Source organism: Protomyctophum bolini (genome assembly GCF_963924005.1).
Source record: "Protomyctophum bolini genome assembly, chromosome: 14".
Classification (NCBI taxonomy): Eukaryota; Metazoa; Chordata; class Actinopteri; order Myctophiformes; family Myctophidae; genus Protomyctophum; species Protomyctophum bolini.
This window is the reverse complement of record NC_137875.1, coordinates 34094062-34166150: the sequence shown is the minus strand read 5'-3', so window position 1 is coordinate 34166150 and position 72089 is coordinate 34094062. Positions and strand designations below refer to the sequence as shown.

Here is a 72089-nt window from a genome sequence, read left to right as displayed (position 1 = left end):
TGAGGGTGTGATTTTCCCGTCTGATCATGGACTATTTAAAAAGGTTTTGTAGGGAGGTCTGTTGCCTTACTCATATTAGCTAAAGGCTGCGAGGTCCAACTAGGAGATTGTTTTTACTCGCAACCGGAGGAGACGATTGCTGAACTACGCTGTATTGCCAAGCCAAATCTTATTATAGCCTACTCTTAATTACTGTATACGGTATAAGAGCATCCTCAATTTCTGTTCAACGAACACTCTGATGGCACTATTAAGATGATCGATGGGCCGTGCTGGGCACAGAACACAGAGTGCAATTGCGTTGGGCGTGCTTCTCTGCCAATTTAGCGAGTTAGATGGTGCTTATCTGGTCACTAAGGTGGCACATGCAGGCGCTAATTCGGCTGAGAGGTTGTATTTAGATTCTGAATTAGTGATGGGTGTGTTTTAGGCATTACATTAAATTAAACTGTTGAATAAACCTTTAACACACACAGCGTGCTGAGCATTTCAGAAAACTGCTTTCCCACTCCCAGGGTTCTGAGGGATTAGGTTCAAAGAAGGACTTTTTCCAAGGCCCACAGTAAACGTCGTCTTGTAGCGAGAATAACCACTTAGGCCTACCTCAAAAGAAAACTTATGTTGTCGGCTCTAATAAAAAAGATCATCCATTCTGGAGTTATTGACCTTTATGTAACACCTGCTTTTGTCTAAAAGTGGTGTTTTTGAACAGAAATATATATATATTTTTTTAAATATATGTTTTATCCCACGATTTTGTAACCCATTTTTCACCCCTGTGTAAGCTGAGATATTCACAGTTTTGTGTCACAGACATTGACAGGCAGATTTCAAATTGAACACAAAAAATATCCTATACCTACTATACACCGAATGAAAGCCCTGAATGTCTACTTTCATGAGGAAAAAAGAACGCATTGATCCCATCTACCGTTCGTCAGTAATTGGCTTTTTTATTCAGCTTGCGATAATCAGCTTGCAACGCGTTGTCGAACACCCCTGTAAAGTATATAAACCGTTTAGGATGCGGAAAAGTTCATTAGCACCGGGTCAATGTCCCCGACACGTCCATTGCGGTCTTATCGAGGCAATTATGATGAATAATAAAGTTTTACATATATACATATTATATTATTATATTTACATATAGTCTGGTTGCTCTCCTTCACAGTAATATAATATAATATATGTGCGTACAACGAGACACTCTGGAGTCCCAGTGCCTTCCATCCAACCACTGGCAGCAGCCAGACTCGGCCAGGGCCGGCAACTGCTGGTGACGGTCCCTCGATACAATCCGTGATACAATCCTGGGTGTTCATGCAGTGTGACGTGTGATTCAGGCTGACTGGAGTTTTAAGATCGTATACAGGGCATTAGACACCGCCATTAGGGATACTAGTCTAAACACAAAGCGCCCCTCCAGTCCTTTTTACAGGATCTCCTCACTGGTCAACAAAAACACTTTGAAGACCTTAACAGGAGCCCTCGTACAAGGTTTCTTTGACTATGCATCCACCTCTTGGTACCACAGCACCTCAAAGGCCCTTAAAACAAGGCTCCAGACCTCCCAAAACAAACTGGTCAGGCTCCTACTTGGCCTCACCCCCCGAACCCACCTCACCCCTGCCCACTTTGACAGGCTGGGATGGCTTAGGGTCGACGACAGAGTACAGCATCTTGCAATGGGTCTGGTCCACAAGATTCGATACACCACTAAGATACCCATGTACCTGTCTAAATACTTCCTTAATGTAAACGAAGTCCACACCCACAACACCAGAGGGAGTGCAACAAACCATGTACAACCCAGATTCGGCACAAACAAGGGACTAAATTCTTTTCGCTCCTATGCCACCAAAATGTGGAACGCCCTACCAACAGTCATTAAGACATGTGAATCCCTTGACTCCTTCAAAACCGCTCTCAAAGGGCACCTACGGATGGCTGCAATTCGAAACTGGCCTCTGTAAAATCTGAAAGTAATCTAGGCCCTATAACCAAAAATTGTAGATCTTCTATTTTACAAAAATCAAGTCATCCGTAAATTCATCAAATAAAAAGGCAATGCATTGCTCAAAATGAGAAAAAATGTATCCTCACCCAACCTTCAAGTCAGGAGGCCACAGCAGGTTTCCCTTTGTCCAAAAGCCATGAAGGGATTCAGAGCTAAACCCTCAGAAATGTTCTGTGACCAAACTTTTTTCGTCCAGATCTCAAAGCCCCAGCTCCACTACTCTGTGGGTTATCAATTTCTGATTGTGGTTTAGTATTGGCCTTAAAAGAGTCTCTTTCACAAACCACCACCAAACACTCTTGATAAATGGAACGCCTGGTTGCCTCACTTCCTGCATTATAGATGTTCCTGGTTCCTCACTATAGGAAAAATAAAGAGGAAGGTGCACGGAGGTGCGGCCAGGGCTCCTGCGGGAGGTTTGCACATGTGCAGTGTAAACAGGAACTGCGATGATGGAGTGTTCCAGCAGAGGTGCTAGAGGTGCATGAGAGTTGCTGACCCTTAACTGAAATAATAAAAAGGATATACAAAAAAAGAGAATAGTAAAATGTTGATTTTGGTTTTATTTAAAAAAAAGTATATCAATTTAATAACTGTGGATTTTTTTGTGTATAACAGACTGAAAGATAAAGGCCATAAAGTACATTTACTAAAATGTTAATGTTTTTGTATATTTTCTTTTGTGGATTTTCCATGTTATTTTGATGCTCGCTTTGATTGTAGTACATGTGTCAAACTTTTATTTTTGTGAAATGACAAAGGAACATGGATACTGTTCATTCAAGTGCTGTGGATGATATAAAACATTTGAAAGGGGAAGGGTGACTGCTGTTTAATCCTCAACTGTTCTGGATCTCATTATTTACATCACAAGTTATGAGCTTTATATCTAGCACCATTGCTGGAACACTCCATCATCGCAGTTCCTGTTTACACTGAGCATGTGCAAACCTCCCGCAGGAGACCGGGCCACACCTCCGTGCACATTCCTCTTTAATGTTTCTAGTAACTATTGCTCACATGCTTTTTCCCCACAGCTCCACCTATATGATCAACCCTTGTTAACTATATGCTTGCATATATGCACACCTCACTGTCAATAATGAATGACCACACAAACTACACAAAACCAAACATATTCAATATTGTTGTTGTATGTGTCATGGATCACCACTTGTATGTGGTTTCCAAAGCCAGTCAAACACCATCAATGTTTTTCTTTTCTTTTTCTCTTTCTTTTGTGACATTCAAAATCAGGAAATCGTTTTCACAGCACTGCACAAAATTCAGAATGTCACAGATGGGCTACTTCCTTTATTGAACCTTTCAGTTTATTACCACCCATTAATTGGGATAGCAGAGGAGCCTCGAAATTAGTCAAATTATATAAATTGTACTTCTTGGTGTTGCATGACATGTGATGATTCATACCGGATGCTCTCAGAGCGCTCCCTTGTGGCCCGTGGAAGAATTTAAATAATAATAATAATCTTGTTATTTATTTATCCTGGGAATAAGAGGGCTAATGAAAGTTACAGGTATGGTGTGTGCTGCTATGTGAAGTGTTTACCATAATGACAGTATAATCATATTCAAGGGCTATTGGAGCACTGCAGAGGGCAGTTTGTGTGTGTGTGTGTGTGTGTGTGTGTGTGTGTGTGTGTGTGTGTGTGTCACAGCTAATACACCAGATATTGTTGTTGTTGATGAAGACAGTAGAGAAGTGACCATTTTGGAAGTGGCATGTACATTTGACCACAGTCTGGAAGAGGCATTCCTTACCACGGTGCTTAAGTTCCAGCGTCTTAACGGATGCTATTATACAGCTTGGCTACAAATGTAAACTACTTGTGTTCATATTTGGAAGCCTCTGTAATGTCCATAAATCAGTCGTTAGGGGCCTGCAGATTGCAGGCATGCCCAAGCTGAGAGCTAAGGCATCTTCAAAATTCTGTTCAGTGTCTGCAATACTTGACAGTAGCCGAAGGCGATGCTTTCTGATTTGTATCCTGAAGCACTTGTTGTAGAGTTTTCCAAGTTTGCGCATCCACTATTGTGTTCAAGAATGTCTTTGAACTGCTGTTTTTATTTTCTATGTATACTATGTTCTTTTTACTGTGTTTTATGGGATTCATGTGTCTGCCTGTTATGCTTTGCTGTAAATCAAATCGCCCTTCGGGGACAAACAAATAAATGAACCTGAACCTGAACCCGTCTTGTAAAATGTGAATGCAAATGCGTGAATGCAATGACGTGTAGTGTGTATAGAGCGTCGCAGTCCCTCCCCCTTTCAGAACGACGAGTGGCCCAGGAAATGAAATGCAATGCATTTCTCCCATAGGATTTTCTTTAAGTATTTATTTAAAGACGGTTATGCCGCGGACAAAGCCAACTCGGATCGTGACAAATCATGACAATGAACACAATGTTTTGGGCCGATCAAGAAGAAAAACAAAACAAATAGTGTTGTCTCCTGCCATTATTTTCTTCTTTCTAATGATTGGGAGCATGATCCAGTGTTTCTGTTTTAACGCCTTCTTCCTTTCAGCACACATTTTATTGTTTGCAAATGTGTGTTTTTGGAAACTTTGGCACCATTTCATTTATTCATCAGGCCATGGATGGCTGAACCGTCTGCAAATTGGACAACACCGTTTTATATGTGCGCTGCTCGGTGCTCACACATTCATATATACAGGGTGAATAGAATAGACAGCTTAGACAACCTTGGGGAGCGCCTGTACTGATATTCTGTGTGCCTGAGGAGATCTTGTTAATTGTACTTGCTGTATGCGGTGTGTCAAAAATGAATCATACTGTACCGTCTAATGATGTAGAAGTTGACTAATATCTTTTTTTAGCTTGCTGATCAAACGGTATGGCTGTAGGGGTGCCCAGTGGCTCAGGAAGTTGCAAAAAAGTGCAAAAAGTGCAAAAAGACCATATAGTATTCTCCTTGTGATTGTGAAGACCTGGGTTCGAATACGACTCCAATCTTGTCTGGCATGTCTGTCCCCTCTCTCTCTCTCTCTCTCTCTCTCTCTCTCTCTCTGCACTTGGTTTCCTTGGTTTCCTACACTGGCCATCTGCTGAAGCATATAGCCAAAATCAATATTATACTTGCCTGTCTGTTTCACTTTGATGTGAATTCTCTCTTTGATATGAATTCTCAAAGCAAATACAAATGTTTTTATAGTCTCTGCCAGGAGATTCATGTTTTCGCCCCTGTGTGTATGTATTAGCTAATACAGCTGATCTAAAGTGTGCGAGAAGCGGTATAGTGGTGGATCATATGTCCTGAATGTATTCCTCCTATAGTCCATCACCAACTAGCAACTGGAAGTGAGTGAACAGCATTCTGGATCAGTTGAAGGGCTTAAGCCCAGTAAGGAGGGAGTTGCAGTAGACGATCACTGAGGCTTTGATAATGAGCTGGACAGACTTGTTGGTGTACACGTGTTTAAGTTTTCAGTTTTGGCGACTGTTAAGGTTAATGGCTATGTCCCGACTAACGACCGTAAACTCACGCAGTGCCAAATTGACAATCTAAGTGTTTGCTTCAATGTTACTTAAACAGTGGGTGTCGTACTCGTAAATGTCTTTAGAAATAAATGGACATGGTCTTGGTATAGTGAAAAACATTGAAAAGTGAGAACTGGGAAGATAGATAAATAGACTTTATAGTAATACCACTACAATATACAGACAAAGACTATATCATTCATCACAGCATCTAAATGTATAAAGCACTGTTAAATAATCACCATCAATAGTGACCAGATTCGACTGAGAGCCTGCTATCGCACAAATTCCAGATTTTCACCAGAGGAGAAAAACGTTTTTTAGTTTTTTTAGCACAGGCAGACTCTTCACATACTAGAGCATGTCTGAAATCGACATATAAATATGAAATAAATGCTTAAACATGTAGCTAGGTGTAATGTTAGAGTCCACAGAAGTGAACCTTTCAAGCCTGTTTTCTCAACTCGCTGTTTTCTGCAAGACATTACTCTATAAGCCATATCTCCAAAATTGGTGGGTCAAACTGAACAACCAATATGTCACTTTGAAGCTATGATTCCCTGCTTTCACATGACATGAAAAAAATTGAATTAAAAAAAAATCCAATGGCAGTCCCTCCGTCAAATTTGGTCAGTTACTTCAGTATATCAAACCCGCTCTCATGATTACATTTCCGAGAAAATAAATAAAGGTTGAATGAATTGGGTGGGGGGGGGGGGGGGGGGATACTGTAATCATTCTGGATATGTCATAACAGGCAATCATTCAGCTACATTCAGAAGAGATTTGGTGTAGAGGGTCCCCTGTCAAATGACGTATATGGGGTTCAAGTGGTGTGTATGCAATGACGTGTAGTGTGTATAGTGTGTGTAGTGTGTAGTGTGTATACATGACCATCGTCATGTGACCTGGTTTCCTGTGGGCTTTCTTTGTTCTGGGGAACAGCTTGGCTCTCAGAACCTCACCCATTGGTGGCAATATAATACATATCAATGGGAGCAACGCGTGTTTCTGTTTTAGCACCTGCTTCCTTCTTCCTTTCAGCACACATTTTATTGTTTGCAAATGTGTGTTTTTGGAAACTTTGGCACCATTTCATTTCCGAGAAAATAAATAAAGGTTGAATGAATTGGGTGTGGGGGGGGGGGATACTGTAGGGATACTCTGACTACTGTGTATATGGGGTGTATACTGTTGTATACTATTGTTCGTTACTTATTGTGAGTTTTTATTTGGTGATTGGTTTTACTCTCTTACTCTGTATCTGTACCTTAACTGTTGTGCTGACTGAATGTTCCCCATGGGATCAAGACAGAAAGCTGCATACAGCTCTCATGGTGTGACAACCGCTTAAATGGAAGCAGGTGAATCTATCAGTTGGGCGCGCAATCGTAAAGTGTGTATATTTGTAGTGGAACATGACCTGACGTTCACTATCACTCAACGACTCGTTAATAACTTTATTCTGACTGGTCCGGAGGACAATAATGCACTTTTTAAGATATCATCAACTGTAAAGGGATAAGTGCAGGAACCGTCTCCTCTACTAATACATATATTATGTATTAGTATGTTGGAATGTTAGCTGTCAAAAAAAATTCAATGGGGTATTAGCTCAGTGCTCTTGTACATTCTGTACATTCTGTTCTCACTTGCAACTTGTAACACAAATCACAGATTTGTACTTAATCACTGTGTACAGTTCAAACCTATACAGTACTACAGGATGGAGTGAGCTCTGCAATGTTCGTCTTGAAGGACAGCTGAATGTTCAGCACCACCACTCCCAGGTTCTTGGCAAGTTGGCAGTTGGAACAGGAGCCACTAGGGTGTTGTCAATGGATACGGAAAGATATCGTAGGGCAAGGCTTAAGGAAGAAGAGAAGCTCAGTCTTGTCTGTGTTGAGCTTGAGGTGATGAGAAGACATCCTCTGTGAGATGTCAGTCAGACATGCAGTGATACGCTCTTCAACCTGTGTGGCAGCCGTGGGCCACTTCCATGGGCCATGAAGAAGGGAAAAGGGAGCGGGCCAAGATCAGACCCTTGGGGGGGTTACCGGTCAAGAGGGTACAGTGGGATGAAAGCAAACCTTTCCATGAACGACTTGAGTGCTATCTCAGTGATACCCAGGTCACAAAGGGTGTCCGGGAGGAGCTGATGTTGTAGTGAGTGACACACACACGCATGTCGCACACACAGTCGCACGCATGCATGCATGCACGCACACATTATCCTTATTTTTTATATTATTTGGGGGGGCTTTTTATGCCATATTGATAAACAGTAAACAGTTGTTTGACAGGAAATGGGGAGAGACGCAGCAAAGGTCGCTGGGGATCGGCACTCAAACCCTGACACACAGCCAGGCAGCCTAGGTGCCCAGACAGCTACGCCAGCCGTCCAGGACTATTTTTCTTATTTTGAGTGAACTTACAGTTTGTTCTGCAAACGTGCCCAAGTCTAAATTTAGCATACCCATGCAAACACAGGTGCATAAGCAAGGAGGCACACGCATGCACACATGCATGTACATAAACTCACTCACTGACCCACACACACACGCAGTGCCACGCATGCATGCACGCACACGCACGCACACACACACACACACACACACACACACACACACACACACACACACACATAGATAAACATGCTGTATAGTACAAACTATACAAACACTTGACACCTGCTTTTGTTATGTGGAGCACCCAGTTTGTGTGTGTGTGTGTGTGTGTGTGTGTGTGTCCATAGTATGTGTGTGTGTGTGTGTGTGTGTGTGTGTGTGTGTGTGTGTGTGTGTGTGTGTGTGTGTGTCTTATATCCACTCATGTACTTAATTCAAGTGGAACATAATATCTTAGGTTAGCCTACAGTTGCCCTTTCCATTTTTGGGGACATACTCTTGTAGTCTGCAATTGAGGACAATAAGAGATATTCAGCAAGTCATGAACCCAGGTACAGCAGATCTACAAGCTCAAAATATGTCACATTGCGACTTGTTACGAGCTTGTCGTCTATTTTCGATGCAGAGATTTGGTGTAGAAGACTCTGGGGGACTCTGGTCAACTAAGTATAAAGGGTGTAAGTAGTTTAAGACACAGCTCTGATAGATAGTGTCTTCTAAGCGGTTTAAACAGTTTCTCATTAACAGTAGATGGTAGTTAATCTCCAATTGCAGTAAACAAATGCGTTCAATCAAGATGAGTATAGGTCTGCTTTTTATTGTATCATTACATGTATGTCTCCAAGTCACAAATACATTCCTGATGTGGGGTGGTAGAAGGTTCTGAGCCTTGTACAACCCTATAGCCTATATGTGAAGATAATATGGTATGACTTTCTCCACACCTATTTGCAAATACACTAACTACACAGTATATCTGCATAACTAACAGGAAATCAAGTAAATCGCATCAATATGTTTGACATATTTGCCCATCTGGTAATCAAGCATTTTCCATCCATTTAGGTCCAGGGAAGTCTACAAAGTAGAAACCAAAGGACATTAAAGTGATAATGGCAAGTCAGAGACTCACAAATACAAATAACTGTGGTCTGTGTGCGAGGGCTAGTTCATCACTGCAAAACCATCTGAAATTGCTTCTCTCAACCTCATTTTAAAGCAGTTTTATTTGTATGTAGACTATGAAGAAGGTTAAAAAAAGCCATAATTGTTTTTCCACCTGCAATAAAATAACCCCCTTCAACATTTAAACTGTGTTACTACGATGGCAACGGGAGGAATGCACCTTTCTGTTCATCTGCTGCGCGAGAATAGGAACTGTCTGGGTGATGGCCATTATGGATCCAACTAGTGCCTGGGCATTCGCTCCGCCGGGATCACTGAAGTGTTGGAACTAACAAGCTCGGGATGCAGGCGGTGGTTGCAAAATGGGATTTTTGTCCTGAAAGCGTCTGGGTTTGCTCCCCTGTATTCAGCGAGGCGGGACAGACTGAGGAGGGGCAGTTTGGATGAGACTGAATTGTCTAAATTATGCGCTGGCAGAATTGAGACTATTATATCTGATAATCTGGCTAATGATCTATCTATCTATACTCTGGGGGTATAGAATTGAATGAGCGCTCCATGTGTGCGGGCCCTCCATTTTCATACTCTCTTTCACAAGCGTAGCTAAGCAGCTAAGTGAAGACTGTAGCTAATGTGCCAGAAGACATGCAATCGTTTAGGATTAGGCACAATCATGGATGCGCACACATATACTGTATGGAAGCACACAGACACATGATGCCACAGCCACTTCTCTGTTCAAACTTTAGTATAATTTATACATGAAAGGGAAATGCATTCACACACACTACATGCACACGCGCGTGCGCGCACACACACACATTGCTCCCACGGCCTCAGGGTCGGAACTCGGCACAGATTAAAAGAAGTGTCATTGACGGACGAGGCCCCTAGCTCCTCCCTCTCAGGGATGTCATGGTGGGCTTGGGAGCAACCCACTTCATTTCACTAGCATAATGGGTAAACACAGTGTGATCAGTCCAATTACCCTCTCGTCGCAGAGGCGTTCTGGCGGGATTGGCCCGCGGAGATGGATAGAGAGAGCTGTCGATGTGGGAGAGAGTCACACAACAGTAGCTATAGCACCTGCTGCCTGGAGCCTTCACTTGTATGAATCTCAATTTGTTTGTACAGCCGTGCACAAGACAGTAGCCAAGCAGTGCGCCCTCTGAGGGTGGGAGCCACCGGCTGCCCCCCCACCTCGCCCTGACTGCTGTTCTGTGCTGTCTGATTGTGGATGTATTGGTGTGTTTCTCATCAAAGAAACCATCCAATGCTGGGTCCTATAGGCTAGCCCTATAATGTTATCCACCCACTGTATTGTTTTCCGCTTGGTTCGTAGCCTGCTTGACTTTCAAGGACTTTGAAAGTTTTGACAGCTAAGTAATATTTCACACTTCACTGTTGCAAGGTTTTTTTCCCCTTCCCCCTCATAAATAACTAACGGCAAGGCTTGCTTCACATGTTCTTCTTGCAAGTTCTTTGTGGTTACCTCTGAAAGACTCACAGTTCCTGAATAGATGTGCGTAACCTTGACAGAATTAAGTTATTGCTACCACTTAATCTACCTCACATCTGCCCTCACATTAAATGGACGTAATTGGATAGGCTCTTTGTCCTGTCCTGTGATCCAAAGACATGCTAATCAGCCGTAAAGAAAATCGAAGTCTCCCTTCCTCAGTGTCCTCCTGGAATGTAGCTGATGGAAATATAGCATGCATTTGGCTCCCTATCATAGAGTATGATGACCCTGAGGAAAATAAATATTGCTGTCTTTTGAAAGATTGAGATATTGAGAATTCACATTGAGAAATAACAGCGAAAGTAAAAATGACCTATCAGGATTCAGTTGAGTCAGATAATTGAACGTAATATCCTTTCAAATAGCATATTGATTGAAAGAAGACTCTGTTTTTCAAAAACATGGAAAGGAATGATAAAATCTCTTTGTTGTTTAAAAACCCTGGCATGGTTGCATGCAGTGCAAATGAATGAAAGATGTTGTAGTCTACACAGTATGATGCACATTGTAATGAGATGAAAACACGTTTGATAGAGGACATTTTTGCCTGCATGAGGCATCAGGTAGATGACAGGGAACATGACTTCAAAGAATTCTTTCTTATCTTGGGTCTTTTTAGATTGAGATGGTGCTATGATGCTTCATGTCTTGCTTTTAGTTGCCTAATTCATCCACCAACGATAATGGTGAATGGTGAATATTAACACGTGTTACATTTCATTTGACAGAGAGAGAGAGAGAGAGAGAGAGAGAGAGAGAGAGAGAGAGAGAGAGAGAGAGAGAGAGAGATGTTATCAAGATCATGTCATGATTTATTATCTGGCAGTTCTGGGGTGAATTCATTGAAATATACTGCATCTTGTTTTACCTCTAATATATCTCAGTTGTCCCCGCCTCTCCAACAAAATACACATGGCTAGTATAGTATAGGCTACAGTAAAGAGGAATCTGGACCAGAATGCTGAAAGACAATACATTGACCATGGATGTAAAGTGCTGTTTTTCTCTCTATATCCATCTGTCTGTCTGCCTGTCATTCTCTCCCCCACCCCTACCTCACTCTCTCTCTAACACACACACACACACACACACACACACACACACACACACACACACACACACACACACACACGCACAGTCACACACACACACAGACACACACACACACACACACACACACACACACACACACACACACACACACACACACCCCTCATACAGTATGTACACTAGGAATCTGGGGCTGCTGTAAGAAGTGCTGAAGGATAGCACCTGGAAGTCCTTTATCCTCCCTCTGTCTGAGTAATTTCTTTCTCTCTCTAAAATGCATAAAATACATGACAAGTAGGCTACAGAACAGACATAATACATTCATCTACTTCAGTGATTAATCATCATCTGATTGGATGCAGGATCCTACATGTATCCCAGTAGGGCAGGCTACTTAAGTTATTGTCTTAATATATCGGTTGCAAAATCTTGCTCAGCCAAAAATAATTGTTCAACAGCTCCGAATTGAATAGCCTATACTTTTGGGGCAATAGTCTATCTCCACAGGAAGGGTCTATCCGATTCCTTGGGCTAACATTTTCTGGAATAAAGTTTTACATTAATAGTTAATTGAGAGGGGGGGGGGGGGGAACAGCACTGGGACACTGGGTCTGTTCAACCTTGAATATAGAAAAATCATGCGTTTGAGTGTAACAGCGCTTGGAAATCCCTGCTTGTCCTCCACGACGCCGGGCTCTGACAATTCCTGCAGTCAGATTTGCGTTTGCATGATGCGCAGCGCCTCCCCAACTAGTCCCCTCACTTTGACAAAGTCCTGGACGAGAGCGGGTCTGCTGAAGTGTTTCTTCTTGGTCCTAATGGAAAAATCTATCTCAGCTGTTGAATGTCCCCGCGTAGTTGAATTGGTTTATATACCGGTTATCTAATTGTGTTTATTTTTATTTTTATTTATTTTTTGTCTGTTTTTGTGAAAACAATGTTCGGCTTGTGGTCACTGTGTTATCTGTCGCTTTTGGCTGTCGCGTTTGACCCTTTTCGTCCCAAGTTAGAGGCACACGCGGAAATAAGTTCTCCTAAAACGATCAACAGACTTCACCGCTTGGAGATAATGCCTTTGGCGAGACGCGCAATCCAACAACCGACGGGGGTCAAAGTGGCAACAAAACCCTACAATAAAACAACTCTTACCAATGGTTATGATGAGATGGAACCGGTCATCTCCGGACTTGTGGAGGGAAACTATGCTAGAGAAAGGAGACTTGGGACGGAGGAGCACAATGGGATACACACGAGCGCCAAAAAGGTACCGAACAGTCCCAATCGTTTCATGGCATCATCATCCCGTAAAAAGTATGACACATTGTTCGAGGACAGCCATACAGTGTTGTTAGGGGACACGATTCGTGACAGAAGACGCCGGAGAAAAACTCGGAGCGTGGCTACAACGGTCGCCGAGATTTTGGATAGGAGTACAGCTGTAGAAGCGCTGGCGAGAGAGAGGATTTTGGAGACAGCGCAGGGGGTTTACAACCCGAGAGCCGAATATCGACGCGTCGGAGAAGAGACCAGAGGGTCCAACAACAACAACCCGAAGCAGAACGAGGCGCATCTGGACACCTCCACTTTTGCGCTGTCCGGAGACTCTGCTCACAACCAGGCGATGGTGCATTGGTCTGGGCACAACAGTAGTGTGAGTTTCAGATGTACAACACACACACACACACACACACACACACACACACACACACACACACACACACACACACACACACACACACACACACACACACACACACACACAACCCCATGGCTGTCACTAAATGTGCGAGAATAATGCAGACTTTTTCGATCAGAGTGCAAACCAGGCAGCAAAACTGTTTCATATACAACATATATCATTTGTCAAGTCCGTCTGGTCTGGGTGGCCAATGGCCATGCAGGGTGGGGTAGTTTATTGGCTTAATATACATCATTACGCACAGCTGTCGCCCATAATTGAACGCCATTCCCGTTTTAGTCACTATAATTCAAAACATTAAAAATTAAACAATACACCAATCTATTCATGAATAAACCCATCATATAATGTTCCTAGTTGTTAGGCTATATTGTTACAGGTCACATATTGCGCGCCTTTTCGTGCCGACTTATTGTTTCACTGTGTGATATTGTCTCTGCCCAATAGTTTGCTTCAACAATAATTACAATGAAGAACATAGCTGTCACACCCCACAACTTTTCATTGATCGTTAGCTTGCCACAGCAGGTCGATTCACTCGACACTGAGTTATGGAGAGGTGGAAGCATTTTGAACATACCATTAGGCCATAATCAAAACACATTAATTATTTATGAAATAATCAAGTTCTTGTATTCACAGGAAGGTGCAGCTGCTGCAATTAAATGGGATTGCACCCAAAGTGACACGATCTGACACTGATGAGACACACTGAGTGTGACCTTTTGGCAAATGAAGTATGACTTTGCCTTTGACATTTGGCTCACACACTTAGTGGGTTTAATTGCCCGGTTGCGTTGCGGTATCTTTGTCGTCCATAAAGTATGCTACTTTTCACTAGTAAAAAGGGAATTCTTTGTAACAGTGGACTCCCACAGGGAGTAACCACTGAGTGTCCTGGGGTTATAAGCACATCTATCTATCTACCTATCTGCATCCATCCATCCGATCCATCCATCCATCTGTTTACATGTGCTATATTGTCTGTATAGTTTTTATTGTATAGTTATTATAGTTTTATAGTTATTATTGTTTCTCAAAGTTTCCATTGAAATGCATCAAAGTTTCATCTATCATAATAAATGAACCTGCAAAGTATTTCTCGTTTTCCACTATACATTTCACACCACATGTAATTTACATTTGACGTTTACTCGTCAGCTTTCTAGATTTATGGGAGCCAAAACAAAATTTAAGAAGTGATTTGGAGGCCTGCCCTATAGTAGGCCTAGATGTAAAATTTAGAGCTGATACTAAATTATTGATGATGATTGTCACATCACTGACACAAAACCCATTGTAACATAATATGTAATACTGCTTGAAATTGAAAAATGATAAAATGGCTGCACATATATACTACAGTGCACCTCACTCCCAAAGGCAGAAAGCTTAAGAGGGAGACTTCACTGGTAATGACATCAACAAGTAAAACTGATAAAATGAACTAGAACTATTATTATTAGTAGCATCATCATTATGTCAGTAACAGTATTTAATACTAAAGGTTTGATTGAGCCTACCGCTTCCGGTATGTGGTATCTCACATCACAGGGGATATTTGTTTATATTACAGACAATAGATGTACTCTCTAAGTAAAATCTCTGTGTAGTTTATTTGTTCCAAATGTCCAATGATGGCAGGTGTCTTGACAATTTAAGATTGTAATACTGATTTTAACATGCATGTTTTTGGCCATTACATCCAGCTCATTAAATTGAGCCATCAAGCATGCGACAACAGCAGGACATGCATTTCGGCTAATAATTCACTGTCTGACAGATCAATATCTGTGTACAGTTTGTAACATGGTTGTTGAGCTTGAGCTTGAGCTGAGGCTGTGCAGATGATTGATATTTTCTAACTGCATCTATGGCCAACACAGACCCCCCTCCCCCAACGCACGCACACGCACACGCACACGCACACACACACACACACACACACACACACACACACACACGCAGTCACACACACACACACACACACACACACACACACACACACACACACACACACACACACACACACACACACACACACACACACACACACACACACACACACAGGACAAAAGCCTGTGGCAGATGATTTGGTTTGGTGGCTCTTGCTTGGTGTGATGCATTTGTCAGCAGTCAGTGATGTTATACGCTGGATGTGATGTACAACTTGCACAGACTTGGCTTTCCCTTCTCCGTGACGGACGACCGTTCTAGGATGTAAAATGTTAGGGCACTTAATAAGTGTCCCGATTGACGATAAACACCCTATAGCTCTTTAGCGGTATAGGAGCGGTCTGTTGTCCATAATTATGCTGAGGTGATTCTCTGGTCAATCTCAGTTGTCTGGTATCTGAAATTGCTCCTGGTCATCTAAAGGGGGAGTGGGGTTGGAGGAGCACCAGATGAGGCCAGCTGCTCCTGTTTCCTTCGATATAAATCTCTTGGGTTTTTTTACGTGTTTAAGTCGGAGGTGCTTTAGAGACAGCCCAGCCTGTCGGTTTGTCAGTTCTCTGTTACGTTGTCTTGTTTGTTGCCAGAGATGAAGAATCAGACGAGCCACCTGGGTCATGTCATAGACGTACTTAATCAGAACGTGGCAGTTATTATGGAACATAATCTCCTCCGAATAAATAGAGAATATGCCAGCGGCGGCGGGGATGGCGCGGCCCTGGGGGATGCCTGCGTTCATAATCGCTTCATTACGCAGACAGCCATTCAGTTTCGCATGCCACGACCGTTTGCAGGGAAACTCCTTGAGCCATAAAATGAGTGTGGTGGTGGGGTAGGCTGGCAATTCACAGAGGTGTTTGTGGGTGTTAAAAATGGATGACAAGTTAAGGAAGTTCAGAGTCCTGGAAAAGGCTCCGTCTGGTTTCATTGAGATGTTGAGGGTAAAAGTAACAATGCTTTTTATTTGGCTCATTTTCCTCATCACACCTAGCTCTGTTTAAAAGAACACAGACCATTCTGAAGTAGTATTACTTACTTTACTTCCAGGGAAAGATTCCTTAAAAGCCACTTAAAACATATAGTACTTCAATGTATGATGAATAGCTGATCTATAAGCTTGTACGATGTGTTGTGAACTTGTGAGCCTGTAGATCTGCTCATTTTGCGATTTAATAAAAGAAAGAGAAATGTTCCCAAAATAGGGATGCAATGTTTAATATTAACTCATGTGATGGTCAGTACGTACTGTATATACACAGTAAACTCCTCTGAGCATAATTGTATGCTTTCTGTCAACCTGAGTAGACATCATTGCCTCTGCCTGACAGTGTATTCAGTATTTCAGTTCATACTTCATAGTATAGTAGATTTATTTAAAGTCATGCTTTAGAAGTTCACAATTTCAATGCAAATGGCACACTGATCCAAATATTTCTTCCCAAAGAATGTAGGCTACTGCCAGTCGGCTTAGCATTATTTCACAGCTTGTCCACGAATTCTAAATAAGCCTGCCCATGATGATTGGGCCGTTCATTCTGCCTGTAAATTGTAAATTGACGTGTGGGAGGCTGGGAGCTTCTACAGTAGACTGTACGGAGGGGCTTTTCTTCATTGATGTGTGTGTATGATTAGTGGCTGTCACAATGCTCCCACGATGTACACATACATGTCCATGTGGCACACTGAAATGCAAACTGTGGCTGTGCAGATGATTGATATTTTCAAACTGCATCTATGGCCATGTGGAACACAGACCCCCCCTCCCCCAACACGCACGCACGTCGCACACACACACACACACACACACACACACACACACACACACACACACACACACACACACACACAGACACCGTACATTTCGGGTGGAAACCTGGAATTGTATATCCAAAACCATTTATTTTGGGGGGTCAAAGATAGCTAAGCTCAGAACTCTTTGCAATCTCATGTTTTTTTAACTTGTAGATTGGCTACTTTTGCTACTTTAATGTCACACTGTAGTATGAAGAAGTAGGGCATTCATTTACGAATAAACATAAAACTTTTAAATATGGAGATTTTCTGCCCGACAGCAAAGCTATAGAGTATATACTGTAAAAGTGAAGGCCAACTCAACATGGGTTGGGTGTTAGCGCTATAGTCATTGCAAAATAATAAACATCTAGATCTTTTTTTTTTAAATCTTGAGGCATTTGTGTCCCCTGCTGGCTGGAGGCCCCCACGGCACCAACCCCATAAGCCTGTTCATTAATCCGATGCAGCTCCAGCCTTTAGGGCTGATTCCAGGATGCTGATCGACACACTGCAGGATTCTACAAGAAGCCAAAGCCAGTTCCTGCAGATTCTCTCAAGTTGCACCCTGCGTATAAGCAATAATTCAGAGAAATTCCACTCCTTACTTCATGCCTATGTGCCATTTTTCATGAATCATTTGTGTTCAGGGACCATTTCCATCACATCACCAGGGGCTTTCGGCACTTCTTCAGCACTCTGCTGTAGTTTTGCCTCACAAAGTGCATTTTAAGTATGGAAAATGCCTCTCATTGGTCGGTTCAAGCACACTCATGTCCTTGATTTCTCATCTCCGTTACACACTACAGCACACACACGGACGCGCACGCGCACCCATGCCAGTCTGCATGTGCATGCGCATACAAGTGATACACATATTTAATAAGTGTTGCTTACATGTGAATACACATGCACGCACACTACATGTGCCCACACACACTTTTATGTAGTGGATTTAATCAAAGTGATGAAGCAGGCACAGAATAAAATTTGACAGGTTTGCATGTGATTAATTAGTTTAATAACTGTCACAGCATGGTAATGTGGACAGATACTATAGCTGGGTTTGGGTCATAAAATTTATGCATTTTATTGCGGTAATCATCAAGTCACAATTAACATGTAAATGTTAAGATGGCCTCCCAGTGTCATGCTTTATGTGTCCTGCTGCCCCTTACAACTGCAGTCACATTGTTTTAGTAAAGAAGCCACTAAGTAATTACAGAAACAATGCCATCGAGTGCCAGATAATTTAAAGTCTTCAGTATTATCTGCCCCTCCCATCAGGATCGATATCTAAACAAATGAGTGCATTAAGCATCGGGGAGCATAGCAGAGGTGAGGCAGGCGACATTATGCTATGACACTCTCTGGGTGTTGAGAATTAAAGCACACTGCCTGGAGCGACACAGGGGCTTCAGGTACTATCATGTTTAAAGATAACCGTGGCTGCTCAGGTGGCAGTTGCTGTGGGTGTGGGTGTGTGTGTGCTGTGTGTGTGTGTGTGTGTGTGTGTGTGTGTGTGCGTGTGTGTGTGTGTGTGTGTGTGTGTGTGTGTGTGTGTGTGTGTGTGTGTGTGTGCGGCTGTGCGTGTGTGAGCATGCAGTGGTGGAATAAGTATCCAGATGCTTTACTTAAAAGGGATATAGGTCACCCAAAAAGTTACTTATTTTCCATCAATTATTCGAGCCATGAAGCCTTGGATTCATGGAGAGTTTTGTTTTTGTCGCATTCCTAAGCCAATCATTTGCTGAGTAGCAGAGAGTCACTCAATGGAGACTCTTTGAGTCTCCTACCGTTTACTCTGCCAGTCATCAAAATATTGGCTCAGCCAAGAATGCGTCAAAAAGTAAAAATATGATTTCAACGCTTCATGGGGTGTGTAATTTTTGGGGGCGAACTACTCTTTTAAGTAAAAATAAAATTAAAAGGTCTACAAGACTAGGCCTACATTCAATTTACTTTAATAAAAGTACACAAGTATCGGCTTCAAAATGTAGTTAAGTGCTAATTAAGCTAAGCCCTAGTTTAGTGCTGCATTAAGCTCACAAGTGAGCATGAAGTACAAAAGAGGTTTTGAGTGTATGTTTTGTAATTATGTTAATAATCTAAATCTGCAAAGTAACAAGCAACTAAAGTTTTCAAATAATTGTAGTGGAGTAAAAAGTATAATTGCCTCTGAGGTAGTGCTGAAATATCAAAAACATAGTACAGTATCTAGCAAGCGTGCGCAAACTGCGCACAAGTGCGCGCACACACAGTCACACACACACACACACACACACACACACAATGTACATCTTTCATTCAAGGGACTGCAGATGGAAATGATCTAAACAGAAATAGGGATATAGGGACACACAAAGCTACATGATGGAGACGTGTGTTCCACCGCTCAAAAAGAAAAAATTAAGCAACGTACACCAACAAGTCTTTGTGAGGTGCAGACAATCAGGAGGAACAATAGGATATGGAAAACAGAGGAATACACTCAACTTTCAGATGCAATTCAAATGTGTATTGTATAAATATATTTTCATATTTTGGCTGTAGCCTTTGTGAGCGTCTCTGCATGCAAGGACACACGTTTACTGTTCAAGGCGAGCCATATGCAATCATTTCACACCTGATGACTATTACTAATAGACTGCATATCATACAAAAGACCCAACTATAATCACCAACAATGTGATTATTGTTGCATTACTGAGTACTGAACCCCAGTACTCGATTCAAAGTATAGATAGTGACAGCTATCTATAATCAAATTAGTACTCGAGTTAAATTACTGAAGTACAATTGCTTTAAAAAAAATTACACCCGTGTGAACCGAGTGGTGCAACTCCCCTCTCTCTCTCTCTCTCTCTCTCTCTCTCTCTCTCTCTCTCTCTCATTAGCAGGCAACAGTGCAACACTATCTCTCTCTCTCTCTGTTTCTGGCACAACAGCGAACTCTAGTTTTCGCCGGCTGCCGGGCGTGGCGGGCCCGTCTAGAGTTTGAATGGACAGGTATCAGTCAAAAGGGAGACATCGAAGAGGAAGGACAGGTGGGGAGGGATCAACATATGGAATGTCAGAACAGGTCTGACGTGAAATACAGGTTTTATGGACGACTGTAACATTGCATGGTCATCATACACTTACGTGTAGCGTTTACCATTTATATGGATCGGTTGGTGACCGTTGATTAAATTATTAGGTTATTCATCGCCGCCAGCATGGGTTAACGAGATAGCTCAGTGCAACATAACGAAAACCTGACGCTTCAGCTATCGTGTGATAATCCGATTGATCTTATAAAACATTTAAGCATAGGCCTATGGCAAGTCAACTGGTTAGGTTAGAAGCTCATTTGGTGCGCACACCAGAGGCCAAGTCTCACAGCGTTCACTACTGCCTGCACGCAGTGCATGCTGCTGAAATGCCAGTGTGCTGCGCCCCCGCCTCCACTCATCCTCCTCCTGTCACAAGTGAATCGCCGAGCGCAGCCCTCTTCAAAATAAGTACATACATGTAGGCTATATACAGTATACATTACACAAATAACAGAACATAAAATCACTGAGCCCGAGGCTCGGCCCGACTAATTAGCATATTGTTGGGGTTCGGGCAGAGTTTGAGAACTTTACACTGCATGGCTTCCTTCCTGGACTATACAATTCCCATGATGCTTTGGTGCACTGCTCCTCCTTGTGGATGGAGGAGGGCTGTCTTAGACTGCATCCAGACAGTAGATTTACGAAGATGCCAAAAGCCTCGAGTGGCAGGCGTCTCTTCCTGGTTTTTAAACAGCTGGTGGATGGAAATGAAGCTCCACCCATGCGGCAAATTCTGCGTCGGTGGAAGTGGAAGCCGCGAGCGAGCGTCATTTTCCATCCACCAGCTGTTTAAAAACCAGGAAGAGACGCCTGCCGCTCACGGCTTTTGCCATCTTCGTGAATCCACTGTCTGGATGTGCCCATACTGAGACAACATGTAGTCCAGGAAGGAAGTGAGCCCAGTGTCTGTGACATCATGGACACTGCTAAAATCTCAACTTTTGGCTTGGCGCCGTGTTGCCAACTGTATATATATATATATACACACACACACACACACACACACACACACACACACACACACAAACATATACATTATTTGTTTACATTTTGTTTAATATATATATATATATATATATATATATATATATATAAAAAATAAACAAAAATGTAAATTAATACAAAATGTAAACAAATAATGTATATGTTTGTGTGTGTGTGTGTGTGTGTGTGTGTGTGTGTGTGTGTGTGTATGTATATATATATATACACACACACACATAAAAAATGTAGGAAAGTAAAATTTGATTTTACAGAGAAAAACCCAGGTTTTCCTTTTTTTTACAGCAGCCAGTACTAATGACCCGTTGACGTATGTTGACTTGTACAAACTGCACTGGCCCCGTCTCTCAGGCACTGCAGTCACATTAAAAACACATTTAACAAGATGTGAAAAGGTTAGCAGCAGTATAATGAAGTAATATGACAACAGTGTTCAAATTATAATAAAACGAGAAAAGTGCACTCCTCTGATCTCTAGTTTGCCTAACCAGGGGCTGTCAGTTGCAGGTGGGGGGGTGGGGGGAGGGGGGAGGGGGAATAGAGTACAGATCTGTAACGCTGATGGGGAGAAATGTAAGCGTTTTTGGAACTGTGCACTATAGAGGCCCGCAACATGAGACGGAGAGAGGTGGTGGTGTTAGCTGCTTTAGCAGACAGCCCAATGGACTTAAGAGGTTTAATCCGAAACGCTTTTTACTACTTTTCATTGGTTCAATATTTTTTTAACCAACACAAAAACCTAAAAAATGGAGTGGTTTCCTCCCGACACTTATACTGTGTGTGTGTGGAAAATAGCCACTCTACAACCTGCATTTGATGAGTGCAGCGAGTCCAATGGGATGATTGAACTTTATGCTGTTTTCAATCTCTCAGTGACCCATTCAGCAGGTTATACTGCCACAAACCCGCTTAAAAATAGTAATTAACTAGAACTTTACTCTGTCGAGTGCCTACTTGCTTGTTGCACACAAGTAGGCCATAAATGGCCTACTAGTGCGCAAGCAGAGCACGCAAGTACTGTCGACCACTACACAAACTGTCAAATCTCAGCTTCTCTGTGAAAGAACGTTTGAAATATTGAATTATTAGGTTTAGCTATTTGCTACGTACCTAGTTTTTGGAGGTAAAAAAGTAGTATTGTGAAGTATGGTAAAAGCGACGGCTTTCGATGGTATATGTCGATCAGTGTCGGGTGGATTAAAGGAAATGCCTCTATGTATATTAATATGTAACTGTAAGTCCCAGCATATGGCGTCAGGGTATAACTGGTATAATTAGCTCTCAATGATGACGTAATAAAGATGTGGATTAAAGGACCCAATGCCAAAGTGTAATTGGTTTTCGATGGTGACGTAATGACGATATGTTTAGTGTCGGGAGGATTAAAGGTAATGCCCCTATGTATACATGTATGTAATCTGGCACCAATGCCGTATCATGCACAAGTAGTCATTACGTCATATGCTGGGACGGCGCATACGCATCGAACATCGTCCTGGACGAAACTAGTACTTGCGCGCTCTGCTTGCACAAGTAACTAGAACTGCACTCTGGCGAGTGCCTACTTGCTTGTTGCACACAAGTAGGTCATAAATGGCCTACTAGTGCGCAAGCAGAGCACACAAGTACTGGTGACGTATATGGCGATCAGTGTCGGGTGGATTAAAGGAAATGCCTCTATGTATATGTATATGTAATTTGTAAGTTGATTAGCGGTATACTGTGGTTACTTTGCGTATGCGTATGTATCGTAGCAGCATATGACGTCAGGGTATAACTAGCTCTCAATGATGACGTAATAAAGATGTGGTTTAAATGGTGGTGACGTAATGACGATGTGTTTTAGTGTCGGGAGGATTAAAGGTAAAGTAATTACACTCTGTGGGAGCTCTGCAAAAACACGTCTTACTCCATGCGTTGCTCAAGGCTTTATGCTGTTTTTATGCTGCACAAACATGGAATTTGCCCTCAGCCTTTATCCCATCCTTACTATTAGGAGCACAGTGAGTGCCATTAATATATTGCCCTGGGTCGGGGAGCAGTAAGATATAAGTGTCTTCCTCAGGGAGTCAGGGGGTCAGGGATGTCCTCTCTACCCACTCTCTACAGTCGCCTATAATATATAACAGGAACATTGGGTAAACTTTGTCAGCCAATGTACTGCAAATAAGATATCCAATTAAACTGTAAATGATAAACATGCGTTTCATTGTTTAAATGGTTAAACAGGAATGACACTTAACACAAATAAAGGAAATCTAGACTTGCTTAAATTAAATTAAATTTTTGCATAGGGCTGTCCTGGTGGAATATCAGCTCCTCGTACCTCTTGGGTACTGGCATCAACACCTTGTTCACTTGAAACGTAATTTTAAGGGGCGCTAGACCCTTCTAGATTCAGCTATTAGTGTAGATCTTCGTCCTACACAAACATTAAATTCCAATTGGCAATGAATTGAGAATGTACGTCATTATGTGGTCGAGCAAATCGACACGTCATGATGATGAACGATGATAAGAGCGATAAAAGTGATTTTCTTTTCATCACACAACACGGCCATGCCACAAACTATAAGTTAGGCCTGATGTGGAGCAAGCACTGGGCATTTTATTCACACACCCATTCATTCACACATCGACGGCAGAGGTAACCATGCAGGGAAACACCCTCATCGGGAACAATTAAAGATTCTGTGTCTTGTTCCAGGACACTACATTAAGCCAAGAAGAGCCAGCGATCGAACCTCAAAGGCCACTACACCACCTTAGCCAAAAATATCCACTTAATGGATTGTTTTATGTTCATTTTTAATGGATAATGATGTAGTGATGATTATGCTTTCATAGCAAAAAAGATTCATGGGTGAGTTCTTTTTATAGAGTTAGGTCATTCAGGTTCATTCCCTTCATCCTACAGTAGCTGATGAACTGGTTTGCAATGTGGAACTTTGGTAGAGCCAAGCCAAATTCCCAACATGTCAAATACAGCTGCTCCGTCAATGGCCCTGCTGGCGTACCTGACTGACGCCATGAATGACCTCTAGCATTATGTTCACGGTACTACATTACGCAAAGGGAAAATATCTTGCTTAAAATGTTTTCAAACCATTCTTGAGAGCAACGTTTAATTTGTAAATGACGCGTCACATGGTCTGTTTGTTGCGAACGCAGTGAGCACTTACTATGAGACCTAGCAGATCATGTCTGTGCGTGCGTCTGTCTGTCTGTCCGTGTGTCTGTCCCGCTATCCAAATATGGAGTGTGTTGCATCAGCAATCACTCAGCTCCATATATGGGCACAAAAGGGGCCAGGTCCACTCAGCTCCATATATGGGCACAAAAGGGGCCAGTGATTTGTTTGTTGTGGACCTGGCCCCTTTTGTGCCCATATATGGAGCTGAGTGCGTTCGCTTCCCGCGTTCGCACGTCTTACTCGTATTATATTATATTATATTATATAATAACGTGACGACTTACTGACTCACTGGACGTATTCCTGAAGGCTCCTCCTGTAGGTGGGGCATACAGGGCTGCGATCACACCCCGCCATCGGACTCTGTTTTGGGGCCGTTTTCTTCAGCTGGGCCCTGTCCGGTCGTCTTTGCCTCACTCTCTCCACTGATCTTCTCCAGGTCTGTTTTGGCCTCCCCACTTTTCTTTTATACCCTGTGGAGTCTGTGGAGAATGATATGATCAGTGTTGGGGAAGTTACTTTTAAAAAGTAAGGCATTATTGCGAATGCAGTGAGCACTTACTATGAGACCTAGCAGATCATGTCTGTCTGTCTTTGTGTGTGTCTGTCTGTCTGTGTGTCTGTCCCGCTATCCAAATATGGAGTGTGTTGCATCAGCAATCACTCAGCTCCATATATGGGCACAAAAGGGGCCAGGTCCACTCAGCTCCATATATGGGCAAAAAAGGGGCACCATATAAGGAGTCCCCAAAGCAGCTATACGTCCAAAGCCCAAATATGTACGAGCTGCGTTCGCTTCCCGCGTTTGCGCGTCTTACTCGTTTAAATGACTGTCATGTTGGATACAGCACAAAATCAAGCAGCGCCAAATTGATATGAGCAGGTGCTCTGAGCCTTTGATTGGACAGTGGTCTGTTATAGAGCCAAGCGATCATTATCAATAAATAACACAACGCTGAGCGATTGACCAATCAGAATCAAGCATTCAACCAAGCCGCATGTAATAAACATCTATATTAGACAGCAAAGACAAGTTTACTAAATCCTTGACACACATGGATGCATGCGAGAATGAGAGTTTGAAATGTAAGTCGGGGAATCCAGGGGTCTATTGTGGGGGCCTGGAATTAAGTCAAAATGTTATCTTGTGTGATTTATTTTTTGTAATTAGTGTAACATAACTATTAACCCATTTTGGGCGGGAACCCCTTTTGGTGTTAGCATTATGTTATGCTTTAGCTATTGAAAATCACACCCGTGTGAACTGAGTGGTGCAACTCCCCTCTCTCCCCCCCCATCTCTCCTCTCTCTCTCTCTCATTAGTAGGCAACAGGCAGCACTAATACTATCTCTCTCTCTGTTTCTGGCAAACAGCGCCCCTACTGGTACTAATAGTCATATACTCGTGCTCATGGCCACATAGGTACGTACGGACATTGCTGGTTGTAGGAGTGGTTGCACCACTCAAAAATAGCAGATCTACAATCTACACCGAGTGGTGCACTACGAGCTTGTAGGTCTGCTATTTTTGAAAAATCTTAAAAATGCGGCACAGATCTTTGAATATATATTCTTTCAGAAGACTTTTTTCTAAATGGGCTGAGTAACTGAGTAATACAGAGTGGATACAGTGTGTGTGTGTGTGTGTGTGTGTGTGTGTGTGTGTGTGTGTGTGTGTGTGTGTGTGTGTGTGCATGCATGCATGTAGTAGAAATGACCTGATTCAGTATAGGCGGGCTCCAGACCATTATGATCACTGAACGGTCAATGAATGGAAACCAGACTTTTCAGAGGTACTGCCGAGGAGTCATGGTCAAGTTATATGATATTTCTCCAAACGCTGCTGGTAGAGTCAAGTGACTGCCAGTGCTGGATTTACAGTAGTTAGGGCCCCCTCGGCCGCACAGCGAAGCCACGCGTCCGTCTGTCTGACATAGACCAGTCGCTGTCCATGGTGCTGAATGAATGCAGCCACAGAGCCACTAGGTGTTTTACAGCAAAATACCTTTTTTCACAATGTGCTCGGATAACAACATCACAGTAACAGAGATGAGCAATAAAGAAAGAGTATGCTTGAATTTTTATGCTTCTTTCAAAGGCAATACAAACAGTTAAAATATTATAATAAAATATCATATACTAAATCTAAATGTGTGTGTGAAATACTGGACACAGACAGTAGGTAGGTTTTAACCATAATACAACTAAATATACAATAACTAAACACACATCTTGAATTAGATTGCAATACTAAATAACAAAAATGATATATACTGTATAATAATAAGCTGGGCCTGGTGACTGCTGATGCCGTAGCACCTCCACTGTGATTAGTCATGTCTTTAGCCAAGAAACGGAAATCGGATTTTCGGGAAGAAAAGAAAGAAAAGGCATGTGATTAATGTCAAACGTTTTCAGAAATTTTCAAAAATAGCAATCTACAAGCGCGCAACGTGTCGCAATGCATTCTGAGGTTGTAGAGTGGCTATTTTCCTAATATCAGTAGATTGAAGGCAATCAAATGCCAAACAAATGTAACTTCACTTATTTGTCAGATCACAAGTTTACAGGTGTAACACACAGACACACTGTATAACTGTCCTAACCACCTAACTCCATTTTTTTGTTTTTTGTGTTGGTTAAAAAAATATTGAACCAATGAAAAGTAGTAAAAAGCGTTTCAGATAAAACCTCTTAACTCCATTGGACTGTCTGCTAAAGCAGCTAACACCACCACCTCTCTCCGTCTCATGGACGTATTATTATACAATATATAAAGTCACGATACCAACTTTGATGAGGCAGTATTGCTTTGTTTTGAAAAAAATCTACATTTTGGAGTTACGTAGGTGGTTTCTTCCCGACAGCAGAGATATGCATCATTGCTCAAATTCCACAGGGATTTGTCATACATACTGAACAAGTGAACAGTTGCTTTCCTGTGTGTGTTTGTGTGCACGTGCATGTGCGCATGCACGTGTATGTGTGTGTGTGTGTGTGTGTGTGTGAGAGAGAGAGAGAGAGAGAGAGAGTTACAAGGCCATTCTTGTTGCGTAGGGCTATTTGTTTCCTTGTTTAACATACAATCAATTTGCACTTGCATTCATGTGTGCACTCAGACACTGTCACCTCAGTATGTGTTCAGAGCAGATCATAACGCATCAGTGCTAAGAGTCACCTGAGACAACCTTATTACTACTCCTACAAACATATACCTGTAAACAGTGACGACGACTCGGGGGGGGGGCGGCGGGGCTCGAGCCCCCATGATGAATTAGACCTGAATATGTAGACCTCTGGCCTACAGTATATTCGCCTAGTCGGTTCGTCCCGTTTGTACTGCGCCAGGTCGCGCCCGTTCGTGCAATTCTCGTCTTTGCATTGACTTTGTATGTAATCGCGCAGCTCTAACCATCCAAGTCTGAACGCACGTTAACACCTCTTTTGTTGGGGGCTTAGCGGGGGGAGGAGGGGCGCCCCCATGACGATTATAAAAACATTTCGTCTCTGCCTGTAAAGGTCCTGAAGATGTATTCAATACTAAAAGCATAAACCTCCGATGTTTATAAGACATCACGTCCTGCATCTGCACCTTTCTCTCTTGTCTGTGCTTTCCTGCTTGTACCTGCATTCTTCTGATAAAACAGAAACATTTATTATAACTGGAGTAAAGTGGACTAGCTATTGTTTGTTTACTTTTACTTTTGTTTTGTGGACAGGGTGAAAAATACTTACTTTCACTAAAATTACATTCTGTAGGCTACTGTAGCGTTTGCAAAATTGTTGGAACGGTTGGCCAAGTCTGAAGCTGCTTGTTCAGGGGGAACAATTTAACAACTTGACCTGAGTTGGAGATCAATAGCTAGAGGTTAATTCATCTAAGCTGGGAAAACATTATCTCTGAGTTGAACATGAAACTAATTAACTCATTCTATCCTCTTATAGTAATATAATGTTAAGATCCTTTGCTGCATGTAAAATAAGAAATCCCATTTTCTCTAGTAAGAGACGACACTTGTACTGAAGTTTAAATGATTCATTAAAGAATAAAGAATAAGATGAGCAAGTGCGGATTGAAGTGAGGAACCTGGGGAAGGATGAGACTCAGACCGGGGGTGTAGTCTCAAGAGCTGCAGTCTCAAGAGCAGAGCTGCAGCTCTGCTCTGGAAATGTATGTCACTGAACACTAGGATGTAATGAGTGTATACAGTACATAGCCAGTATGAAGTGGTCTTTATACCCTAATACTGTGCATTAAACCACTATGGGATATGTGGGTTGTTGTGTGTGGAAATAAACTTGTCTCTCAGCAGGCATATTTTGAGGCAGACCAGTTTGTCTAGAAGACCAAACAGGGCAAGACTATGCTAAAGCCAGCTCGCCGATTCGGGGGTCGCGAAGCATTTCCACAAAAAGAGGGGGTATGGGTTAAAAATGAGAGAAAGACAAATACCTAAAAGTATATATATTATGAATAAGCATAGAAGATAATAAAAAAATAAAAAAATAATAATAATAATCCTTTGATATTGCACATATCTATAAATAACTAAAAAACTAAATCTAAAAGTTCATAGGCCTAGCAGCTGGCCGTAGAGTTCGAGAAGAGCCTAATTGCTGTTGGTACAAAAGTGTCCTTAAACCGTTTATTCTTGCACCTCATCAAACGGAACAGAGCCTTACGACCGCTTTTCTGGTCTGCCAAGATTTTGTGGACAGGATGACTCACATTCTCCATTATGTTAGTCCAGTGTGTGCTGCTTCTCCCCCAGTACTAAGCCAGCCTTCCTCACCAGTTTGTTCAGCCGCTTGGCATCCTTGTTCATCACGCTGCCTCCCCAACAGGATATTTGCCACTCCTGACTGGTAAAACATGTACAGCATTCTGCTGCACACGTCAAAGGATCTGAGTCTTTTAATAGACAGCGTCTGTGTTCAGAGCTCATTCCAGGTTCTCGTCCATGTACATGTAGGACTGTACTTGTTCGATAGCTGTCCTTTGGACATTGACACGCTGAAGAGAAGTTGTGGGAGAAGTAGCCGGCTTGTTCCTACGATAGTCCACAACCATCTCCTTAGTCTTGGAGGTGTTTAGGAGGAGGCAGTTCCTGTGACTCCATTCCCAGAAGGCCTTTGTCAGGTCCCTGTACAACTCCTCCTGCTCGTGTCGTCAGAATATGTCTTCATGAAGCAGAACTCAGAGTTGTGCTTGAAGTCTGACCTGTACAATGTGAACAGAAAGCGAGCTAGGACAGTCCCCTGTGGAGCCCCCGTGTTGCTCAGCAGCGTCCCCAAGACATAGTTCCTCAGTCTGCATGACTGTGGTCGTCCTGTCAGGTAGTCAGTAATCCAGGTTACAAAGCTGTTCACCTGCAACTCTAGATCAGTACGCTCTGCTGAATCTGTGACAGACTTCATCTCCACTGTTCCAATGTCATGGTGAGCACCAGAAATCGTTGGCTCGCCTGAAATACTTCAAATACATGTATAATCATGTATACAACCCAGTCCAGACTGTTCACTGTGTTCATTAATTCACTATAGTATCTTGTAGGCCTATCCATTTAATCCTAATCAAGGCATATCCATTAATGTTCATTTAATGGTTAATTCCTAACCTGTTTAATTACTTCAAAACAATTAATGCATTGGTCGTAATCAAAACTCAAGTTAACTTCAGTCTGGTCATAAACACTGTACTGTAGTAAAGTGGTTTTGTAATCATCAAAAACTGTTTGTTCAAAACTCAAGTTAACTTCAGTCTGGTCATAAACACTGTACTGTAGTAAAGTGGTTTTGTAATCATCAAAAAATGTTAATTAATTATTAGCAAAAGTACAATACTTCGCCATACAATAGTTTTACAATAAGTAAAAAATATTGAAATTAGGAAGTACTACAAGTAAAGTAAAACATCCACAAAGGTTGTACTTAAGTACAGTACTACAGTAAATGTACTTATAGTTACTTTACACAACTATCGACATCATTCTGTGGGAACGCACCCAACAGCCCCCCCGCGCGTCCCGTCTGGCAGCACAGCATCGGAAGGGCCACATCAAAAGACTTCCTCCTGAACGCCCTACTCACGCCATCCCCCACTTTGACCCACAAGCTGCTGGCTGGAAACGTCCCTGCGGTGCCCCCCACATTCGACCGATTGATGTCATTACTAGGAACCATAAACAAAATAGGCCGACACAAATGGAGAAGATTGGTGAAGCTGATTGCTCTATGCATGGAGTCGCCCCCGCCGCTGAGCAAAAGACCTGATGATGATGATGATGATGATGTTCATTCACATGCTTTGCCTCTTTTTTACGTGTTTGAAATTGTAACTTTTGAAATGTGCAAATACCCTGTACTTATACTGCATGTTGGTTTGCTAACTGTTAGGAAAACGATGTTGCACATTAAGCTAATCATCTGAGAACCAGGCCGAGAACCACTGGAATGCCCTGTATCTGTATGTACTGAAACCAAAGAGACTGAACGATAAGAAGAGTTGAGAGTCAAGACAAAGAACCATTAAAGTCCAAAATGTATTCGCACCCCTCACCGAAAATCTGTCCTGACCCCTTATCCATAATATATAAATAGGGATAATTATTATGGAGATGGTTCTCAACTCTTCAACCCTGAATACGTTGTGTACTAACCTTTGCGACACAGGCGTCTACACATAGCCTGGATTATGTAACAGACCAAATAAACTGACACCACTTTGTTGGATGTGGTCCCACACTCATAATGCGAAAAAGTGCACCTGCATGTACTGTGTGTGTGCACGTGTGCGTGTGTGACATCAGGTGTCCATTGTGAACATTGATCTAATTTACCTAATGTTTTCTATGCACTGAATAACAGTAAGTTAACCATGCTCTGCAGTGATGGTTGATGTAGAATTTAACATAGATGTAGCCTAACACAACACAACACAACACAACACAACACGAAACAACTATCCTAGTTAAATCCTATAGAGCGCCGCAGTCCCTCCCCCTTTCAGAAAAACGAGTGGCCCAGGAAATGAAAACACAATGCATTCTCCCATCGGCACTTAATATAATTTATTTAAAGACGGTTACGCCGCGGACAAAGCCAACTCGGATCGTGACAAATCATGACAATGAACACAATGTTTTGGGCCGATCAAATAATTTATAAGACGAAAAACTAAACAAATAGTGTTGTCTCCTGACTTTCTTTTCTTCTTTCTAATGATTTGATCGGCCCAAAACATTGTGTTCATTGTCATGATTTGTCACGATCCGAGTTGGCTTTGTCTGCGGCGTAACCGTCTTTAAATAAATTATATTAGAAGTGCCGATGGGAGAATGCATGGGGATTTCATTTCCTGGGCCACTCGTTTTTCTGAAAGGGGGAGGGACTGCGGCGCTCTATACCCTGTCCAGTAATTTGTCAGCACCCAGATGTGTTAGGCCTGACTCACACCTTCACACAGATTGATGTATAGCTGATGCATGAGACTTATTGACTGATGCAAGCTCGCAATGCATTTCCAATGGGAGTCACATGGTTTGACACAACATTTGTGTTGTATGAGGGGGAGGGGGGCAGTCGAAACACAGCCGAAAACCATGTGACTTCCATTGGAAATGCATTGGGAGCTTGCATCAGTAAACAAATCTCATACATGTACTGTACATCTAGCATGCATCAATGTTGTATGCTAGATCGAAAGGTGTGAGCCAGGCCTTAGGCTCCCATTGGAAATGCATTGCGAGCTTGCATCAGTCAATAGTTCTCATGCATCAGCTATACATCAATCTGTTGTGCACGTGTGAGTCAGGCCTTAGCCTATCCGTTATTGTTCCCTAAATATATGTTATAGCATTAACATAAATCTAGCTTATTTTCATTAACATGCGTTAATGCACATGTACATTTGATTAATATGTATGGGCTGATTTTTATTTATTTTAAAAAATGCATCACGCACAGTCTGATCCGCTGCAGCTCTATTGCGCCGCTAGTGTTTGATGCTATCTTCCATGAACTAAAAAAGAGTCTCTGCATGATCCGGAAATTGCCATGAAAGAAATTGGTCTATTGGAGTGAAGGGAGTTGTCGTCACGCTGCCTTTACAATACTCTGGTAGAGGTACTGGTCGAATTAGTGTTATCAACGTCATTTCACCAGCAAGAGAAGTTAGAACACACCTCTACTGATAGAGAGGAGAAGTATACACACTGTCCACCTGTGTGTGTATCTACTTAAATGTAGCCAAAGTAGAAAATATCAACTTCAACTACTTCAGACAGACAATGTAACATTTTTACTAATGGTATCGGACTTCATGTTGTTAGCAACAAAGAGAAGTCACATCTGCTACATAGCATAGACATGCACTCGTGCTCTCTTTGTGTGTGTGTGTGTGTGTGTGTGTGTGTGTGTGTGTGTTAATGCTGTCTCTAGCTGGCACTGTAGCAAACATAGGTAACCTTCGTTTACCCAATACCTCTACTGAAGCGACGTGAAGCCATTCTACAGTAATTTCTTTACATTTCTAGGGACTCGAAATGGACTGAATTGATTGCTGAAACCTCTTAAGCCTGAAGAATCAGTGGTATATGACCTGAGGTTTAGCAGTCCAGAGGATAGGCACACAGACAAAGAGCAGACTAATGGGGGGGAAAGAGACGTTTGCTTGATGAAAAACAGCATCCCTGATTCCCCGAAGTATGTTTTCAGTCAGAAAAGCACCAACAATCAATTCAGACCATAGATGAAATGAGGATAGAGCACCCAAAAGAAAATAATCAAAAAAGAAGGTTGCCTCGATCTTCTTGCTAAGTGCTGCACTTTGAAGAAATCATCACTAATCCACAATCAAGATGTTTTTCTCTGCATGCGCACTTGAAATGCAGTTTTATTTTGCCCTCACTGACAAGCCTTAAAGAAATGCTAATTTGTAGCTCTTTTTCTCTCCAGGTGTTTCCTTCCAAAAAAACATCTAATAGATGCACGATGAATATATTGCTCATTATATGAGCAAAGCAAAATGTCTCAAATTGGAGTTCTGGCTTTAGGGTGTAGTTTGTACTTAGTAGTCTCTTAAGTTTTAAGCTAGTTTTGGATTGCTGTCATTTTGGGGCAAGAAGTTTTGCATTTTCAACGACATTTGGCTTCAAGAACAAAAACATGTTCACTGTAGCATGTGTGGTTGCTGAGGGCTTTCCTCGTTTATTGCTGAATAAATAAAAATTCGATATCTGTGCTGTATAACAGAATGGGTTGGCTGGGATTGTTGGAATGTCTATATATTTAATTCACATGAAAATACATACTTTTAAAGTATACACAGTAAAATCCAGATTGTTAATTTAACACTGAGAGTGTAAGAAAAAATAAAGGGAAGCTCCGCACACTCAGATCTGCGCACAATCAATGTATTTATTTAGCAAGCTTTCGGTCTACTGACCTTTTTCTCCATTTTGTTGTGTTGTGACATACATTGCTTTATTGCCCTTGGCTTCTGTCTTAATTTTCTTAATGAATGTGGGAACGTTTACCAACTAATCAGAACTGGACCAGTACTGGCTCTGAGTGAGCGGTCAGTGCAGTGTAATGCTACAACACACAGTCTCAGCTGGCAGCGTTTCCCTGCCACCTGCCAGCTTCTGATGTTTGATAATAGCCTAGAATGCATTAAAACCATGCACGTGCACGCACGCACACACACACACACACACAAACACTACAAACACCACAAACACCAAATTGGCATCGCTTGGTCCTTCTGTCTAAGCCCAGAGCTTCTTTCAAATCTCCCATCTCTTTCCCAAATGTGCGATACAGGACGCACGCACGCACACACGCACGCACACACACTGTGGGCAGTGTGACTCTGTGGTGCAGGTAGAGATAGAAATGACATCAAGAGTTGAAGGCATCCCTCTTAGTGCCCATTAGTCTCTCCATTTGTCCTCACATGATGAGTTGGCAACGCAATACAGGTACTCGTCTCTCTCGCGGTCTCCCACATACACCGAGTTGCCGCGAGTCAGGGGTCCAATTAAATGAAGGGCAATGTCTGGCCCTGGAGGAGATGATGTTTCACTGAGCCATTTGATGGATTCAGACCCCTATCTTTTGCCTCGGTTTATTGTATCACACAAAAACTGACCTTCGGACAATGCTGCCCTACAGCTAACAAAGGGGCTGGCAGAAGTATGTGGTAAGCTGTAGGTTTACGTTGGCATATTAATGCTTAGATTTATGGAATCATTTAGCCAGTCATTTGATGTGTCGAGGTGCTGGAAGTTCAAGCCCGACACACAAACACACAAAAATCAGTTATCAGTTTGATATTCCATTGAGGCCACGTAAGGCAGGGGGGTTCTCTTCCAAGGGTTGGCTTACTCTACGTACAGTTTTATTCTCAGCAATTTATCAAATGTAATGCGTATTCATGAGAATGCAAATGTGTATCATTTGTACACTGCACCTCTCAGAGGATGCCAAAGGTAACTGGTACTATAGGCACGTGTCAATACGGCTCGGAGTAAATATTTCATGAGCCGCCAGCCGAGCCGTTACAAAGAACCTTAGATCATTCGCTGATATAAACTTGGGGGTCCCTTGGAAATTAATTTAGATCCTGCAGTTGTCCCTGCCAGGTGGGTTCAAAAACAGAGGCAGATTTACATGAAAGTGACTGTATAGAAAGTGACTGTATATAGTAATCAGTTTAGAGTAATAATAAGGTCCCATCCACCAACCCCCAACCCCCTCCTACCCAGGAGGAAAATAATATTTGAGGGGTTCTATTAATGATGCTTCACTCGGGTGAGCAGGAATGTGATGGGGGTTCATGGCGTCGTGCACGCAAAATAGCAGATCTACAAGCTCATGACAAAAGGAAGTGGAGCACATCGCGAGCATGTAAATCAGGATTTATTTAAGTGTTCAACACTGGTGTGCAACCAAGTATAAATCCAAACCAAGGGCTCTGTGAAAACTCCTTTCTCCCTTCTCGGCAGTGTGGTGGTGTGATGCTCTGCTGCACAAAGCATTTTATAGTGTTTAGCTTTTAAAAGAAATGCACTGGGATAGTTGGGAGCCAGGGAGAAGTGGATCAGCTAAAAAAGAAAAGGAAAAAAACCTTTGTGTCTGTGTGTTCCTGTTCTGGCGTGTCTGTCTGACAGACAGACAGACAGACAGACAGACCTGTCTGTCTGTCTGATTGCCTGCCTGCTTGTTCATGTGTGTGTGTGTGAGAACATGTGCATGCATGCGTGGAAAGCCTGTGTGATTGAAAGTCATGTAGGGGAGTGTGCGGTTGAGATGTACAGTTATACGTCCAGATGATCAAATGAAAGTATATGGCTGTTGCCATGGAGGCTGTCTATTCAACCATTCAAACAGCCCCAAATCTCTCTCTCTCTCTGTGGGGAAAACAGCACCTCTCCATGATATGCCTTTTATGTGTTCCTTCCTATCTATTTGCATGCTGGGTAATAATAAAAAATGTATGGGGTTCAAAATGAGAATGAATAAATACATGAATAAATAAATAAATGGAGTAATTGGAAAGTCAGTTAACTCGTTGAAATCTGGACTGCATCTGTGTCATTTATTTTATTTTAACCACTTTAAACATTATTTTATAGCAGATCTACAAGCTCATAGTGGGTCACTTTGTGTCGCGCTATGAGCTTGTACCTGATATGTTTTAAAAATCGTGAAAAGCGAACATTTTTAAATTAAATCTGTGCTTCTGTGCGTCCCTGGAACAAAACATTTTGAGATGGGGGTCGGCAGCCAAATGCAAATCATTTTGGGGGTCCTTGACATCAAAATGTTTAAGAACGACACATGCAACATAGGTTTTTCATAAAACTTAGGAATTAGAAGATTATTTTGTAGAATCGGCCTCAGGTCTTAGTGGGTTAAAAGATTAATGGAAAAAAGGATAGAAAAAGAATAAAGACACGAATAGAATATTTGGATAAAGGGATGAGTGAACTCTCTTCAATCAGTAATCTAAAAAAAGAAAAAAAAAACATTTCTTGACTTTCCTGAGGCAAACCTTTCTTTCCTCGCATCAATAAAACATAAACATGAATAAATGCACTGCTTTTGGCCTTCCAGGGTCCTTACTTAATTTCATGTACACAAGTGAGTGATGATATGCATGGGAAATTGTATTTACCTAGAGGGCTCAAAATAATTCCTGCTGCCATTCTTTTTTGTTTGTTTTCGGTATTTACATAAATGTGATGCTGCATCAAATAAACTATTGCTGAATTTAGTATGGGCCTCATGCAACTTCAATAACAAAGCTCTATAACTGTAAGCGATTCATCAGCTACTTGCCCTCTTGGTTTCGGCATTTGCATGTAGAGCAGTGTCACCAAATGGATCCGTAAGGCAGGGTCCGTTTACACACTCAGAGTTAAATTAACACTCAGTGTAGCTCTCAATATTGTTGGGGGAAAGCGTTTGCACATTTTCTCCAGGGATGGAGTCCTGGAGTATCCACTCAGGGACCAATCATCCAAAAAGTCAGCTGCATTGCTGCTCTTGTGGTCTCTGAAGTAGACGGTCAGTGACCCAAGCCAGCATTGATAATGAGCCAATTGCAAGACAACACAGAGTCAACATTCAGAGAGGGTATGAACCGTATGAACAGACCGAGCTACCAGAGGTGTCGCCAAAGAGAGGACTAAAATGGATGTTACACCGTATAAGATTTATGGGGATTTTGCCTACAACTGAGACCATAATATTCAGACCTGACGGACAGAAAAGCAGTCGCATCTCAGTGACAACGCAGAAGTTCTATGCCAATCGACTGTTGTTAATTATAACCGTTTAAAATAAGATTTTATGAGATGTGATGGGCTTAATATGCATTCCCTACCGGTCACCAAAGTTTACACTTTACTGTATTGTCCTTTCAGCAAAAGTAAATGAATCACTTAATTGTATTAAATTGCATATACAGTAAGAACAAATTCTACATTAAAAAAAACACAATTTCAAAGCTATAATAAAGAAAATTGCGCTCAGTATAGCAAAATGTGGGTGGAGAGTCTTCCTTGACCTACATTGGTGTGTCTGAAAAGTATGATGCTGACGCATGTACTGTGCATGTGCGTGTGCGTACTGTCGTACACACACACACCCACACCCCCACACACACACACACATAGCGCGCGCGAGCACAGTGGTGAAATCATAATCTCATGGCAGAGATAATACATTGTAGATTTAATTTACGACACAATATTGCAGGCTTTACTACCAATGTACAGACTTGTCATGAACAAAAGGGAATTGAGACTAATCATCAATGGTCTTGCAGAGTATTTCCCTTCTGTCTGTTTTTCAAAGTAGGCAATTAGGTCTAACATCACAACCATTTAACTAAGTCTATACTCCAAATTGATTCAGACGCTGGTGTTGGTCCTTGCAGACATGGCGCATTTAGTTATGCAAATGGTTATCTCTCTGCGCGATGGGTTAATTAACCTGTAATGCAAGATAGTCCGAGCCATGCACAGTAGCCGTCTGATGGCTAAATAGTGGGTCAATTGGGTTTTTAGCACTTTGCAAGTGGGCTTAGGGCCATGCCATTGTTCCTTCAACTCTCGTGTGTTTTCTCAGGGTTTAATGACTCGTTCCATGGGTCCCAGAAGGTTAATGTGTTTAAACCCACAGTAATTGAGCTTTTGACCTATCGTTCACAAGCTTCATTTTATTCTATTCATATCACGCTATGTTATGCCATGCTGCTCCACACATTTGATAGTCATCGGCCACGTCTGCAGCTTACCCCACCACCGCCCCTAAGGCACCAACCCCTTGCACTGCCTCGAGTTGCAAACATATACCCCTAGGAAGTCCTTTATAAGGCCATTGGATTGGCAATATTGTGTGCGTGCCGTGAACCATTTCACACCACCCTCTGTGACTGGCCAGGCTTTTACGGTTTTATGATTTTGTATCCAGAAAAAACTTTCTGTAGCATTTAACTAAAATCTCTCCAGAACTTTGTGGAATAGTAGTTGAGTCTACGTCGTCCACTGTGTCTGCTGCTGTCATTATGAATAGGGATTCATGCAGTGGCCTCGTCACCCAGCCTGACCCAGGCATGCATCCGCCTTGGTGACGGCAGACTGCTGGGCGAGTGCTGGCGCTTTGGCATGGGGGGGGGGGGGGGTCAAGTTCAACATATGGAATGAATTCTGTACTGATGTTACGTGATGTCACAAGGCGTGACCATATATGGAGGCGTGATGTTACGAGGCATGACCATATATTTAGGCGTGATATGAACATACACCTATTAATACTATTGACATTATATGGGGAAGGGCCCCTGGCGATGTCGTCTATGGCGTGTCTACATATATGCCCATATATGGAGATCCCTGATGATGTCATGTGATGTCACATGATGTCACGAGGCATGACCATATATGGAGGCGGGGGATGACTAATGGACGGACGGACTGATGGGAAATGCACGTTTTCATAGTAGATGTAGTTGATAAGTGCCACCGTGCACTAAACCGCTGGCAGTTGGATATGGTCAAAACTCAGTCACTGTCTGTCTGTCTGTCTAGTTAGTCGGACAACGCTATCTGCTCGCTCGATTGCATTCGAGTGATAAGCAACCTACTGGTGATTATCACAATGCATAACCAACAGGCAATAAATGACAGTATTTGGAGAAGAAATTGGGATAAATCTCAGACTATAGAATAAAATAAGAATGTTCATTTTAATCACCACAGATAATAAACTAGAGAAACTGGTTTGTCTGTACAGAGATGTTCACTGAGCAATATTATTCTCTGTCATTCAGCTATTATGTAGAAATTGAAATTCACTCTTGCCACGTACTGTGTGCCTTTGTTTCTGTGGATATCATGCCGCATGAGCCATAGGCAGTTCTTGACAGCCCTTGTGGCTTTTTCAGATCACTGCCAGCAGCAGACTGGCATCTTTTGACACCATAAGGATCACTTGTCACACTTGTCATCGGGTTGCCACGTGTAGGTAATATTTTTTGGCACAGTAATGCACCAATCACTCCGTACTCATTCCACATGGTTACACCTGGGCAGGCAATGTACATGCTGATGAGGCACCTGCTTTCTGAGAGGACTGTTAATGGAGTCCTTGGCATTGCATTATGATTAAAGATGTCTCTTGTCGTTCGTGCTGTTTAGGTGATACTGATCTTGACCAAGTTGTATGACTTTAACCTGGGCGCCGTGACCGAGAGCTCTCTGTGGAGGTAAGGGGTTAACTCAATGTTGGTATGTTTGTTTAGTCATCTCCATCCAGACAGAACAAAGTTAAGCTATGTGTGGAATTGTGTAAAAACTAAATCCAAAAGCAGAGCCCCAGATACAGGAAAATAATATATTCATAGGCAATGCAGTATACAGTAAGTATGATTTATAGCGCTCTCGCTCGCTTGGATGTGAACAACCAAGTTATGCTGGGAAGCAATATGAAATATGTTTTAATAAAGGTAGTTCAGTTTTAGTTCACATCCCAATACCCTGCTCTCTGGCTCTTTACCATTCCAAGGATAGAGGGAGGGGAAAATGGAGGACTTCATTGTGGCCCAAGGACACATTTTGAAAGGTTACAGTAATAATCGAATGGTTAATGCAAGCCTTCTTTTGTCCCGTTATAGGTTTTGTCTTTTTCTTTGACCAATACATTTACAATACAGTTAGTTAGCCTACAGTTAGTAGGACCCTGACGAAGACACGTTGGTCCTTTTTGTAATGTTCTTTGCCATGCCTTAAACTCTTAAATAAAAAAGGCTTTTTTTCACCTCACTGGAACAGAGTGTTACAGTTAGTTATGATTTAATAGTTTCTCTAGCCATTTGTTTCAGAGTGAAGAGCAAGTGAAGTGCAATTGCTGCTCTATAGCCATAGCAATACCAATCGCCATTGTTTTTTCCAGTTATGGTACATTGTCAGATCATAAATAAGAATGGAATTCGTTAAGGATTTACACCACAGAGCGCCCAATCCAGACTTACATACGTACGTATGTCACCTTTCCTTTTTTTCCACCTTTCCCAAAGCCTACAGGAAACTCATTTCATTTTGAAATACACCTGACAAAGAGACCATCAGTTCATGGAGCATATAGCCTCAAATTAATTTCTGTTTCACTAGAGGCACTGCCAAGATTTACACCCGACTTGACACGTTTAGAAATCCCATATTGTGTACAGGAGGTATTCCATCATCAAGGTGTCTGCTTAACAATGGCGCCACGCGTAAATTAGAGTGTTCCTCGGGGGGTGCGCAAAGGCTCTTAGTATGGATATTAGAAAAGGACAGTGTTTTGATATTATGAAAAGATTTCTGTGATAACACAATATAAATGATTTATGAGTATAGCCCCAAGCGACTGTCGATGGCAATATACAACGTGAAGATCAACGGGTGTTTTACAGAGACTTTCTAACAAGCATCAAGTTCCTTCGTGTTACAAAATGATGAGTGCCTTTTCAGCTCAGGTAACTTCACACTACAATAACTTCATTTAAGAGGCTGTCTTCCACAGCCAGCTGCAATTGGGGAGAGATATATCAACTGAGAAGAATACTTGAGCGCAGCACAAACACAAACGCGTGCAAGGGGGTAAGCCTTTGAAAAACAATGTCAACAGCAAATGGAATGATGCAGCTTAATGCACAGGCAATGATAGCAGACACTGGGTATCTATCCAATTATGCAGTGAAATTACATTTGGAGGCACTCAGGTAGAACTGCGTGAAAGGATTGGCTAGCTCTTTGGCATGGGATAATGTAAACATAAAGAACGGAGACGCACACATCTCCCCTTGTCATGCAATACAGCGGACGGGAAGGGGACAGACAATGCTTGGAAGCACGGGTATATCCTTTCATGTTCTTCATTTGTTTATTCCTGCTGGATAATTCAGTATGCTGTGGCAGCAGGCATAAATGCCCCCATTTTCTTCCAACAAAGGCTGTTTAGTTAATGAGGTCTGGGGCTCAGGCCTCATTTATTTCCCTCACTTCCGTCACAAGACCTAACATGACTCACACTCAACGTACACATGTAGCCATTGCACAAGTCACCTTCGTTTTTCCTCCATGTTTTTCATTGTTTGCTGCATTTGGCAAATGCAGGCTCAGTCGTCAGTCAGTCAATCTTCCTTGATGAGGAGGCATGGGAAAGACAAAATCTCTTCTCATGGGGTAGGCGGTATGTCAGAAGTTTAGAGACAGACTTCAATGGTCACTGAAGGGTAGATTTTGACAGCCAGGAGAACGTGTCTTTCTACTGAATAGTAAACAAGAAGGTAACCTCAGAATCCAGTTCAGCCCCACAAGAATAGTTTGTCTTTCCCAATTAACTTGATGATTTGTAAATAGGCTACTTGTTGAATGTTGACACTTGAAGGTCTGTCCTTTAGAGGGATAAAAGCAATGTGGCCATCTTTTTTTAAACTTTTTTCTTTCTCCATAGATCAGTGGATTATGGAAGTACTTATACCAAACTCAATGATAAAGTTGGATCAAGGACTGTGTTAAGTTACCTCTACGTCTGCCCAACCAACAAGAGGAAGGTCAGTACTGTATGTTCTCCAACCTTATATTCTTTATTATTATTTTTAAAATAACTGATTCTTGAATAGACAACTAAAATGCTGCTGTTGTTCTCACTGGCTATGAAGTATTTATGTGTGCTGCAAAATGACAGCATCACTACTCTTCAAAGTGTTGAAGAGTGCCTCCTATTCTCTCCCTTTCTCTCTGTCTCTGTCTATTTCACCTTCTCTCTAATACTTTGCCTCTCCCGTATCTGTACTTTAGATAATGATGCTGAGCGACCCAGAGGTAGAGAGCGCTGTTCTCATCAGTTCAGATGAAGGGGCAAGCTTTGAGAAGCATCCCATTAACTTCTATATCCAGAGCCTTCTCTTCCACCCAGCGCAGGAAAACTGGATCCTGGCTTACAGCCATGACAGCAAGGTACTGTAGCAGTTGTGAATCCACAATGGATCTTTACTGTTGAAAGACACAAAGTGATGAAAATGCTTTTGTTGTTCTTGTTTTATCATCATTTTGGTATCACTGACATTTGGTTTCGTTTTATGTTGCAGTTGTATAGTTCAATGGACTTTGGGAGAAAATGGCTGCTTGTTCACGACAATGTGATGCCAGGGCGATTTTACTGGTATGATTATGGATTCTATTTTTGTGTTTTATGCATTGATTGAGTTAATGGCCTTTACGAATGGCCTTAAAAGAATCTCATGATCGCTTTTCACAAAACTGATCTTACCATGACGATCAAACCATGTGGCCTATTATGACTGTCTCATTTAGGCCTGTATAGTATGAACAATATGCTCCCTTTTCTATAGCACAAATAGTGCAGAATATGATGCCGTTTTTGTTGTCACTGTCATTTGGTAATCTCGGGTCCACGGGCACGCGATGGTGAATATTGATGTAACGCAGTTTATCCCTGCTTGTCATGGTTTGTGTCAAGCCCAAGTGCTTTTTGAGCTTAGAAAGAAAGGAAATTGTTTGGAAGGACATGCACTCGTTTGATAAAGGACATTTGATAAATGAGGACAGCATAGCCGGAATGGTGATGTGGTATGTGCCCTTGAAAACCAATGCTTTGTAAATATATATATATCATTGTACTTTTTCCACAGCCTTCATTTGCCCTATGTTAGCGTGTTGAAAGAAACAAACAAAAATAAGAACCGAGAAGGTAATGATACGTATCAGCCATCAGTGGAAGCTAAGCTGTCACTGCTGAGGGAGCTCAACATGTGAAACATGGAAGAAACACAGCTGCCACACGTGGTTGATGCATGTGTTTGTTTTATTCACGGCTGAGGAGACCATATATTGGTGCAAAGGAACCAAAATACAGAGTGGAAAACGGAAAGTGACCTTCTATGTACCAACAAGCCATGCTGGCCCACCAGCTGTTTTCTCCCCACACTGCACACAATCCCAATGAGACTACCATTTTATTTGCCTGGGCAGTTCCTTGTTGACAGTAATGTTATAAGCACTTAAGCCCTATTTCATCCTTCAGTGTGCGACAGTGCTGTGCAGCGGAAATAGCTTATCTAGAATTCACATTATGATGAACTTGTTGATTGGCAATTTTTTAAGATTCTTGAAAATGTTGAGAAATATATTCTTTTGCCTATAATGCCCAATAATCAGGAGGAGTCAAAAAACAAGCCTGTAATGATATGACCAAAATATAGATGCCAGGTTGAAGGTGTTTAATCTATTTATTAAATTAAAGCTTTGATCAAATGCTACATTTTATCAATGCATCTGTCGGTCTAGGTAAATAGGCTGCAGGTATGTGATAAACAAATGTTTCCCCTCTATATCCAACCTCAGGCAATGATAAATGCCTGTGTGATAACACATAACTATTCTACTGATGCTGGATGTTAATGGAATTTGTAGAGAGAGTTGGCCAGAAACTTCTGTTTTCATTTGTCTTGTAAATGCACAACCTTAACCCCTTTGTCTTTGTAGTTTGTACTACTCTTACCAATTAGCTGACATTCAGGACATAAAGAAGGTGCTGTTGTGCTGACATGCCTCTCTCTCGTTCCTACTCCCTTGCTCACTGTGTTCTTCCACATCTTCATCTCCTCCTCTACCTCTACCTCCTCCTCCTCAAGGGCGGTAATGGGACTGGACAGAGAATCAGACGTGGTTCACATCGAGACACGCATCTCCAAAGGCCGTGAGTGCTCCACTCCAGTTCAGCCCCACAAGACCCCTTGGCTCTCATTTAGAACGAGGTCACTGGCGGAAGAGGAGACCTGTTCTTCAGTTCAGATTGGTCCCAGAAGTCTTGTAAAGCAGAGTAGGAGTCTTTTCAACAAAAAAGGGAGAGATACGGGGTTGATCGATGTTTCTTTTCCTTAATCTCTCCCTCGCGTCCCATAGAAGAACCCCTAGTCTCCCTTCAAAACAGCAGACTAAATTCAGTCAAACCAATTACAGGGTTCTCTACCAGCTCAGGGAAAAAAGCGTAACTCCTTTTCAAATGTGGTCAACTCTTTTGGGACGTACATGTAAAGTGCAGATTTAGGCCATGGACATTTAATCTAGGCCATTGACATTTAATTGGACAATCATCAATTGTGTTATACCTGCATCACATTCACTGTCTGTAGGATCTGTAAGTTAGCAGCTAAAGTACGTTCAAAGTACTGTTTTAAAGTGATTTATTGACGGCTGTGTTCCAGGTGCCCGGTATGTAAAGTGCAGAGCTCAAAGATGTTCAGAGGGCAACAGACAGTACCTTTTCCCTGGACACGTGGATACCAACTCCCTGGTTGTACAAGACGAATATGTTTTCACACAGGTATGTGCACACATATATGTTCCATGCTTTCTCTCAAATATATAAATCATATCATATCAGACTGGGGAGCTTTTGTTTCATCTCTCTTTTCTTTTTTTCTTTTCTTTTTTTTGGTGGTCATTTCTGCATCTATAGCTATCAAAGCTTACATGATGGCTTGGTCCAAGCACACCTGTTCCCCAGTGTGGGTTTTGATTACGCTTTGTTCTATTCATATCACGGCACGCGCTCGGTACTGCTGCCTCTGTACACAGGTCAGACTCCTTGTCAGAAAGATGTGTTTGTCAGCCGGGAGCACACTCCTCCTGTTAGTGGCAGTCAGTGTCATTATTGCAGATTTAATTTCAGGTGCCCTCTGTCATCATTGATTTCCATCTACAGCAAGGATTTTACTGTCTGTATGCTCAGCCTTGATCCACTCACTCAGCTCTTGGGAGGATAATAGAACAAATACTGCATGCTTAGAATGAAAACTAAACAAAAACCAAGTGAAATGTTTTCTGCTCAAGGTCATACGGATATGGCACTCCACCGTGGAGAATGCAAAAAGTATTTGCAGTGTATTTTCTGTGTGTTTATAAATGTGTTCTGGTGATGATGTGACATCACTGTAGAACCTCTCTGTTTCATGCACTTGATGTCACGTACAGTACTGTTATAAGAATGAAAATACAAGGGGAAAACCACCACACTGTGATTTAAAAATGGTGATTCAATAATAATGTCTGAATTGAATTTACTTGAAATGAGATTGACCCTGGAGGCAGGGTACGAGGAAGATGCCGATGAAAATAACTGAACACAGCTGGCATGTCTGTGGGGAGCAAACCACAGTTGACTTTCTTGTGACTTTCATTGCTTGGGGCAGTTGGATTTAACTTGACAAAGAATAATGAGGTTATCGATTGGGCTACAACGAAATAAGCAGTCTTCAACACCTCCAAATTCTCTTGGGAGAGAGGGAACAGCCAAGTGCAACATCCTCAGAAATGTGGCCAGGGAAAATGCAGCTCATTGATTTTCGATAGATTATTCCATTAGAGCTCTAATGTAGTGTGTTGTGGGACACACACCATCCCTCTAGTTGATTAGAAAATAAGCAATCAAGTAGCTTCGCTAAAACTGTGAGTGGAGCTAGGGTAAAGTGGTATAGTGCATTAAGATCTTCAAGTGGCACCAAAGATAAAGACAACAGTCTACAGTGTCTTTTACCTTTGGGTGGATGATAGTGATAGTTTTTCTTTTATTTTTTTATTTTTTTTTAAGTTTTCCTTGTACTGTAACTTGTTCTTCTTTCTGTAGTGCTCCTTGAAGTATCTCTAGACTATTACATTTAGAACAATAGAAATTCCTTTAACCAGCTTTACATATTTACTTGCGCAAGCAGAGCGTGCAAGTAATGTTACCAATCAGTCAGGTGCTACGATGCGTATGTCCGGGGCCAGCATATGATGCTTCACAGAATGGAACCATATGCTGGCACGTGCAGGTATGTTTTTCGTCATGCTACGAAGCATACTGTATGTCCCATGACGTGATGAAGATATGTACCAATGTCCCTTAGAATGCATATGATATGACGTCATATGCTGGCCCCGGACATACATCGATCGTGACGTAACGATGACATGTTTCAGTGTCTGGTGGACTAAAGGTAATGCCTCTATGTATACATGTATGTAATCTGACACCACTGCCATAACAGGCATAAGTAATCATTACCATACTTCAAAATACAACTTTTTCTCCTCCAAAAGCAAGGTACATAGCAAAAAGCTAAACCTAATAATTCAATATTGCAAACGTTCCTTCACAGAGAGGCTGAGATTTGAAAGTTTGTAGCGGTCTACAGTACTTTATGGCCTACTTGTGTGCAACAAGCAAGTAGGCACTCGACAGAGTGCAGTTCTAGTTACTTGCGCAAGCAGAGCGCGCAAGTACTAGTTTCGCCCGGGACTCGTATGCACCGTCCCAGCCGTCCTGCCAATTTTGATGCGTATGCACCGTCCCAGCAAATTGTGCCTGATACGGCAGTGGTGCCAGATTACATACATGTATACATAGGAGCATTACCTTTAATCCTCCCAACACTAAAACATATCGTCATTACGTCACCATCGAAAACCAATTACACTCTGGCATTGGGTCCTTTAATTATTAAAGGACCCAATGCCAGAGTGTAATTGGTTTTCGATGGTGACGTAATGACGATATGTTATAACTGCATATTAAAGTTTAATACACATCTTTATTACGTCATCATTGAGAGCTAGTTATACAGATGTATGTAATCTGGCACCACTGCCGTATCAGGCACAATTTGCTGGGACGGTGCATACGCATCAAAATTGGCGGGACGGGAGTACAGCGCAAAGTAACCACAGTATACCGCTAATCAATTTACAAATTACATATACATAGTATATGTATAACTAGCTCTCAATGATGACGTAATAAAGATGTGGATTAAAGGACCCAATGCCCAATGAGTGTAATTGGTTTTCGATGGTGACGTAATGACGATATGTTTTAGTGTTGGGAGGATTAAAAGGTAATGCTCATCTATACATGCATGTAATCTGGCACCACTGCCGTATCAGGCACAAGAAAGTACTTGCGCACTAGTAGGCCATAAATGGCCTACTAGTGTGCAACAAGCAAGTATGCACTCGACAGAGTGCAGTTCTAGTAATTTTAAAGGTTTACTTTGTTATTCTATTTGACAGCTGACATAGTTCAGCATGTATGTATACAACTTGCCTCTCCAGCATGGGTCCAAGCTACTGAAATATATCTATTTGAGGACTTTTTCCCAATTCCTTAAACTGTGACTAGAAATATAACACTACACTACAGCACTATGGCTTTGTACAGTATCTTCCTTGAGCTCAAATGAAGCTTCTCTGACTTCATTACTTAGGTGACGACGGCGGGACGAACCACCTACTATGTGTCCTACATGAGAGAATCATTCAAAGGGATGAAATTGCCTAAATATTGTCTGCCCAAGGTAAGTGCCGAGTTCAAATATAGACTGCTATTACAGTATAATACAGTTCAAACCAAATGCAAGAATAAGAATGTAGCGAATAAAATAAAATGACACGCACACCCTCTGCACTTGCACAATTTAATTTAAGCAACGTTTCGGTCAAATAGACTGCCTGAAGAAGGTCTATTTGACGGAAACGTTGCTTAAATAAAATTGTCCCTATTGTGCAAGTGCACATGGCGTGCAAGTCATTTTATTCTCTAGGTTTGATCCCTGCCTAGTGCCTACGCACTCGTCTCTAAGCCCATCAGGTGTGCATACTGTAGTAAGACTTTGTTTCCTAAGAATGAGAATGTAAAAATTAACCTTTTTGTCAGTGTGTAGGCCAGTGGTTCTCAAACAAAGACCCCAAATTGATGTATTTGGCCACGGATGCCGATTTGAAAAGATTTTGTACGAGGGAGTTCAAAGAACCAATAACAGAAGATTTGTCAGGACTGGAATAGTTTAGGACAACTAAGAATTTACAGTAGTCGAATCGACTGGTAGTCAACTATAGGCAACTAGAGTAGGAAAAACTTTGCAGGATTCATAGAGATTGGTAGTCGAATTCTAATAAGACTCCCTTGATCGATTAGCCGACTATTTGACTAATCGAGGTTAGGCCTTCAAAATAGCATATTTTCAAGCTCACAATGTGTCACAAAGCTTGTATTTTGGGTGTTTCTGAATAGCCGGAAAAATGAAATGTGTTTAAACTGTTCTGCATTTGGCTGGGGACTCCCTGGAACCTCCTCAATGACCTCTGGGAGGTCCCCATGCCCCACTTTGTGAAACCACTGCTTTGTTATGTTATATGTAAATGCCACTGTTGTTGCTATTCATACAGTACTTTGCTCTCTTCTGTCTCTCTTTGTTTCCTGTGGTGTCTCTCTCTGTGTTTGTACACACTAACAGGACATGCATATTATCAGTACTGATGAGAAGCAGGTATTAGCGGCGGTACAGGAGTGGAATCAGAACAACACGTACAGTCTTTATATCTCAGACTCTCCTGGGGTTTACTTTACGCTCTCGCTGGAGAATCTGAGAACCAGCAGAGGACCAGCAGGAAACCTACTGGTGGACTTTTATAAGGTGCCCTACACTGAAAAATAATTTCACTCACTTTTTTTTTTACTGAATTAAATCAACTCCATTACAGCACAAAGCACACTTGACGTCTGACTAAAACACTACTTTCATTATAGCCGGTTGGCCTGTAATGGTCCATCACAATGCACATACTCTATAACACTTGAAGTTTTACATTTCAGTTCTGCTCTATTATCGCCCATTTCCAGATTGAAGGGATAAATGGCATGTATCTAGCCAACAAACTGGTGGATCATCAAATCAAGACATTCATCACGTACAACAAGGGACAGACCTGGGCCCTGTTGCCAGCTCCCACAACTGATGTGGCCGGAAATAGCCTTCACTGCGTTCTGGTGAGCACGAGTCATTGGGCTGGAATGAATGCTCTCGTACATGGGAAATGAAGCTTCTGACACACATCATTCATCAAATAATTCAGTCCCATCGGCCGTGCTTTGGAGATTCCTTGATTGAGAAACGCATTTGCACAAGGCCAGGTGCTGCTGGCATTAATTTGCCTCTGTACTTTCATTAACGGCTGAGGAAACGCCCGAGGCTGTACCAGTGTTATTTGAAAGTTGGTACGTTCGTGTGTGGCCTGGAGTGTTGTCACGTTTAGTTTCAAGGGATCAGGCAATCCATTAACCCCTGCGATTTCAATTTATTATCCGTATTACTGAAGGCACCTGCATAATGAATGTTAGATTATGCATAATTCCAGTAAACAGCCTATGTTGTTACACGTCGGATACTGTGTGCAGGCTGTGTACTTGATCCAGTGTGTTCTTTAAGGAACTGCTAGTATAGAGAAATATGTGCAGTAATTGACGTGGCTCTGCTAATATTAGGCTACAACGTTTTGTCAAGCGGCTTTTGGCAGTTTCAAAGCTACTCATTGATGTTTTCCAAGGTACTTGATACCGAGAGATGAGTCACAATGATTTGAATCAATTTAGCCAGATTTATCAATTCATCTTCAGGGAATTTTAATTACATGCCTTGTTTGCTTTAGAATGAAACGGTTCAAATGCCCTCCTTGTCCTCTCAGCCGTTTTCATTTTGCTTAGCAGAGGAGATGAGGGAGGAAAGCATCTTTGATTTCTAAATGGTCTCTGAAATTGTTGGCAGTTTTTCGCTCAAACGGGAAATGAGTTTGAAGGCAGAGCCAATTATAATTGCATTTGTTAAGATCGGTCTGATTCAACTTGTGCTTGATTGTAATCTATTGTGTTGTTGACAGCCATTTTGTTCACTACATCTACATCTGGAGATGTCAGAGAACCCCTACACATCTGGACGCATCTCCAGCAAAAACTCTGTGCCAGGGATCATTGTGGCCACAGGTACTGAGAGAACAATGACAGACTTTTTTTGTATAGATAATACTAATTAAGAGAACTAATGAGTGACAGTGATGAAGCACATCAATTTGAGACTTTGATAAACAGCTTTGCATCTCCAGAACCTTTCATGGTCACTCAGGCAATATAATAATATAATAATATATAATAGCAGTGATGCAAACACTGAAACAATCACCTAAGTTGCAAAGTTAATTTGACCTCTACACATGTAGTACATTTTGAGTGACATGATTGGGAACATAATATCCTCTAAACAGGAGAAGCACACGTTCAGGTAATGACAATTTGTGCATACAGTACTGTAGTGTAGGCGTATTATAGCTTTTTGCAGGTGCTAATGCACCAAAAAAAAGATATATATACAAGATACACAAGTTGTTATTTTTGTACCCAGGAAATGTTGGAAGAGAGCTGTCTTCCACCAACCTTGGGATGTTTATAACATCTGACGCAGGGAATAGCTGGAGACAGGTGAGTCTTGGCATCATAACTTCATTAACATTTAACAGCAGATGTGCATTCATATTGAATGTGCGCTGTGCAGCAAATGTGTCTGATGTTTCCGGGTGTTTGTGTGTGCAGATTTTCGAGGAGGAGCACAACATTTGGTTTCTTGACAACGGAGGTGCTTTGTTGGCCGTCTTACATGCAACAGCACCTCTACGACACCTATGGTACGTACACAGCAGCATCCCCGTAGCTGATACCGTAATTAGGTGTGCAAAACATCGCAGTGAACTTGTAGTTTGCAAATTGCCTGGAGACAATATATTTCTCTCCCATTTGCTAGTTTTGCGAGCTGTTTCTGCATACATTCCCTCTTTATGGTGCTTTTTGAAATGCTGATGGAATACGTTTCCATGAGTACCGGCACAGCGGCCTCTCTCGCCACATCAAAACTGAATCACTTTCAGCGGAAAAATGCGTCGGTTCCTGGATTGTTCTGGCATTTGTGTTTTTGAGTGGGGTGTTTTATGCAAATGAGTGGAGATGGTTGGAGATGGTTGGAGAGTGCTTTTGGAAGAGACTCGGAAAGTTTCACAATACATCACTATCAAAAGCGTTTAAGATTTTTACACTCTAGTGGTTAAATTGCCACTCAGGATTTTCCTGTGTAAATAATGTTTCGTGATGAAAAGTGTCTGATTAAGGTAATTCACTTTTCAAGAATGTATTGTTTAACTTAAAGGACAACTTTTTTTGTTTGTTTTTTTGTTTTAGGTTGTTAAATGAGTATTATTTTTATTTCATTTGCTGCTTTCTTTCGTTTTAGTGACTTTAGCTCTTTTTGACAGGGGGGCAGGGCATTCGTTCAGGATCTACTGAATGTGAAGGGGGATATTAGGGGGATGCCATACTGAGTGTTGTAGGCTATTATGTCAGTTTGTCACCTCCTCCTGTAATGTCCAGGTGTCTAGTAGGACTATAGTAAGTAACAATAAAGAAATCGCAGTACATTTTGTAAAAATGTTCGAATGCCCCCGTCCCACTGTCAAAATAGATAAAATCGTTAAAACAAAGTTGTCCTTTAACTTAACTTAATGCTGAACTCTGTCATTGCATTTCCTAATGGGGATTTGAACCGGGGTCGGCCAAGTAAGCACTGACATTTTAACCACTGATCCAATAGCGCACGCCTGCTACTCACTCTTTAGGCAGTACCACTTGTCAACCAGTAGTGGTCCTACCAGACCACAGGATCTACATTTCTGAGTAAGAGCAGGAGAACAAATATCACCAAAGTTGTGTGTTAGTTATATTGTGTCAGTGGTGGAAAGTAACTAAGTACATTTACTCAAGTACTGCATTTAAAGGAGCATTCAGTGATTTGGGTGATTTGGAACCCCCCCCGGTCTGCCCCGAGAACAAGATGTGCACCTGCACGCACTACAGTGGGGGGGACACGCAACAGGCCAACAGCACGCACACCAAAGCCCTCCCCCGCTCGATCATGATTGGTGGAAGGCCCCTCTCTATCCTGATTGGATGAAGGCTGGGCCACCTAGCCAAAAATGAAACTTATGGGGGTTTTTTACCCCAGGGTTTAACTGGGAACTGGGAGGAACTCCTTATATGGTCAGCACACTCTATAGTAGGGAGTATTATCACAGCAAAACAAAAAAATAAGTGATATTTGAAATATGTGAAATCACTGAATACAACCTTTAAGTACACTTTTTTTGTTTGTTCATAGTAACTTTGTAGTTTTTGATTATTAGTGGCTTTGCGGTGCGTTGTAGATACTGCTATTTTCAAATGATTATTTATACGGTTCATGTCACATTCTGCATAATGAGTAGTTTTACATTTTGTACTTTAAGTATATAATGCCAATACTTTTCTACTTTTACTCAAGTCATATTAAGTCATGTAACACACTGCTCTGGTCTTTAACTAACTAATGAAGCCCTCCATGTTATTTCCTGGGCATTGACGGTAATTTGTCTGTTGATGTGATACAGGATCAGTCTAGATGAGGGTAAGAAATGGGACCGCCACAGCTTCTCCCTGGCCCCTTTGTATGTGGACGGGGTTTTAATGGAGCCGGAGACAGAGAACCACATCATCACGTGAGTACAGATCAGAAGGAGCACACGGTCCAGGAGGAGTATATAGCTAAACACAGCCATATAAAGCCAGAGAAGCGAGGTGAATTGTTCCTTAACAAAACAAATGTTTGTTTCCTTTTCTGGCTCTGTTTGGTCCCATATGAACGAGATGAGCTCAAACTCCCCGTCAGGCTAAATGCTTCTGTAAACAACACAACACATTCTGAGTCACGGGGCCTGCCCTTACACCGTTTCTCACAGTTTCTTTAATGCACCACATCCCTACATTGTTTCATAAATCTCCCATTTTGTCGGATCTCTCCCCCAGTTTCTTTGGACACTTCAGCCATCGGTCAGAGTGGCAGCTCATCAAGATAGACTACAAAGGCATCTTCAGTAGGAGATGCATGGATGGAGATTACCAGACATGGCACTTACACAACAAGGTAGCAGACATGTTGAGCCCTATTGATTTATTGTTATCATCCATGCTTGGGTGTGCACAGTAACTTATTCTTTCGGTCTTCCTTTTGTTACTTTATGTCTGTCTCTCTTTATATCCTCCTGTCTTGCTGTGTTACTTGCAAGGGCGAGCCATGTGTTATGGGTGAGAAGCAGATCTATATGAAGCGCAGACCAGGCAACCGCTGTATGCTAACCCAGGACTACTCGCGGATATATTCTTCAGAGCCGTGCCTCTGCAGATCTTATGATTTTGAATGGTAATGGCACCTTCCCATGGCCTTCGTACCAAGGAATGTCTCATTTCATAGCCATTATGCTTACTGTGTTGATAATGTGCATGCATTCACTTAATTATATTTTGATTATATATTTCCATAATGCTAATTTTCGTGTTAGAGTTCAACGAATACTTAATGATGTGGTAAATTCATTTTAAATGCCTTTTCATCCAGTTGTCTCAAATGTAGTTTGATCCTGCTTGTCACACAACTGCGTCTTGCATGTATGTGTCACTGTCATAAAAACATGGTCATAGGTTTGGGTCTGTGAACCATTTTTCCCCGACTACAAAAAACTGCTGACATTGAGATTCCAACTTCCCAAGCACCTGTGATATAATTTTATGCGCTCCCTTGTATCGGCAGTGATTATGGGTACGAGCGCCAGGCGGATACAAAGTGCGCCGCTGCTTTTTGGTTTAACCCAAATGCAGCTGCTAAAAGCTGCAGCGCCAGCCAAAGCTTCCTCAACAGCACCGGGTAAGTGGAACCCAAATCAACTGCACACAGTAAAATCCTCAGTGGTCATTTAACTCCAAAGACTCTTCAAATGGAACCAACTGGCTGTATGGTCCATTTGGTTCCATTAAATGGAACCAAATGGACCATATAGCCATTTGGTTCCATTTGAAGAGTCTTTAAGTAAAGGAGTGTGCACATTTTGTACACTCCTTTACTGTAAAACAATGTTGTTCCAGTTACCAGAGAGTCAGGCACAGCAGGGTCCTGAGGTAAAATTATTTTCATTTACAATTTAGGCATTTAGCAGACGCTCTTAATCCAGAGTGATTTTGCTGGTTTTGGGGTGGTGTAGGTACAGGAAGGTGTTGTCCAACAACTGCAAAGAGGGAGGGAAGAACGTGTACTCCCCCAGGAGACAGGCCTGTCGCCCCAGACCGCCCCGAGGCCTACGCCTGTCAACGGGGCACGGAGAGCTCAGTGCCATGGTTGGGAGCAATGCCACATTCCTGATCTATCTGGATGATGTGAGTCATGCTAACAATGTGGCTTCATTGTGGACATTATTGTTAATATTGTTTCATAAAGGTGATATGTGTTCCTGTTCACGCGTGACTTGTTCTAGTGGCATACTGTAGCAGATGACAAGATGTCCCCAGAATTTGAAGCAGGGACAAAAGGCGCGGTTACGTGACTCACAGCCTTTATTGCCTTTTTCCTCCCTCTAGCCCTGCATTAAATTCTCCCTTCTCGTCTCTCTATGAAGTTCCTTTTAGTTTTCCCCTCCTTTTAAGTGCTTGCTGAGTGATGTCGGCTCAAGGGCCGTCCACACCATGCATGATAACTTTAACTATACATAATTTTTATGCTGTTTAAACTGTAACTCTTCTGTTCACAAAAGTATTATTGTAGTTATCGCACTTGGTGTGGCCGGGCCATTTATACTCCTTTATCTCTCCTATGTGCACTTTTTCTTGAGCAGATTGCTCTTCCTCCCACTTGGTCCAAGATCAGTGTCCCAGCTTAAGCCGTCCTGACAGATGCCATGCGTTCTCTCCCTGTCCGCAGGGAGACTCGACGAGGACCAATATCCAACTAGACTTTGGAGACGGCATCAAGATCACATACTCTAATCTGAGCAGGGCGGATCACGGAATCCAACATGTCTACAGAACCACAGGGATTTACAGAGTGACGGCTCTGGCTGAAAACAGCCAGGGATCTGACAGCAGCTCAATGTTTCTACATATCACCAGTATGTGAACGAGAAGCCTCATTACTCATTCCTGAATCCTCATACTGTGCATGTAGATGGAAATGCCTCTCCTTTATGGGCAACCATGCTCTCACCTGTATATAACATACATTTCCAAGTAGGTGTAGATGTTTAATATAGATACAAGAATATTACTGCGCATAAAAATGTATCTCAATCACCTCTGGCCGATTGCCGATGCTGTGGTGTCACACAATTGCATTTTCTGGGATCTTGAGGAACTCGTAATTCAAAAGTCATAATGTAAGCGACACAAAAAGAATCTTGGAAAATCAAAGATAGTGAACGTCGTCTCCTTTGGAAAGAATTAAGTCTGTCCTCTTCGATCACGGCATTATTGCTTTTGAACTGCTGCCATGCTGTCATTGGGTTCTGTAAAAATGCCAAACCACAGTATTATGCAGAAGGCAGCTGAAAGACCTTGTGAGGCGCATATCTGTCTCTTGGGGCGACCTGTGTGTCTTTTTGTGGTTAATTTGATTCTTCCCTGTTGTGTGTGTGTGTGTGTGTGTGTGTGTGTGTGTGTGTGTGTGTGTGTGTGTGTGTGTGTGCGTGCGCGGCCTTTCTTGCCTTAGGTCCGGTGGATCGTGTGTATCTCTCCGCTCCTATTGTAGTCACCAGGGGGAAGGAAGCTAATCTCACTGCCGTGGTTTGGCCCGGTCACTCCAGAACGCTGACCTTTTTCTGGTGGTTTGAAAACAGCTCCGAGGTGCGATATGCTTCCACCCCCTCCTCCTACTCTATGTTCCTACACAAACTTTTGCTTTGCTGCAACTCCTTTGCATTTCTCTCCCCATTGTGCCCTTTCGGTTTTTCGGACTGGAACAAAATGTTGATTGATCGCCTGTAGTTTTCAATAGAAAATGTCGCCCACAGTTTCCCTGTGTTCGTGATTACATGTGCTTGTGCCACAATAACACCTTCCATTATACAACATTTCCATGGCCACTCCTGGTGCACTCCATTTACAGGCGTCTCCGTGCTACTCTATAAAAGTTTCTCTCTTTTGAAAACCAGCCCGTCATAACCTTGGAGGGAAGCATCTCTTACAAGTTTCTAAAGGAGGGAACAAACAAGGTCACCGTCCAAGTTGCTTCTGGAAGCACCATAATACAGGATACTAAAGTCATAAGCATTAAAGGTGAGTGGGGAAATCAGCTTTTCAAAGGGCCTTTAACGCATTTTGGCCTGACCTCGAAATTAAAAAAAAAAATCGTCTAAATCCTCCAGTTTTCTGAAATAAATAATTTCACGATTTTTCAAAAATAGCATACCTACAAGCTCGTAGCGCGCCACTCGGTGGCGCGCTATGAGCTTGTAGATCTGCTATTTTTCAATAGCTAAATTATAACAATGTTTAAAACACCAAAAGGGGTTCCCGCCAAAAATGGGTTAATTGGTACCATGCATGCAAAATTAATGTAGATCAAATATGATCTCGGGGGAATGTACGATACAGTACCTCTTGGTCCTCTGTTGCAAACGCTGCCACGCTAATGTCAACTGTGGACTTATCTAATGAGCAAATACATCATGGTATGTGAACATGATTATCTTGAGGGGCAATTAATTTTCAAGTCTGTATACATTATCATACACAGAGGAAACCCTTTAATCTACATATTAATCATAAGCTATATATATATATACACGCACACAGACTCGCGTCCGCATGCGTGCACGTGCTGTATGTAAGAGACACAAGAGACATTTTTAAGGGGGCGTCACTTGTATCTTCTCCCCAGAATTCTTCAGGTCGCTGCTGCTGTCATTTTCGCCAGCCCTCGACGAGCATAACCCAGACATTCCAGAGTGGAGGGATGACGTTGGACGTGTGGTGCGAACAGCTCTGTCACAGGTATGGTCGGTAGACCTCGCACTGGGACTGCTCTGACAGTCAGCACTGTGTCAGGCTCCCCTCTTGTCTATTACTATTTCATACCGTGGTTCTCTCATGCGTGTGAGCACAATACATTTTCCAGCGTTGAGTTTGACAGCAATTTAGTTTTTTTTTTCTTTTTTAGTTGTAGTCTTTTGAATTTTTTTTTCCCCCTGTTTCTGGCATATTTTAGTAAACTTAAATGTTTGAGTCTAGTTTTAGTCGATTAAGTTTTAGTCGATTAAATATCATGAGATTATCGTCGACAAAATGTATTTTAGCAGGTCGTAATACCTGATTTTACCCTTGGTTGCATGCTGGAGTGCAACCAAACATAAAATTACTTGTCTTTTAGTCCGACTGAATCTCTTCTCAACTAGTTTATTTGTTGACAAAATTATCTCAATATATTTAGTCATCATTTTACATTTTAATGTAGTTTCGTCAGTGAAAAAAGGCAGTCTTGTTTTAGTCAGCAAAATCTACGCTGCTGTGTACCACGATGTTCTGTGGTGTTTAAATGCAAAAGAAGACATTGTCAATCTGCCCTAATGAATAATGGGGCTGCAACTTATTATTCATCTATTCATCTGTTGATACATTTTTGTATTTGATTAATCTATGCGACTAGAGAACATAAAATGATGGTAATTGCGACTGTAGGTCGCGGATTACCATGAAAACCTGCAAAACCTGTCGATCCGTCACGCCACCATATATGGCCGACAGTCCGTCACGCTTCATGACACGCTCCATATACAGTATGGCCATCTCCATATATGAAGATCACAACACTGACCTCATCAAAACCTGGATATCCATACATGGAGAAGACTGACTCATTACCTAGTTCTGCTTAGCCGGCCAGCAACTCTACATCTGAGCTATATATGGAGCTGACCTGTGCTGACATATGTTGATCCCTCCCCACCTGTCCTTCCTCTTCGATGTCTCCCTTTTGACTGATACCTGTCCATTCAAACTCTAGACCGGCCCGCCCCAAAGTTATTAGTGCAGCCGGCGAAAACTAGAGTTCTCAACAGGCCCGAAAATTAAGGCCAGCCCTACCTGGGCCCTCATCAAACCCTATACACTCAAGACACTGCCCCCGCTGCCACCCTTAGATCTCCATATATGGAGCTGACCTGTTCTGACATTCCATATATTGATCTGACCTCATCAAACCCTGTACAATCAAGACACGCTCCATATATGGCCAGTACAGAATTCATTCCATATGTTGATCTGACCCCCCATGCCAAAGCGCCAGCGCTCGCCCAGCAGTCTGCCATCACCCCAGGATGCGTGCACTTACTCGCTTCTCGCCCTCAGGGCGTCTTACTGGTATTATTAATTATTTTACCCCAAGCGGTATTGTAATAAACCTGCCTTTCCATGCTGTTGCTATCATTTCATGCACCTGCCCCTAAAATGATTCCTTACGCAATGCTATTTGGGACAAATGTGTTTGAGATTCATCTGCTCATGAATAGCCTATTAATGGCCCACACTTGGTTTATACAGGCTCGTAATGTGTCGTTGCAGGTGTCCGGCTTCCCAGAGGAGCAGCTGCTGGTGTCACTGTACCCTGGTCTCCCTACCGTCGCAGAGCTCTTCATTTTGCCCGACACACACTCGTCTGAACACGAGAAGAGGAGCGAGGAGGATCTGGAGAGGGTAAGAGTCACACAACTGTGGTACTTAAAGATGGAGTGCCACAATTTTTGTATTTTTTTATGAGGTGACAGCTACTTCATGAGACACCCTGGAGTCGTTTTTATGTGCAATGGTGTATTAACTTTGTATTTAGGGTTTCTTCCTGGACAGTCAAACGGGCCAATGAAATAAACAGTAATATAGTGACATCACACTATCAGCCCCTCCCCTCACCCTTTATCATACAACTACAGTTGTGGGTGCGGCTTCAGTTCAGGTGGATCACCACCCATCACCAGGCAAACCAGGCATACTTAATGAACTGGTGGGCGTGTCCACATAAAAGCATGATTTTAACAAATACTGTACACTTTTTGGAAAAGGTTCTACCTCCTTATATTACAATAATACCTGATGATCATGTTTTAGGGTGGAAAAAGATCGTGGCACTCCATCTTTAAAGAATGCATGATCTGTGTGCTGGAAGTTTGCTTCAGAACATTGATTTGACAAAGCTAGTGCTGTTATTGTTTGACTTAATGTGACATGTTACTTTCTTTCCGACAGATATCTGATATCTTTGTCAATGCGCTGAACCAAGGCTTGATCCAGTTTGATTTGAAAGCTGACATTCGCATTATCGTGTATATCACACAGCAAACTTTGGGTAAGTCTCCGTATTACTCACTATTCTCTCTTGGATGACTTTGGCTGCTCCATTATCAATCTTGTATCAAATAGCTACCAACAAAGTCTTACATGAGATTTATGGATTCATTTAGTTCAGCTTTTTTTTTTAGCTTTATCTTGTTCGAGGTGCATAAGATAACACAGGCATCCGTTATGATCTGATGTTCCCGTCTGCACATACTGTACAGTGAAATAATAATGCATGAGATAGATAAGCGCATTACCTAGTGCTGATTTTAATCATATTGTATGCCTCAACATTTGAATATCTTCCCCCGGCTTTATAACTGGTACGCCTAAGCAAGGCATAAAAGGTGTCTAATTCGATCGATAAGATGATTGACAAAGTAGGCATTTGGTATGCACCAAGGAAAATGGTCAGGGTCAGTGTGATATTAACATATCGCAAAAACGTGTCGATCAAGCCAGCATGGCTTTACCCTTTTCATCCTCTGACTGATCCGTCTTCATTTGTGTCTGCATACAAAGGTCTGGCTGCCTTTAGAAGGATCTGGAAAGGTCATAGCGTGTAGAGGCCTCCTTGTAAAGGCATGAAACATGGTTGGTGAGGAGCAACATATTGAATAATGCACCTCAGCACTTAAAAAGGCCTGACTAGGCATAACAGGCGTGTGCTTATTAACATGCTAGGGAGAGGCTGCATATTGTCTGGGATTCCGGTTGTCGTAATATCATGGTATAGCTTAAATGTTGTACTTTCCTGGAGCCGTATTCAAAGACATTAAGGCTAAACGTAAACGTATGTGTTAGTCCTAACTGGCAAAAGATCTGTTCAATCCTTAATTTATTGTGTATAAAAAAAACACATTGAGACTAAAGTCTCTTTTACAAGTGTGAACTAGCCAAGCGAAGAGGCAAATCGGCAATTTGGCAATTGGCAGTAACAACAAATACAGGACATAGATTTTAGGTGTAAGAATAATTCATTACACAATTTATCTGTAAATACAGCTAAAGTCAGCCAAATCTATGGTAACACTTTATATTAAGGTCATCTTCATAATTCACTAGTGTGAACTAGCCAAGCGAAGAGGCAAATAATTTTACACAACTCTGGCAGTAGCCTAACAACAAATACAGGACATAGACATAGATTTTAGGTGTAAGAATAATTCATTACACATTGTATCTGTAAATCCAGCCAAAGTCAGCCAAATCTATGGTAACACTTTATATTAAGGTCGTCTTCATAATGCATTATAAATGCGCTATAATGCATTATAAAGACGACCTTAAAATAAACCTTGGGCTGATGTCTGTGACTTGTCTGCTGCAGGGGAATACATCTTGTGAACGGTATAAGAACATTTCTGACCTGAATTTAGAAAAGCTTCTAGAGGAGGAAACATTGATAGGCAGTGGGAGAAACTTGCTTCCAATTGAGAGATACTGTACTTGAGTAGAATTGATGTCTCTCTCTTTCTATCTCACACACACACACACACACACACACACACACACACGAGCGTACACGTGCACACAGTTATCTTTATTCTAATCTATTTGCTACTGTGGTTTGAGTTGAGTTATTGAGTTCTGAGTTGTCTAGATTTAGCATACCCAAACACAGGTGCCAATTTGTGCGCACGCACACACACACACACACACACACACACACACACACAATCTACAGCGATACCCCAGGATTGTTATACTTCCAAGTAATGGATTATACTTAGAATGTTTATCTTGGAATGCCTGGTCCATGTACAAATCAAAGACACAGCCCACCTCCTAGAACTAGATGGCACATACTTTGAACTGCATCAGACACTAGGTCAACAATCCGGTCGTGGCGAGCAATATACAAATTTTTGTATGCACTACATCAATTTGTTACACACACACACACACACACACACACACACACACACACACACACACACACACACACACACACACACAGGTACTGTATGAATCTCTGAGATAGAACTGTCTGTCTTAGAAACAAAGTTAACTAGTAAACTGCTTTTGCCATGTTGCTTGCTGTAGCTCAGCTTGGAGCATTTATATTCACTGCACTCCAGTGAAGTGAAGCTTTAGTTAATGTAGAGTAACTGGTAGCCTGAGCTCACTACAGCTTCCAAGTAGCTTGTCCATTTGATTTGATTTATTTAATTGCTTTCTCAGCCAACATTGCAGGAGGTTAAAAAGAGATCCGATGATAATATACACAGAAGAGTCATTCATTTATTTCCACAGTGGTCCACTGCATGGTAGAGATGATGGACAACTATAGTCTACAGCAGTGGTCCTCAAACATTTTCATGTCAAGGACCCCCAAATTGATATGCATTTGGCCGTTAGTGTTAGCAAAGCGCCTGACTGTAATCTTTCCTCCAGGATATACTTGGCTACATGGGAGTTATTCCGCTTCATTTATATTAGATTGTGGAACGTAGACAACAAACTAGCCATTCCAGCACAGTCCCTCTGGGGTTTGAGATATAAACAGCAGATGGGCCCGTCCCTCTAGGGTATGGGAACAATATTGTTTGCATGAAACATCTAACAGTATTTCCCTATAAGATATCAATGTGTTTTGCGTGTTGTTTTCCTAAACTCTGCATGGATTAAATGTGCTGTGATGCCATTTGGGACCTCATGAACATACTGTAACAGTTGCAGGAGCTGCATACAAACAGGCTTGGATCAGTGGAACTGGTGTTTCAAGGTTGATTAGCGTTTCGGCAATTGTTCGGGGGCCCAATTGCACTATCCTCATGGCCCACCACTGGGTCCCTGTCCACAGGTTGAGAATCACTGTGCATGTGTGAGTGACATAGATGCACGGCCTCTGTGTGCGTGTGTCTGTGTGTGTGTGTGTCTCTCTCTCTCTGGTCTGCTTCCTGGCAGATGGCCAGGTGCACATGTCATAGCTGCGTGGGGTATGTTGTCATGTTTAGTTTGTTGGTGTTCTCTTCTCTCTATCCCCTCTCTCTCTCTCCCTTTCGCTCTCTATCTATGAACGTGCATTATATTGTGCAATGCATCATTGTACCGTACAAGCTGTGTGGAAGTGACAGACTTGGCAATCGTAATAAACTTACTTCACCAGTAAGACCAACAATACTTCACCACAATACAGTTTTGGTGTAACTAATTCATTCATTAGATGGAATTAGTATTATTACTTGTGCGAGCAGAGCGTGCGCAAGTACTGGCCAACCAGAGCGTGGCATTTCTAGTTATTACCAGTAAGACGCCCGAGGGTGAGAAGCGAGGTCGCGTAAACGAGGCTTCCGCCTTGTTGACGGCAGATCAACATGGAATTAATTCTGTACTGGCCATATAAGGAGCATGTCGTGAGTGTACAGGGTTTAATTAGGTCAGATCAACATATGGAATGTCAGAACAGGTCAGCTCCATAGAGTACATGGAGATCTAGAGAGTTGTTGTCGAGAACTCTAGTTCTCGCCGGCTGCCGGGCACTAATAACCTACGGTCGCAATTATTATTATTACTATTATTTTTCATGCTTGGATTATTAACCAAGCAATTGTTTCACGGCCGGAGGGAGGCGTAAATTGTCATAGTGTAGATTCCATATATGCAACACTCTGGATTCAAACTGCGGTGTCCCACCTTGTATTTTCAATATAGAACATTTTGGAAGGGATTATTGTGATTTTAATCAACCCGGTGAATATTTCTAATCAGTTCTCTTCCATGATTTGGTCACATAGGCGCAATAGTCTCTACAGACATGTGAGCATAGGCTGATTTTATGTTTTGTCATTTGGTGTGTGAATCTTTCTCCTCTGTCCTTATTTGATCTCAGCTGCTTTGTGAACAGGTTTTTAAGAGGTTATAGTGTCATGTAGGAGAACACTTACAAAATACTTCATATATAATCTGATCCCATTTTCTGAACTCATTTGACTGTTCTAGAGGAGTGAAATAATGAATGATGAACTATGATAATCATATCCACATTATCAAACTTTTCAAGTGTAATTATATTTTAAGGAATAAAGAAGAGCATTCTACACACTGTTTCAAGCTTACAAAAGGGGCAATTGACAGGAATGACATGGCGATTATTTTAAAGATTTACTCCTAAATCGGACACTTAGTGGCTAGTTTTAGCCTTAAGATGTTTCATGAGTACACCCTCCCCCAGGATCTTATTAATCAGACATCACAATCCACAAAGGATTACCGAGGAACATGTCTTTTTAATGAAGTCCTGGTTGTATAAGCTTGAGACAGTGCAGAGCCTTTTCTTTGTTTCTTAATGGTTTATTTAACACACCTGTTTCAAATGCCTTTTTAAAGTAACAATAGTGAGGGAATTTTATCATAAAAATGTCCAATTATCTGGGAATACATTCCTTAGCAAGGAATAGCCGTAAACCACAAATGTTATGACCTGGAAATGTGGCTATGGCCGTTTTTTTGTGCAAAACAAATGCTTGCAATGGAATCATTCGGAGTCATGAAAAACCCCTAGTTTGACCCCTCACATGCTACTTAAAGCAGAATGAAAATGTGTAAATGTTGCCTGCATATATAGGTTATTAATGTTACCCCAACTTTCAGCAGCTGTCACAGATTCCCCTAGGGAAACTTCATTTCAATCTTTGTGAGATGTGTTACTAGACACCTTTACAAACACATTGGTGAAGAAAGGTATTGATTTGGTTAGGAATTTATTCTCAGATTTCTTTTTTAAATATCCCCCCCCCCCCCCCCCCCCGACTACAAAGGTGGAAAAACTATTCCTTTTCATGGGTGTGAATATATTCTGATACATATACTGTACAATATTGAGTTTGATCAAAATGCAAGAGCTACATAATGTGGAGAATGAATGAAGGAATGAATCACATCTCCCAAGTGTTGAAGAATTGCAACGTTGTTAATAGAATAACTAATCAGTGCATGTTGTGTCAGCCATACGTGTATCATACTGTTAAAACAGGCATGGGACTGCAGTGTAGCTCATGAGGAATGCTTGTCTCTGTGATTCTGTAGCGCCACTGGTGGCTTCCAACCCCATCCACAGTGGCTCAGCCATGCTGATGCTCCTTTCTGTGGTGTTTGTTGGTTTGGCTGCATTCTTCATCTACAAATTCAAAAGGTATGTTCACTCTGAGATCAAGCAAAGGGTATAGTATTTGCTTAGGTTAAAAGGTAGTATAAGTGATATGTTTGGGGGTTAAAATGAAACAATTATTGTGAAAAGGTTAAAGCTCTATCTTTTGATAGTGATCGTTGCTATAGAGAGTGTTTGTTAAGAAACAGGGCTCTCCTCGTCTCTCGTCCAGCTCTTTACTATTTTAGAAAATATATATTTTCAGGTGGGTTTCCAATTTCATTCAATCGGGAGATAGTTCCCATTTTTCCGCTTCAATTTTATATCCAGTGTTCCAATTTTGTCTGCTCATTTCTTCTTGTCATCACTTGTTTATTCTGTATCCTGTATGAGATCGATCTCCTTATTGGTTAAAATTGGTATCCTAAGTTCCTGACCTGAAAATGCATTTTCTTTTAACTGAAGAGCTAGAGAAACAGGGAGACCTCTGTTACTAGGAGTAAGTGATATTACGGTATTAAATTAGCTTTTCTTTTTTACACAAACCCTATAGTGTCCCTATTCGGGGGCAAGCATCCATTGAAAATAGCAGATCTACAAGCTCACAACTGAATGAATGCAACTGACTGAAAAAAAGGAGAAGGCCAAGTATAGAGTAGACCCCTCGCTCGGGGGGAAACTTGTGTAAATCTTACAATCTGTGATGTTGCATTTAGCACTCTGCTTGGTGTTAGGAAAATCCCTTGGATCCACGTTCAGGCTGAGGACAGCCACGAGAAGGAACCGGAGATGATGGGCTCGGTGGGGCCGAACGATAACATGTCCAAGCTGAAACTCAGTGAATTCCCCTCCCCGAAAGACCTCATGGAAAAAGAACTGGAGGCCCGGAGCAGAGGTACGTTATCTTTACACAGTTAAATCCTACACTGGGATTTAGAGTCTGCAAGGAGCTTGTTTAGTGCAGCTATTTTGAGACCTACAAGTTTACCAATTGGAGGCAACTTTACATGTGGTGTCGTGAGGCCTCGGCCAGGGGAAGGTGCCACAGGGGAGAGCGAGGGCTGCCTTGTTTTGAAACACAGTAGCTTGTTATCTTAATTCCCCTGTTTATCAGAGGGGTCCACATATCGAACAAAGGGGCTTATATGGTCTCAGCTGTATTTGTTATTTATTTTGGTTTGTATCTTTATCTTCTTATATCTTGCATAATAGCAACCGTAATGTAGTCTACTGTAGTCCTACATGCGCGGCTGTTACACAGCAAGCTAATAATAGCACCAAAATACAATATACAGTAGCTCATGCTTGTAGTATGCTAATTGGCTACACCAGGTTTTGAAGAAAAAGTGTGCATCCAAGAATACATTTAAAACATATAAGGGAATCATTTTCCATGAATATTGCGAGGCTAGCAGGGAATATATAACATTTTCCAAAGGAAAATGTATGTATGTATATTCCATGCATACTCAAAATGTCTATACTGCAAGCTGTAAATGAGTTTATTTCAAATCAGGGCAGTCTTGATATGAGTCATATGTTAATGCATGGCTGTAAAGGAGGCCTGTCACACTGTTGGGCTGTGATACGGGAGGGGAAACATGCTCATTAATTTTACACTGCCATAAACACGGTGGTTGTGTGGCATTTGGTTTACACCTTACTGTTTTATCTGCATTTTCTCCTGTGTCAGAAGGCTAATGAGGTTGGTTATACATTATAATAGAATTATTTCCGTTATGTTGTGGTTGAAATGATGTGACATCTAAATTCAAGCAGGTGGGGACAGCAAGGTTTCTACATTTCCCCTGGTTATCAATGCAATTATTTTTTGGTGTTTAGAATACAGAGCTGCTGTACTCGTGACTCGCATTATTGCAATGGCATCTCACAAAAGTTTCAGGCGGAAAAGTCGAGGGTTTTTGTTTGTGTACGTGTGTGCAGTGATGTCTTCTAGAGCAGGGATGTGCAACCTTTTTTAAATGGAGTGCCAGTTGTTTTTCTAGTTAGTCAATGTGCCATCATGGCACCACCATGTCAACATTAATTTTAATGATGCCACATCAAAAATTCCAACGTATTTTTATTGTCCAGTCGACGAATATAACCTTTTTCCATATTTTTTTAATATTTTCTTTCATAATTGTTATAATGATCATTATATTAGACTCAAAGCAATACCCCAGCTATCTCCCAGACTCCCCATTCCCCAGACAGAGCTCAGTGTTTTAATGAATGTGCAATTATGTGCGGCATTTTCATTTAATTCATTTGACTAACTTTTTTAAATAGTTTATTTTAAACCTCCCTCTCACACTTATGCCAGACTGCCAGTGATGTTCGCGGTCCACCCATCAAACCAGTTATTACAGCAGCCGGTGTGTGATCCAAGAATTTGTATTTTAATGATCAATCAATTGATTGTGGTTCTGGCTTGGATCAATGGAGCTGACATCCATCAACAACAACAACAGATGAATATTGTGGAAAAGTTAATTGTCTCCACGGAGAAAGTATGTTTTGCACTCCGTCCGTGTGTCCTTCCACCAGCTAATCTCCGGCACCGTTAACCCGGTTGATGCCAAATTTTGCACACACACTCCCTAGATGCCAACGATTAACCTCTGCCCCAGATTTTCCAGAACGGCCTGTTATAGCGCCACCAGGAGGCCGACTTTTGAAAAAGATTTTTTTTATATATTACTCCTCCAGATTCTGTCCACAAATCCCGCAAATCGTTACACACTATCTCTAAAGTCATGTGTTCAAGACGGATCTGTCCGATATTTCATATTCCATCCTAACATTGGCTTTCAAAGTTTGCAGGTTTGGCCCGTTTTGAACAAAAAGCCTCAAATCATGAACGCAGCGTGCAATTTACGTTAAATCTTTCACAGACTTTCCTACTAGGTTGAGGAATATATCCCACCCTTTTCACATTGGCCTGTTATAGCGCCACCAACAGGTGGATTTATTCTAAACATATTTTGGAACAAAATGCTTCAAATCATCCAATTGCCCTTTTAACATTAGCCTATTATAGCGCCACCAGGAGGCCACAACCTGACCTGCCCCAGTGGAGACCTGTGCCCCGAGGGGCATTTTATCTAGTTTTCTTCTGTAATATAACTCAATATAATATGAGCTGTAGCATATGCCATAATCGATTAAGATAGATTAAAATAAAAAAAGGTTTGAAATACCCAATGAATCTCGAATATATGACAGAACTACAATATATATTTAGATTAACAAGTTCCTATGTATCACAATGAAAAGTCACTATTTTCAAGGATTAAAAGAAAAATATGTTTTTTATACTTATATTAATACAATATTATCATTACACTTTTAGTGTTTTGCCAATTATTTGGGCGCCCGCTTGCAATACCCTCGCGGCCCACCACTTGGTCCCTGGCCCATATGTTGAGAACCATAGTTCTAGAGGTGATGTTTAAGGCCCTGCATGCAGTGGTGCAGTAAAAGTATCAATATTGCCATGCAGAAATAGTCTGTTACTGTTACAAAGACTGGAATTTATTAAAAGTACAAAAAGTATTGGCATAAAAATGTACTTAAAAATACGAAAAGTAGAAAGTACTCATTATGCAGAAGATGCCATTTTGCACGTTTTCAAATGTACAAAATGTAATTTATTTTGAAAATAGCACCTCTGTAGATCTGCTATTTTCAAATGGCTGAAATGTGTATAGGGCTGAAGTGGTCAATTTATGTTTTGTAATAATAATACAAATCTACAAAGTAATTTGTAACTAATGGTTTCAAATAATTGTAGTGGAGTAAAAGCACAATAATGATCCGAGATGTAGTGGAGTAGAAGTAAAAGTATTTGAAGTTGGAAATACTCAAGTACAATTACCTCAAAATTACAGTACACACACACACACACACACACACACACACACACACACACACGAAGACTGCAGAGTGCACAACAGCTAGTTTCTTTCAACTCGCTTCCAAATGACAATTCCAAGTACAGTACTTAAGTAAATGTACTTTCACCACTGCCTGCAGGTGGACTGTGCTTGACAAAAAGTAGCATTGCGGTGTGCCTGACATAGACTTGTGGCCCCCCGACCTTTTTTTCTGGTCACTCAGCACTTTGGCCATTCTTCATTTCCCAGCCTTGCTCACCCTAATCCCGACCTTGCTGATCTGAAACAAATAAACCGCTTTGGGTTGCCTTCAAAACTTGTATATTCACAAAGGGCAGCGGCGCTGTGGCCGGGCCGTGCACACTGCACAGTGGAAATCTTCAGAGCTCACTTAACTGTGACTGTGAGAGTGTACGAGCGTAACCAAATGGATCCGCGAGGGTCCGTTTGGTTGCAGAAGTACAAATGGATGAATTAACACTTAGGATTTCAGCTGTGCGGGCGGCAGACATAGTCCACAGGAATTCACTGGTTTTCTGTGTGTAATATATTGTCACTGTCGGGGTGGAAACCTTGTATGTCTGGTATTTTTCAGGAAATTAAAAAAGAGGGGGAAAAATGTGTTCCTATGGATCCAATTAGTTAGGACATTTCGACACATGCTCCTGTTAATTATTTTCATTATTCAAACCCGCAGACAGGTGTAAAGGGTGATTAATAGCATCGATTTATGAAAAAAATGGAGATAGGAGGTTTACCACCTGAAAGTGATGATTATGCTAATTCAAAGGAGTTGACATTGTTTCGTTTATCGCATTATGTGTTTGTATTATCCCCAGGAGGACTTGGAAGAAATATGGAGAGAGTGATTACGAGGGAGTTTCCCAACTGTACTAATGTCTGAGACATACTAGGTTGCAGAGTACAGTAAGTACAGACTATGGTGTTAAAATTGTGCTCAAATGCTTTGCTGACATTGTTTAAACAACGCTGATATAGCTGCTACCATTCAAAGTCATGTTTTTCATTTACTCACCTATGAATAGACTGATGTGTATTTTAAAATACTTTGTAAAAACAAAACAAAAACAACCCATAAATACTGGACTGACATGTAAATATACAGAATACATCCATAATGTGATTTCTGTGGATGCTTATTGGAAAGGATCATTGAATGCACAGTTGATGGAGATGTGTTTAGGGCGATGGAACAATACTTTCAAATAAGAATGTTTTCTCAGATGCTGTTGTGAAATGTATACATATATATATAGGCAAAACTTTTAAGGCATACACTGTGAAATTGTGTTCATTTAACTCTTGTGTAAAAACGACCCTGTCAGAGATAAATTAACACTCAAGACTTTCACAGTGCAGGGTTCTAGATGAAGACTTAAAGGTGATAATAAGTGATGTACGTTGTGTTCAAATAAGCTATAGTGTTTGTTCTGTAATCGGGGTCTCCGCGTCTCTACAGCTCTTTAATAGATTTTCCGCTCTTTAATACATTTTCCGGTCGGGATACCAATTTTATCCAGTCAGGAGAGAGAACTCATTAGTAAAGAGCTGGTGAGACAGGGATACTCCTGTTCCTGAACACTCACTCTATAGCAATGATTACTTCATTAATGTAGAGCTTTAACCATTTAACAAAGAAAATAAAAATCTTTGGTTAAACCATAAATATCACTTACAAAACCTTTAGGCCTTAATTTTACTCCATAGCATGACAGATGCGATGTGTTAAAATCTATTCTTGTAGGCCTGCCACACCATTGTGCCATGGAGTATAAATTAAGCATTAAGGATACTGGAAACATGTACTGTACATACGATAGAAGATGAAATGTAAAGCTATACAGTCAAGACCAATCCACTGAACAGTCCAAGAATAATGTTTCCATAACATTTCATTAAGTCTATAATGTATAGTTGCATTATCCACTTGAACCACAGCGTCCATATTCTGGAGAGCGGGGGGGAGGGGACCAAAAATATCCGATATTCAATCTCACAATATGTTGTGATTCATTGTGAGCTTGTAGATCTGCATTTTTGGGCATTTGGTGTAGATGGAAAACAGCAGTCCAAGTACAGTTCTAACTCAAGTCTGTTTTACTAAGACTAGAGGGTTTATAGTGGTTATGTCCACCTTTTGTAGAGCAGCATGCCACAAGTCACCATCAGTAGACTAACATAATCTTTCAGTAAGCGAGTATTTATCATGGTGATTTTAAAGTTTATTCAACATATTAAATGAAGAAACATTCTGTCTTATAGTCTAGTTGTGCCGTTGGTAGAAATTTAGCATGATCTATCTATGACATTGTTAATTTTCTATTAGCTTTATGAAAGCTTGTTTGAATCACATTTCTTACTGTGGAAAAAAAAGAAAATTGCCATTTTCAAATTGTTCCAAATAAATGTATTTTTTTATGAAAGTATACCTCTCTGTCATGTACATGCATGCCTATGTACCTATGGGAATATGCCTTAGTCTCTTACTCTGTTGAGCAAGTTGCCCAATATATACTTTGCCGTACGAAAGCATCACTAGCTGAAAATAACTGATTTCCAACAAACGTATAGTAGAAAAAATATATACTAGTAGTAGTAATATTGAAGAATAGGCTATTTTCCGTGGGAAACTACGGAGCCCTGGAGTGGCCATGATGAGAAAAATTAATTATCTTGTTCAAACAAGATAATATCTTGTTTAAACAAGATAAGATAATAACTCTACAATTATGATCTTGGAAAATGAGAAGTTGACATCTTCAAACTTTTTCTCAAACCAAATTAAATGAATGCTACTTAACCACTCAATTATGTTAAGTGGTATTAACTTTTCACAGTACTGATATGCCCAAAATAAGGACAGCAGGTTTAAAGTGGTTCAACTTCAACATAATCAAAAGGCACTCACAGCTCAATTACACAAAGCACATGCACATGTTGTGCATGCCAACAAGCTTTTGCTCCAAAATCATTGCATCATTCACCCTGCAGTGATCAGAACATTACTTTACTCCAAAATGATTAACAGTCAACTGCAATGGCTAAGCAGCCGTGACCACACAGCTTTTTCTCTTTTTTCCCCCGTTTTTTGTGTGGACACGACCCCAAACACAACACAACACAACATCAAGTCTGATTCTAATGCCGACAGGCTCGCTGGACAAAGCAAACCAAACCAATAGCTAAATGCAGAATGCAATATGAAACATACCTGTGTGATATAGGCTAGCTATACTGACAAAGAAATGTTCCCTTTGATGTCACAGCAGGGGCCGTGGTTTTGATGTCAGGACTTTGGCTATGTATTGTCAAACACCACTCATGACAAGCAATAGCATAGTGATACAGAAAACACATGCACGTTACACACAAAGCAATAATGTTTTGGACATTGTTGAAATGGTGCTGTCCAGTGTCCATAGCTTATAACATCCAGTAAAAGCAAATCACATCACATCTGTGTGAAGTGAGGGGCGCTCTTATCATCATACATCAACATTTGTTTGTGTTTACAGTACACACACTCAAAGCTGGACAACAACAACATGCATTATGCACACTCTCCCAGGCAGCCTACTATAGGGC

General features: G+C 41.6%; 1 protein-coding gene across 1 annotated transcript; it reads left to right on the top strand.

Annotated features, from left to right (window-relative positions):
• Positions 1-13189: 13189 nt before the first annotated feature.
• Positions 13190-69456, top strand: LOC308328216 (VPS10 domain-containing receptor SorCS3-like). Its single transcript, XM_080781962.1, has 27 exons — positions 13190-13295; positions 39587-39654; positions 41886-41985; positions 42233-42391; positions 42523-42596; positions 44089-44153; positions 44662-44780; positions 47701-47790; positions 48730-48909; positions 49116-49262; positions 50150-50252; positions 50668-50744; positions 50856-50947; positions 52736-52843; positions 53151-53268; positions 53411-53544; positions 53932-54045; positions 54380-54551; positions 55093-55279; positions 55876-56009; positions 56318-56441; positions 57046-57158; positions 58725-58856; positions 59403-59502; positions 64524-64629; positions 65319-65479; positions 69323-69456. Exons 1-27 carry the CDS (start codon positions 13266-13268, stop codon positions 69385-69387), a joined length of 3072 nt encoding a protein of 1023 aa, XP_080638088.1. The 5' UTR covers positions 13190-13265; the 3' UTR covers positions 69388-69456.
• The last annotated feature ends 2633 nt before the right edge of the window (positions 69457-72089 follow it).

Bases quoted from the DNA above. Each gene is read 5' to 3' on its own strand.
- LOC308328216 (XM_080781962.1), top strand. From the start codon at position 13,266: ATGGTGCATTGGTCTGGGCACAACAGTAGT. The intron at 44,781-47,700 runs GTATGTGCACAC...TTCATTACTTAG, and splicing joins ACGAATATGTTTTCACACAG to GTGACGACGGCGGGACGAAC. The intron at 50,745-50,855 runs GTGAGTCTTGGC...TTGTGTGTGCAG, and splicing joins CAGGGAATAGCTGGAGACAG to ATTTTCGAGGAGGAGCACAA.